Source organism: Vigna angularis, chromosome 11, assembly GCF_016808095.1.
Source record: "Vigna angularis cultivar LongXiaoDou No.4 chromosome 11, ASM1680809v1, whole genome shotgun sequence".
In the NCBI taxonomy this organism is placed as follows: domain Eukaryota; kingdom Viridiplantae; phylum Streptophyta; class Magnoliopsida; order Fabales; family Fabaceae; genus Vigna; species Vigna angularis.
This window is the reverse complement of record NC_068980.1, coordinates 24,545,092-24,606,039: the sequence shown is the minus strand read 5'-3', so window position 1 is coordinate 24,606,039 and position 60,948 is coordinate 24,545,092. Positions and strand designations below refer to the sequence as shown.

The following is a 60,948-nucleotide window of genomic DNA, read 5'->3' as shown; positions in this document are numbered from 1 at the left end:
GTTTTAATATTTTTCTCTTTTTTGTATAAATGGTATTTTAGTACGAATATTGCAAATATTTGTTTTTCTTCGTGCTTGCGCTCAATCACTTACTCTTGCTATTTTTTAATCTGAGTATGAAACTTGCATTGCTTCTTGCGAACGTACTTTTACATTTTACGCATTTAACAACTTAATTCTTCAAGCAAAGGTCAGAGTTAAACGTAATTTGCCCTTATAAGCGGTTTTCTTTTTTCTTATTCATTTCATTTGTTTCGTGTATGAATAGACATTATTGAGAAATTATAAAATTGGGGAAAATGAAGAAATTATGGTCATAATTGTCAAAGACAGTCAGCAATATTAGGAATCCATTGTGGCACTCACCAACCATGAAAGAGGCTTGAGTTTGAGATTGAAAGGGACACACATATTAAAAATTAGAATTATGAGATGGAATATCTTTTATATATACTATAAGTGTCAAATTTGCCTCAAAATATTGATAAAAATATATACTGCATGCTTCCAGTCTTTTTGTTATCCATTCTAATTGATTTAATTTATTTTAACTTTTGTTTCAATCTTTGTTAAAGTACCAATACACATTTACATTTGATTTGTTCATCAAGCGAAAGAATTTGTGATTTTCTTTATAATAACTATAATAACAACTATACTTGTAACCTTATGAATTTACTTCAATATTTCACTTTCTAATATATTTCACCTCCAGAAGCCATAATGAGCAGATTGCAAAGTGACTACACTCACATCTCACCATTATTGATGAACAAGCTCTTGCACGGATACCATGTAGCATACCACATCTTCAAATCAAATTCATTATTAATTATTATTATTATATATATATATATATATATGATAGAAGAGATATATATATATACATATATATACATACATATATATATATATATACATATATATACATACATATATATATATATATTTTGTCTGATGCTTTTTTGACTGTAATTAAATCTCCACAGTTAACAGCACCAGATATGATTCACTAGTGTTGAAGCAAAAGGGGTATATATGTTGTCCTATCTATGAAGTATTGTGGTTAAGAAAAAGCCTTAAAGTAGCAAAACTAAAAAAGAAAGGTAAAAACCATTTATAGTATAAATCTGGAACCTCCCAGCCCCATTTTGTATTGACAAGTACTCTCATACACCTCTTGCATATTATGAAGCTGCAATTCTCTCAAAATGTCCAAGCCTATTGTCAGCCAACCTTGAACCATAAGTTGAATTCTTGTACTCGAACCACGTAAACTCTTTGTATAGGCTTTCTTTTCCTTTCATGAGAGAAGGCAACGGTGCTATTTTCTCACTCAAAGGTGGACCTCCAAAGTAAATCATTGAGAGCCTGGACTTGAATCCATTTGCTAAAACCCTGTGTCTCACACTCCGAAACCGTCCATTAGTCATAACCTATGTTCATGCACCACAAAAACAAAAAGGAAAAACACAGGCAATGAACACATTAGAGTACTCATAAGAAACTATGATAAACCGATATAAAAAAATAATGTGACAACCCTTTTGAATATTATATTACTGACATAACTGTTGGGCTATCAGATGTTTAGCAAGAGAGGTTTATTAAGGAGACACAGACAACACAAACAAACATGACATAAACAGTGATAATTTCTGAACCTAATTATATAAAGAATTAATATCAAACACCTGAGTCTAACCATATTCACATCATCATTATCTACTCAAAATCTTAAAATAAAGAATTAAAGCTATCCTTTTCTATCCAAAACCTTAAAATAAAGAATTAACGTCATCATTCTCTACCAAAAACCTTAAAATAAAGAATTAACAAGAATTTCATTTCTATCTAATCGTGAAAACAAAACTTTTTGCTTCTCCTTTCTTATTTCCTTTCTGAACTTTTCCCCATGGTGTTCTGGAAAGGGGAGGGAGTTTAAAGACTCTCACACATTTTCAAAAAGGCACTCAAAAGGGGAATTTGTATTATTTTCTCCACTTGTCTGTATAAATATGAAGGTACTAAAGAAGATGGGATTTTTCGTTTTGCTCGTTGAACTTTTTGGTGTGTAGCAATAAGATGGTTTGTGTTGTACCTGAAGAGAATCTCCAACATTGATGAAGAAGGAGTTGTGATCGGGTGGGACTGAAATCCAGCTTCCATCTCTGAGATAAATTTGAAGGCCTGAAGTGTTGTTAGACCTAAGCAGAGATATGATTTGTGGGTCTGTGTGTTCTCCAAATCCAATCATGTTCTCACCATTCACAGCAAGTTCAGGGCAAGCAGGATAATGATTCACCCTGAAAACAGAGTCACTTTCTTTATCCCTCAGAAGCTTGCTGAACACATTCTTCTGCTGAATCTTCAGCCCTTCTGCCATCAGCTCAAGAATATCACAAGCCATTTTCTTCACAGAACACATGTAGCTGTTCAACAGACACCTGCAGTATAGCACCAACAAGAGATAACAAAATCAATCATTTTCTAATTTTTTTAGTTCATGTATACATACATAAAAGTAGTTGAAACTGGTTCTATTTTGACAAGGCACCTGAATTTCTCGTGATTTTTACCATAGAGAGAAAAATCGTGTTCTTGATTGTTGTTTAGAAGAAGATACTCAACCCAACCAACATCACCATTGTGTCCAATCCTCTTGCTACCATACCCAAATGGATTAGGAGGCCCTGCTTTTTCCTTCTCATTGAGTGGCAAAGAGAAGAACTTGAGGGCCTCAGTTTCCAATCGGGATATAGCTTCCATGGGAACTCCATGGTTGATGACTTTGAAGAATCCAAACTCCTCACAAGCATTCACTATGAGGGTCTTTGCATCAGGTTTGGAAAGGTCGACTATGGGAATTGTGGAGGCGAATGTGGATGCCATGCGGTTCTTGATGTAGGAGTATTGCTCTGTTGTTGTTTTGGACAACGATGCCATTTTTCTTGCAGATTGCTCTCAAGTTGTTTTGCTTTAGGTGCCAAATGAGAGGGAGAAGAAAGTGAAGATGAAGAGGTTTTGCAGAGTCGGTGATAATGTGAAAGAGAGATAGAACTAGAAGAAGAGAGTTTGAGTTGTGAGAAGAACGGTTTGGTCATAGGCTATTTATACCCAAAAGCTCAGGGGGCATTGAAAAAGAAACACAAACATGATTCATTGGAGACATCATGTGATCTTAGTAGATAATCATGTCCATTGAGCAGGTCTATAGAATAATATATTTAATTATGTAAAAATCTGTTAAAAATTATTAGTTTTTTAAATATTATTTTCATCTTAAAATCTTTAAGCTCGGTGTAATTGTATCCATCTAAATGTAGTTTAAATTGATTTTTAATATACGTGGAAGAACTTTAAACTTTATTTACTATGGGATTAGAATTTCTAGTTTCTTAATAGCTTTTTCCCATTCTGAATTACCAACCTTTCTTTTAACGGGCTATGACCATCACAATATAGTAATTGAGTCATCATCCACTTAACCATTATTTACATAAATAGATTTTCTTCCACTATAATATGCATGACAACTTTATCATATTCAAGGCATGTCGATGAGATTTCTTTCATGAGAACAAATATACTAAAGAAATATATATTAGACTCATTTAAGTATTATTGGATTAAATAATTTTATTAGAGATATTTATTGATTTAATTATTATATATTAATAGAATATATTGTCAAATCAAAGTAGTTTAATTATATAATATAATGATATCACAAACACCTTTTATGTCATATATGACTATGATACATGGTTAATTTTGTTATATAATATATTATTGTTATTATCATGTTGATTTATTATAAATGTAGTAAGTTTTTATTGTTTTTTATTTTATAAGATTTTATAGAGTTTATAAATTTTATAAATACATATAATATTTTTTTAGACAATGATATTTTTATACTCATTATTATATTTACATAGATCTTAAACTCTTTTTTATAGGTAGATTTTTCTCTTTATTCCATTCAAGTCATTTGTATTCTATAGAAAGGCCTATGCTCTAAATTTCTTGAGGAACATTTGGTGTCCACCGTGAGGACCCCATAAACTCTTCCCAAGCCTCTTTGATATTTTTATACTCTATTATTATTTTTATACAAAACCATATATTACATACAAAATTATACAATTTATATATATTTTTTTATCTATAAATCCCTGCAAACTAAGGTAGGAGTATAAATTCCTACCAACTACCGTAGAAGTATAGGTCCCTACCAACCAAGGTTGGAGTATAGATTCATACTAACCGAGGTAGAAGAACCTAGAGTCCTTTATTAGAGGATCACATATCTATTGTTAATATGATTATCCATATCATTCTTAAAAATAAGTTCAGGTATGCTTCCATATTTTATTTTATCATAAATTGGGGTATGGGTTCGTAAAGGATAAAATATAAATTTTCAATTTATTTGATAGTATTGTCTATAAATCAACTCATAAGAAGAATCTTTCCAATACCTTTTATCGCTAATATGCTAAGACTAATTCTCTAAAATAATTAAATTTACTTCTTTTTTATGCTTAACCATGAATCATTTATAGAATGGTATCCATCACTCTTCTTTATGACCCTAGGTTTGAGGAATTCTAACTAGACACTCCATACATCAATATTTTATTATGAAATAATTCGTTTGTTCAAAATTTATGAATAAGTGCTACAATAAGTGCACTTATTTGCTACAATTATGAAATAGTGTTAAAACAATTTTTTTTCTTTTGCTTTGATAACACTTGCCTCAATAAGTGCTACAAATTCCAATAATGGTCACACTAAGAAGAATTGAGTCCAAGAGCACTATGGTCCAAAGGTTGAAGGTGAAATAGTTTTGCAACTACAAGAGTTACATATAGTTGTTACTCTTTGGCTTTTCACTACATCGGGAATGGATATACCTAAACATTTCCCACACACTAAAGGTCAGGTAAAATTTTTAATGGTGCAATCGATTATTTTACTAAATGGATAGAGACAAAAGCTTTATCAACTATCACTGCCCAACAAGTGCAAATGTTCTTATGAGAGAATGTTGTATGTAGACATAACTTACCCCACTATATTGTCATCCTTAATGGTTAATAATTCATTAACAAAGCCTTCAAATAATTTATGGAGTTCGATAGACATTGATAAATCAACGATCAAACTAAAGTAACAAACAAAGTTAAATTGAACTAGTTGAAGAAAATACGTGGCCAAGTCAAAAGTCCTTTGGGCTGATGAGATTCCAATTATATTATGGGATACCATTGCACTCCCTAATCATTGAAAAAAGAAACACCTTTTCGACTCAGATATGGAGCAAATGCCATGACCTTCATTGAGTTCAAAGAATTCTTATGCAAAAGATGAAGATTTGATGAAGCTAACAATTACAAAACAATCTTAAGTATAATGACCACAAAATCCTCGATGCTTGTGAACATTGATAAGTCAATAAAAAATCAATCTTATACACAAGATGCAAGAAGAAAATCAAGTGAAAGAGGATGAGGTACGATTATTATTCTCAGACAAAGTGTCAGTGTCATTGCTAAGAAGGTGAAATCTTTTTTAGGATTTATATTAGGAAATTTGTAAAAAAAGGTCTAAGGAAAAATATGGCTAGGAAAGACATGGTTCTTAAATTTTTTCATATGTAAACATTCAAGAATATTTCGAAAACTTTTATACACCATGCAAACTTGTAGAGAAGTCAAGCATAAACTCATGAAGTTGTCTATGATACGATCCCAAAATGAAGTCCTGAACCAAAAACTTGACAAAATGATAAAAAATATAAATCATAACAATAATAAAAAGAATAAACTAATAATTATATTCTAACCTCAGAATCCATTGAGAAATTATAACAAAATCAACCCTAAAGGCTCAACACTCCATGGAATGTAGAAATTAACATAAAAATAGACTAAGAGATGGTGAAATGCAACACCCCATTTTAGGATGTCATGGTAAGTATAAAGTGTTGAATACTTTAAAACTTTAACCTCTTATACCATTGCGGAAAACAAAATTCAATAAAACTTTATTAAATTATCATGCAAATTTAAACAGTATGAGTAAAACGTTGTAATAAGTAAAATCCAAAAAAACAATTACATTAAGTCAAATAGTTTGTCAAAAACAAGTTTGAAAGTTTACTAGTTCTCCCAATCATTCTAACACCTCAATTTTAGATGTCACGAATAGGTTATAAAACTTTCTAACTTGCGAAAGGTAAAAATTTAAAACCTTTTTAAATTGAAGTAAAAAATAATTCTTATTTATTTAATCTAAATTAAATTAACTCATATTTAAAAGCTAGCCATTTTAAATGAAGTTACAAAACTATTTACATTATTGAATATACAAAGTCGTTCAATGAACCTGAAAAGTTTCCCAAGCACTTGTTATTCCTTGTTGCTTTACTCATCAACTGGTACATTTGTAGAATCAACTGCTCTCATATAACAACACGAGTTATAGGAACTTCACACAAACATAAACAAACAAGTGTGAGCTAACATAATAAACATCAAAACAACAGTACAACATTTATATCTCAATTGTTAAGTTACCACGATTCTATCACATCAATTCATAGTAAGATCATAACAAGCAATACAATAACAAACCATACATTCCTTTAAAAGAAATCATGATCAACTTATTAGCTCTACACATCCTGTTTGTTAAAAACAACCTATGTCGATATCAATCATCTCTATAAACATATGTCTTCTTCCATACTTTACCACCATTCATGTTTACCAAAATAGGACAATTAATGTTTCCTTCCCTAGACCTCTATTAGGGACGCACAAGGACAAACATCCATTATCATAAAGTCTGTCTAAGATGGTAGCACATAAAATGCCTACCAAAGATGACAACACACACAAAGTCTACCCAAGACAACACACACAAAGTCTACCTAAGACAACAACACCAAGCCTACCTAAGACAACCACACATAAAGAGCCTACTTGAGACGATAACACATGTTAAATCCAGCTCCAGTAGCACATAAGCCTACCTCTATTAGTAGCACGAGTTAAAGCCTAGGACAATAGCACATGCAGAGCCTACCTAAGATGATAGCATGAGTTAAAGCCTATTTTGAGAACGTATGAGCCTACCTAAGCCGGTAGCATGAGTTAAAGCTTACCTCTACAACACATGAGCTTGTCTAATTCGGTAGCACGAGTTAAAGCCTACCTCTACAACACGTGAGCCTACTAAGTCGATATCACAATTTATAGCTTCCTTGGCAACACATAAGCCTAGCTAAGATGGTTGCATGAGTTAAAGCCTACCTTGACAACACACGAGCCTACCTAAGACAATAGTTAAAGTCTGCCTCAACAACACTTAAGTCTAGCCAAGATGATAGCCCGAATTAAAACCTGCTTCGACAACACATGTTCCTATCTAATATGGTTACACAAGTAAAATCATGCCTCGGTAACACATGAGCCTACCTAAGTTGGTAGAACGAGTTAAGAACTACCTCGATAACACATAAGCCTACCTAAGTCGATGGCACGAGTTGAGGCCGACCTCAACAACACATGAACCTACCTAAGTTGATAGCACAAGTTAAAGCCTATCTCAACAATACATGAGCTTACCTAAGATGGTAGTACGAGTTAAAGCCTACTCTACCAACACATAAGCTTACCTAACTAGGTAGCATGAGTTAAAGCTTGCTTCAAAAACACACATGCCTACCTAAGTAGGTAACATAAAACCAATCTAAGGTGACAATCTAAGGCCGACCAACTCATATAATGAGTTTTTCGCCATATGTTATACATAGATACAGAAGTTAACACCGAGTTCATCATGGTCAAAGACCTATAGCTGACCAAACAATCAATCTCCTTACAAACATAAAGCTAACTACAACTTGGTACCCATCCAACCTAATAAATATTTTAAAAAGCTTGAGCCAACAAGGCCCAATCAACATTATTAGCCTAAAATGGTTAAATAATATTAACATATATATTGGTTGATTTAATTATCATTTATTAATAAAGTATATGGTTAAATCTCAATAGTTTGATTGTACGTTACTGATATCATAAATATCCTTTAATGTCATATATCAACAAAATATATGGTTAATTTGGTTAAATAATATATAATTGTTATTATCATGCTGATTTATTATAAATGTGGTAAAAAAATTTATCTATTATTTTATAAAAAGTTTCATAGGATCCAAAAATCCTATAAATTTATATGTTATCTCTATATGAAGAACAATAACACTTTCATACTTAATATTATATTGACATAGTTCCTAAATCTCTTACTCTATTAGATAATATTTTATTTATGAATTTTCTCTTTTATTCCAACCATCAAAAATATTCAAACCACTTGAATTGTACCACCTATTAAAAAACTAATACTCCAAATTTCGATAAAAACATTTATTTATTTATTTTAATTTATTTTATCAAATAACTCATTTTCACTTCTTTTTCTTTACTATTTCTTTGTTCGATGGATATGTTTCGATTTTCCCTTGGGTTTTGTGGACACTGCATCTTTGCAAGGTACGTTGCCAAAGGAGCAATGGTAAATAAAATTTAGCACGAGGGTGAAGTAGTGCATGCATCTAGTAATGTTTGAACCGAGAGGTTTAGTCACAACCATACAACATGCGTGGAAACATTCTAAGTGTAGAAAAAAGGTAAAACATTGGTATAAAATTTTGATGCCATGATATATTTTATTTGTATTCCTTTGTACATTCACCCAAAAAACACTATATTCCTCCTTATCGACATCCATACTTTGGGTTTCCCAAATACAATGTGCTAGTGTTGTTGATTTTGTTCCATGTTTTGCTCATTTGGTTCCTTTACACCCATTCTACCCACCTGTCACCCTCTTCGGCATGTGTCTCCAAATATATTATCTAAATCTTTCTCTTTCCTACCCTAGATTTTCATCGGTTCATACAACAAGGAGTTATCTAGTAGCAGCTATCAATAAAGTAAAGCAAAAAACTTCTTTAAAACACTTTATAGATATTCTTTTCATTTTTCATAAGTTCCTGCTGTTTATATTTATAAAAAAATATGTTTATAACTATTAATAAATTTCACCCTTGTAGTTAAAACATATTAGATCTAGTTTATTATTTTGTAAGAATTTATCATGTATTTTAAGTAAGATAAATTAAATTCATGTGTTTTCAAGTTAAAAAAAATGTTCTATTTTTTCATTTTTATCCAATATGGGAGTTAGATTTATATTTGGATTCTCTAACAATCTCATAGAGTCCAGCTGATACCACTTTCTACTTAAAACTTTAAGACAATAGATTAATTGATCTCTTAACTTTATATAGTGTTCTACTTTTTTATTTTTATCCAATGTGAGACTTAAATTCATACTTGGATTCCAACAATCTCCCCTTCTAGCAAAATCTATGAAATTTGAGTCTAATTACATAAAAGATTAATATCACTCTTTATCCAAAACTTTAATACAATAAATTAATAAATTTTTTACATTTATATAATATTTTACTTTTTTATTTCTATCTAATATAAGGTCTAAACTCCTACTTAAATTCGCACATAAACAATTATATCCAAGCATAATGACAAAAAAATATATGAAAAAATAAGCAATTTTTTTCCACTAATTTAGTTATGCACGGTTGAACTATTTTTCTTCCTGCTTTTCTTTCCACTCTATAAAGCTACTCCTTTCGTAATTAAATGAAACCTAGAGACTCTCCTTGCAATAGAAATCTCCTTCTTTATTACTTGATTATTTCATGAACAAAAGTAGAATGTATGCTATTAGAAAAATATTTTACTATATTGAAACAATTGATCTCAAAACTCTCTAGTTTAAAACAATTAAATTACGTCACGTTTGAATATATACTTTTCAATATATTACTATTAATTAAAACAATGTTTTGCATAGGCATTTAATTCTTGTGGGAGAAACAAGTGTCTTCACTATAGTCTCATACAGCATATTATCGATGCACTAGAGGCTGCTTGTAGATTTTTTCAAGATGCGATGAAAGCAAAGTTCTATTTGGCAAAAAAAATGTACAAAAAGATGAGCATCATCTCTGAAATTCTTATCTTATAATTTTTCATGATTATAGCCACCATCTGTTGTTTTTCTTTCCTTACATTACCCACCTTTTCATACTATTCAAGAAATCCACCCAATCCTCATAAAACCCTAAATCATTAATTCAATTAAATCCCTATTTTAATTGAGGCGTTACATTAATAATTTTCCCTTTAATTAAGTATTAAGACCCACAACAATCATTATATTAATGCTACCACAACAACAATTATATTAATGCTACCAATAAGGTATTATTATAACATCACTTTGTCATGTTTGTGCAATGATCTTTGATGTGTTCCAACTAGCTTATCATTGTCCCATCATCTAATCCATAATTGAACTTATCACTTTCTCCTTTAGCACTACTCATCATACATTCTTATTTTTATTATCACTAACTCATCATTGCGCTTATGACATCATTATTTAAATTTTATATTCCTCCAACAAAATACTTCTTTATATTTTATAATCATAATCCAACATGCTAGCATTATTCAAAAGTTGTTTAATATTTTTAATAATATAAGAATGTAAAAGAATGAGTGTGTAAGTGTTTTTTTTTTCATTTTAAAATAAACATATCACATGTTGTAATATTATTAATCGATGTTACTAGTTATTGAGCTCAATCAATTTTTGTGACTGAAGGTATCTTATCATATATAATAGAGCATGACTAATATTGTCCCAAGCTTACATTACAAAAAAAATCAGCAATCTCGTTATTATAATTGAGAAGTGAGCATAAAGCATAAACTACACATATATATCCTTCAAAATTCAGTACCACATCCCAAAGGTTTTGTTTAAATGATAAAAGAAATAAGCACACTAGTACAAAATGGGCTTTTAAACTCGCACAATAGACCTTGGTTTACACCAAACCGCTGTCTATTCAGACACGGTGGCAGTTTTGTAATTAACGATACCTTATAGGCCTCGGTTCAGATTTGACCGGTGCCAAAAAGGGTTACTACTTCGGTTGTGAAAGCAACCGGTGCCTAATTAGTGGTTTCTGACACGGTTAAAAAAAACCGGTGCCAAAAAGGGGTATACTGCATCGGTTGGTAGGAGGGACCGAGGCGTATCAGCCTCTACTGCCTCGGGCCAGAAGGACCGAGGCATATAACCCTCTTATTTCCCCAAATATTTTCCCCAGTGAACGAAAACCTACCCTCACTCTCGCCTCCCTCGCTCTCGCGCCTCCCTCCCTTCACCTCGCCTCCCTCTCGCTCTCGCGCCTCCCTCTCGCTCTCGCGCCTCCCTCCCCTCACCTCGCCTCCCTCTCGCTCTCGCGCCTCCCTCCCCTCACCTCGCCTCCCTCTCGCTCTCGCGCCTCCCTCCCCTCACCTCGCCTCCCTCTCGCTCTCGCGCCTCCCTCCCCTCACCTCGCCTCCCTCGCTCTCGCGCCTCCCTCCCCTCACCTCGCCTCCCTCGCTCTCGTGCCTCCCTCGCTCTCGCGCCTCCCTCGCTCTCGCGCCTCCCTCGCTCTCGCGCCTCCCTCGCTCTCGCGCCTCTCTCCCCTCGGTCTCGCTCCGTCACTCTCTCGCTGGCTCGCTCCGTCGCTCTCTCGGTCTCCAAAATCTCCTGCGAGTGCGTCGCCTCTGGAGGGAAGAGCAAGCGGTGGTGGTGCGTCAATGGTGGCGGTGGTGATAGTGGTGGTGGTGGTGGTCAGATTAGGGTTTTTCTGATGTTGATGGTGGTGGTGCGAATCTGAGATTAAGGTCAGATTGGGGTAAAATTAGGGTCAGATTAGGGTTTTTCGAATCTGAGATTTTGTTTTACTTGCTTCTTTGAATCTGAGATTGGGGTAAAATTAGGGTCAGATCTGATGTTGTCTGTGTTAACTTTTCTGTGTTAATTTGCTTCAGGCACCAAAATTAAATTCCTGTGTTAATTTGTCATCATTTTCAAAGCAAGCTAATGTGTTCAGATCTACAAAAAGGGGTGAGGGTTTTGCTTAATCTGAGTTCTCTCCTTGTTCAAAAACCCTACTGATAATGCATAACGAAAAAAATGAATAAAAAAAAAGACCCTACTGCCTCGGTTTAGCCTCCAACCGAGGCAGTAGAAGGAGAAGAACAATCTCGGTTCTGATAACCGAGGCCGAATCGTACCGTTTTTTGTCTCGTTCCAGAACCGAGGCATAAAGTTGATCACTTTTTACCTCGTCTGAATATGCCTCGATTCAAAAACCGGTGCCTATTAGCGAATTTAACCGGTGCCATTTCCTTTAAATGTACTAGTGGCATAACAAAAATTTAAAATATATGGGTGAAAGAATGGATATAAATATATAGTAGAAAATAAGAACCAAAATCATTACTTCAACAGGAAAATAGAGAAAATTAGTACCTTTTTATCCTCAAGAATTTCCTCTTCATTCTTATGTAGTGTCAACGGTTAAATGGAGATTTTCTACGATCTTATCCATTCCCTTTATCTCTTTTTAGCCTATATTATCCAAAATAAACACAGCATACGTCACTTTCACGTACAACTTCAAATGATAGTTCAATTCAAGCCAGAGATCACTGTTTGGGCTTTGTATATCCTCTGTTTTCTTTTCTTTTTTTACTTTACACACAAATGAAATTAAAAAAAAAGTTACATTAATTATAAATAGTAATACTAATATATAACAACAAACAAATATTCTAGTTATAAATTCAAAATGCCTAATATTTTGTGGTACACCAAGTAATATATGATTGTTAGAATTATTCTAGTTAATTGGTTGTGTAATGTATAACCAGACTGTCATAGGTGGAAGTGAACGAAAGAGACCACCTAGAAGAAGAGGTTGATACTCGAGAGATCATGTGTTATACAATCTAGATAACCGAACGTATGTTGCTAGTAACAAATATTCCTAAGCTACGTAAATGTTGTTTAGTAGATAATGGATGGTGATTGAATTATAATTAAGTTTCTACTAATTTTAAGTCATTTTAAAACTTATAAATAAAGATAAAAAATAACAAAGTAAGTGATTGAATTAATTCGAATACAAGACTTTAATGTGACCTCGATAAAATTAATTTGTAACAAGTTCTTCCAGTGATTTAAAGTGCAAAGAAGAAAATATTTTAATTAGGATTATTCAAATTTACCTTAAATGTGAAGGTGTGTTACGTAAGAAATCCTTAACTCTACGCCTTGTAACATATTGATTATAATTAGGGTTAATAATTATTTAATATAAAAAAAGTGAATCACCATTACATATTTTCACAGTATTTAGTATGTACTTGCCATGGGTTTTTAGATTATCGGTGAAAGATATTTAAATTAATTTGGAGTATATATATATATATATATATATATATATATATATATATATATATATATATATATATATATATATATATATATATAGAATTATGATATTTTAATAACTTTTTAATAACAGACTATATATTACTATTTTATTGGTATATAAAATCACATGTTATAACGTTGTTATAAAAAAATTATTAAAAAAATATTTTTCATATATATATATATATATATATATATATATATAAATGGGGTAAAAATGGAAAAGGTGGCATTATATCTGACATGGCTCTCTATTCATAACACACGCGTTTTGGAAGTGAAACGCGGAGATTGAGCCGTCACTATCTGGTGAAAGAGTAGCATCGTTCTATTCATGTGGTGAAGTTGGAAACTGGTCAAAGAATCTTGAAGATGTGAATGGGCCAACGTGATACAAAAGAAGAAAATAAAATATATAGAAAAAAGAAGGATAGGGTGGGATTTGAGGGAGGAAGACGCCACCACATCTCGTGTTGCAAACGTGTCTACCATAGCACACATTGATTTCTTCGGTGAGACGGTTTATTTTAGAAAATATAAAATGACTTTTATGGTCACAAAAATATAATAATAAAAGGACATTTTATCGTTAAATATGAAATGATTTTGATGTTAAATAGAAAGAAGACTAACCAAAATCTTAAAATGACAGTGATTAGGATAGAGAATAAATAGAAAGCATGATTCTAAATCACTAACTTATCTATCACGTCATATTGGATTGATAAATAAACAATATAAATTTTGAAAATGGATGGTTTTGTAAGAATTTGGTGATGAAAATAAAGAATTATTGTGCCAATAAACAAGCATGATTGTGTCGAATTTAGAAATTGATTAAAGAAAGGGAAAAGGATTGAAGGGTGATTGAAGAGGAAAAGAAGAGAGTAACATTCACCCTTTGTAGACCGACATGGCTATATGTATCAAAGATCTTTCATTGTTGGGGTCCTGCTTTCAAGGGAGGGACCATGTCAAATCAATTTTCTTTCTTAATTTTATATATTTTCTTATCACTTTCATATAGGTTTTCTCTTAATATTTGGATCTTAATGGTGACATCTAGATTGTTATTTTTATTAATATAAAAACAAAGCAATAATAATATAATATTTATGAAAATATTAAAGAAAATAACTTATTTTTCACTATAATATTTATGAAAATCATTCTCATTGGAAATGCTCACTTGAATGGTAGATTATATTATTATTAACATTATTATTATTATTACTACTATTATTATTACTATTACTATTTTTATTTATGTATTTTTTTATTACTATTATAATTAAAACTTAATCTTTAGAATTTTTGTCAATTTCTTGTGTTAATATTGTATAAGTAAAGAAAGTAAATTTTTACATGTAGATTGAAACATGTGAAATGTAAAAGAGCACTTATTAATGTAAAAGAGCAATCACTCTCGTTCTAAATATTAAAGGATTATTGTTGTATTAGAATATTGATATTTTATTTGATTGGACAAAAGACAACCGTCAATACATATATGCTTATTTTTATTTTTATATTGTGTGAAACTTTTGACCATAATTGAATCCCCATCGTTAAGAAGATGAGATGTGATTCATCAGTGTTGAAGCAAAAGGAGCATATATATATATATATGGTGTCCTATCTATGAAGTATTATGGTTGGAAAAAGCCTTAAAGTAGCAAAACTAAAAAAGAAAGGGAAAAACCATTGATAGTATAAATTGTAAACCTCCCAGGCCCATTTTGTATTGACAAGTGTCCTCATACACCTCTGGCATATTATGAAGCTGCAATTCTCTCAAAATGTCCAAGCCTATTGTCAGCCAATCTTGAGCCATAGGTTAAATTCTTGTACTCGAACCACGTAAACTCTTTGTATAGGCTTTCTTTTCCTTTCATGAGAGAGGGAAATGATGTTATTTTCTCACTCAAAGGTGGACCTCCAAAGTAAATCATGGAGAGCCTGGACTTGAATCCATTTGCCAAAACCCTGTGTCTCACACTCCGAAACCGTCCATTAGTCATAACCTATGTTCATGCACCCACCAAAACAAAAGGGGAAAACACACGCAATGAACACGTTAGAGTACTAATCAGAAACAATGATTAACCAATATCATAAAATCATGTGGCATACCCCTTTTCAAATATAAGTTAACAAGTCAACCAAAATTTTAGCACACGCATTTTCAAAAAGGCATCAAAAAGGAGAGTTTGTATTGTTTTTTTGACTTATCCATATAAATAGGAAGGTAACAAGGAAGATGGGATTTTTCTTTTTGCTCGATGAGCTTTTTGGTGTGCAGCAATAAGATGGTTTGTGTTGTACCTGAAGAGAATCTCCAACATTGATGAAGAAGGAGTTGTGATCGGGTGGGACTGAAATCCAGCTTCCATCTCTGAGATAAATTTGAAGGCCTGAAGTGTTGTTAGACCTAAGCAGAGATATGATTTGTGGGTCTGTGTGTTCTCCAAATCCAATCATGTTCTCACCATTCACAGCAAGTTCAGGGCAAGCAGGATAATGATTCACCCTGAAAACAGAGTCACTTTCTTTATCCCTCAGAAGCTTGCTGAACACATTCTTCTGCTGAATCTTCAGCCCTTCTGCCATCAGCTCAAGAATATCACAAGCCATTTTCCTCACAGAAGACATGTAGCTGTTCAACAGACACCTGCAATATAGCACCAACAACAGATAACAAAATCAATCATTTTCTTAATTTTTTTAGTTCATTTATACATACATAAAAGTAGTTGAAACTGGTTCTATTTTGACAAGGCACCTGAATTTCTCGTGATTTTTACCATAGAGAGAAAAATCATGTTCTTGATTGGTGTTTAGAAGAAGATACTCAACCCAACCAACATCACCATTGGGTCCAATCCTCTTGCTACCATACCCAAATGGATTAGGAGACCCTGCTTTTTCTTTTTCATTGAGTGGCAAAGAGAAGAACTCGAGGGCCTCAGTTTCCAATTGGGATATAACTTCCATGGGAACTCCATGGTTGATGACTTTGAAGAATCCAAACTCCTCACAAGCATTCACAATGAGGGTCTTTGCATCAGGTTTGGAAAGGTCGACTATGGGAATTGTGGAAGAGAATGTGGATGCCATGCAGTTCTGCTTTGAGTGCGAAATTGGAGGGAGAAGAAGGTGAGAATGAAGAGGCTTCGGATAGTCAATGAAAGAGCGAAAAGAGAGAGAGAACTTGAAGAAGGTTTGAGTTGTGAGAAAAATCATTGGGTTTGGTCTATTTATACCCAAAAACTTGGTGGGGGCATTGAAAAAGATAGAGAAACATGATTCAATGTCAGATTTTGAAATTGGAGACATCATGTGATATTAGTAGATAATCATGTTCATTACCTAGGTCTATAAAATATTATATTTAAGTGTGTACCAAAAGTCTGTTCAAAGTTATTAGTTTTTTAAATGTCATTAACAAAATTCAACATTGTACTGTACGTACATTTTTTAATTAGTATATTCATTTTTTATTATTAATTAATAATAGGGTTACGTAATTGCAATTTTTTAAATAAAAATACTAGTTGTAATACTTTATATAAAACAATATAATATAACTCCATTTGGCAACCAAATTAACCATATATCGATTTTTTTTATTAACAAAATATATAATACAGAGCAAGACCTTTTCACAGAAAAGACAATAATTTTTATTAAATTCACTGCAGTAAAATGCTTCTTTTACAATCTAAAAAGCAACCAAATATTCAAGACATGACTCGAATACGTAAATCATGCACAACACTCTTCAATATAAATTTAAATTTTCTTTCAGGTATCGGTTATAATATGACTAATTTACTATGACCAATTCATAATCTAATATACTTTCTGTTATTTAACTTCATTATTGGAACGTTATATATATATATATATATATATATATATATATATATATATATATATTAATATTAAAGAAAATAACTTATTTTTCACTATAATATTTATGAAAATCATTCTCATTGGAATTGTCAAAATAATTATAACCTACAAGTCAATCTGACTTACCATAGGTTTAAGTCGGATTGTATTTGAAAAAAATATAATTTTTTTATATGGATTAGTTTTTAATCTGGCTCACTTAGAACTTGATTCACTCGGGTTGAACCCGTGGTGAGCCGAGTTGTAATCCATCTAATTTAATTTAATTATTTATAATTTTGTGTTTGAATATTATTAGTTAGCATTTTTTTATTATAGTGTAGATGAGATAAAAAAATGATGTTTCAATAGAGAAAAATATTATAAATTTATCTATTCAAGACTCCAATATTATAGATGGACAAGTGATACAAAAATTATCAATATTAAAAACTTTTGTTCGCCTTTTGTGATTGTTTTTGGATTACGTTTGGATTGTTTGATATTTTTTTATATTTTGAATTATCATTTTAGAGTTTATTTAGATTTGAATTAAAAAAAATTATTTTAAAAAAGAACTTATAATTAAGTGAGTCAACCCGTTTAATCCACCAACCCGTGGTGGGTCGAGCCGAATTCAAATTTTTTCAGCTCGCTAATAAATGAGCCAGGTTGGGTTAGCTCACTAAGGCTTTGTTCACTTGAATGAATTTGGGGGAGAGTGATTGAATGAATTTGAGAGGATTTGATTGTTGTTTATTTGAGTGTATTTAGAGGTAAGTGAGAGGTAATTTGGAAGTAAATTTTTTTAATCTGTCACGTCAATCAAATCTTACACTAATTCTCACAAATTTTACTTTCAAATCCAGTCTTACTTATCTCCAAATTTACTCAAATAAACAACAACAAAAATTATCTTCAAATCCACTCAATCACTCTCCCCCAAATCCATTCAAGTGAACAAAGAGCAAGTGATCAACCCGTGGTGGATCGGACAAGTCGAGCCGGATTATCCATTTTGACAACTCTAAAAAATACTCATTCAAGATAGTTTTATATTGTTATTGACATTATTATTACTATTTTTATTATTATTATTATTATATATTTTTGACGCAATCCAATTGACTTGTTTTTTCAACATCTACAAGAGAGTCTCCATTCTTCTTCTGAATTTGTGCGGAGGGGACCATTTTTTATTATATACGCCTTTAATTCAAATATTACCCTTCTTTCCATTTCACTTTATAAATTATTTCATTATCATAACATATAGTACTCCATAATACAGCCTGGTCGTTTAGCATCACTTTCAGTATGAAGAAAAATTGTTATGTTTGGAAAACTTATCATCTGAAAATTAATTATAAAATTGTCTTGCAAGTTTATATTTAATTTTTTGTTCATTTTCTCTTTCTGTGCATGACTGGTATTTAGACGAATATTGAAAAAAAAAAAATTCTGACTTTTTCCCTCGATCACTTTCTGTTGCTATTTTTTAATCTGATATGAAAGTTGCATTGCTTCTAGGGAATGTATTTTTACGGTGTACGTTTCTAACAACCTAATTTAAGGAATGGTCATAGTTAAACGTAATTTGCCCTTATAAGTGGTTTTCTTTTTCGTATTCATTTTCATTTGTTTCGTGTATGAATAGAATTATTAAAGAAATTTATAAAATTGGGAAGAATGAAGAAATTTTTGTCATAATTGACAAAGACGGTTTAGCAGTGTATATTGGTTTAAATCCATTGTGGCACTCACCAGCCATGAAAGAAGTTTGACGTTGAGATTGAAAGGGACACACATTAAAAATGAGAATTAAGAAATTAATTTTGATATTTTGACATATATACTAAAATGTTAAGTGTCAATTTTGTCAGAAAATAGTCATAAAAATAGTGATTACGAAACCACCAATGTATGCTTCAAAATTGTTATCCATTATATTCCTATATTATTCATCTTCTTTTTCACGTTTATTTTAATCTTTGTCAAATACCAATTCACATTTACATTTCATTTCTTCATCAAATAAATCATTTTTTTAATTTCTTTATAATGACTATAATAACGAGAAAACTTATAACCATATAAATTTACTTCAATATTTCACTTAAAGTTATGTTTAAAAATTGTTATAATGTACTTAAAAATTTATTAAATAAATGTGAAAATACACCATAAACACCATTGGTACTACATCTTTATAACATGTTTCTCAAATTTGTATTATTTTGATCATATCCTCTTTAGTAGCGTTATTATTTTGTACTTGTTTTAAACATATATTTATTTTTGAATAATCAGAAGTTATTCAAAATACTTGATTTGTTTAATTAAAGAGAAATTAAATTAACCCGTTAGACTATGGTAAATCAGGAGTCTTGAAATTCGTTTGTAACCTGTTAAAGTTAATGGAATCCTTTAAGAACCATAAAGGAGAACAAGACATAGTTGAGGTTAAACAAACCAGTATAAAACAAACTTTTATCTCTATCTCCTTTTTATTGTGTTTCCAAACGCTTGTAAAACTTCTCGAGTGTTCAACATTGTCTATACACCGTCTAACCCTGTAAACAATGTTTAGCACTTTTTTCGAAAAGTTTTCAAACTCTATTAAATACAATTATTGCCAATAAAATTCTACATTGTAATTATATAGGTATATCTTATACTCCAAAAAATAATCCATATATCTCTAAACTATCAATTATCATATTCTCTACCAAAAACAACTTAAAATCTCCAATGATTATTAGAAGTTAACCCTAAAAATTTTGTAGACTTCAAATATTTCTTCACATGCAGACATATAAAAAAATCAATATTAATATGTATAGTTCCCCACAAACACGTAAACGTAATACAATAATGTTGATAGGGGGAGTTATGTGAAAGATAAACCTAAACCCTTGTGTGTTTTTGATGATGACAACAACAGAAATATTTTAATAGTTTCTTGCACACATTATGTAAAGTTATGTTTATATGTTTGTTTGTGCTTGAACTATTTGTTTTGCATACTTATTGTGGTTATACATGAGCTTATATATGTGGTATGCATATTCATGGTTTTGAATGATAAAACTCTTTGCACAATGCACATTTGTATGAATTAATCGATTATAGTGTTTAAGTAATGTATTAGATTCATCAGATATCAGTAAATGCTTAACTGTGGCAAACTACAAGTTTTAACCGATTACATTATATGTATAATCGATTAAAACTCGTGCCTTTGTTTATACTTGTTTGCTGAGTGCAGTGATGTGTTTTAAAATGAAAAAGTTTTCAAATTTGCTTAAGTGTTATACTTAACCGATTACATTGTTTTCTTAATTGGTTAAGTCTCGTGCACACTAAAAACTATTTTCTTTATAAGTCTTAACAACCATAACAGTCATATTTTGAATTGTTTTGACTTACATTAATTGTGCAATCGATTACATTAAATGCGTAATTTGTTAAATGTCTTTTAATGTAATTTTGGTATAGCAGTGATAATTGCTTACCCAATTACATTAATATTGTAATCGATTAAGATGCGTCAGACTTGAGAAAACTATATATTGACGCATAACTCTCTGCAAAAAGAACTTTTGGAATAGTATCGTTAATATCTGACAAAGTTAGTTGAGGTAAAAAATTGGAGGGGTGTTCATTCTCCAAGAATCAAGAAGCGTTTAGTTTTGAAGATTCAAAGGACTCTTGAAAGAATTGTTGTGTGCTTACGTTTGTTGATCATCATCTGCACTCTTAGGTGTTCTGAATCAAATAAATGTTGATTTTGCAATATGTGGATTGTGGTTTCCCTGTTGATGGTGGCCAAAAAGAGAACATGGAGTTTTGGTTTATTTTAGGGGTGTCTCAAAGGGTTTTTGCAGAAAGATGATTGTTCTTTCTGTGTTGTGTTTTTCTATATTAGATTTGGAGTTGGAGAGGAGATTGCATTGAGAGAGAGTCTATGTAACTCTTGTTGTATAATTCAATCTATATAGTGAAGTGACTTTCAATCTCAGGTTGATTGAAAGAGGACTAGATGCAGGCATAGAGGTCGAACTAGTATAAAAACTTGGTGTTTGTCTTTCTATCCCTTATTTCTTTCAATTCATTATATTTTTATTTGCTTGTATTTCAAGAAAGTGTTAAAGATTTTCAAAGGTTTTGAAAAGAACAATTTTTTTAATACTGAACCAATTCACTCCCTTCTTGGTTGGGAAATAAGACCTATCTTTTTCAACAATTAGAAACTTCTAAACTCCATCAAACATGTATTCATCATCATTTCACCACTAACCCAAAATTTTTCATCATACAACAATAACATAATCACAACATAAAGCAAACAAGACTAAGTTAACTCTCCTTACGTTCAAGATATTCAGAATCCATACAGAGACAAACAATAAGGTTAGTTAGCTCCTCTTACCTTATTTTTATGCAGACGACTTCTTTCCTAGTTTGGCTCATGCTTCAATTTTTCCTCTATGTAGTTTCTTTGTTAACTCTGTCACACATAAAACTATTTTACTGCACAAAAAAGTTGCACCACTAAAAAGAAAACTCATATTCATTCTTATTACTCTTTTTAGCATAAAAAATAAATATATTTTTTCTCTTGCTAAGGTTCGAACTCACCACTTCTAAGTTCCAAACAAACATTCCAAACCAAGTAGACTATGACATGTCACTAGTAAAAAATATGGATTTTAACTCGCCTATTTGACATCGGTTTCGTTGCAACTGAAGCATAAAATGGTGCGCTGACATTTTTGTAATTATCGCAAACGTATATGTTTCAGTTCAAAAAGAACCGAAGCCTAAAGGGGTCTATGACCTTGGTTGTTTAGAGAACCGAGGCCATATAATAGTTATGCCTCAATTATTTAGAAAATTGAGGTATAAAATAACTGAAAATATTTTTTTAAGAGGCTTTAGGCAGCGATTTTTTAATGAACCGAGGCCGTAGAGGCTTATTGTCTCGGTTAAAAAAATAACTAAGGTAATAACATGCATTTAGGGTTAAATTTCGCGAACAAAAACATTTCTAGACAGAAATCATCTTCTGTGTCGTTGCTCTCTCTCGTCTTTGATTTTGCGACCACCATCTTCAACATTTCTTCCAATTTTTCTTTCATTTTTCGTTGATTAAGTGCTTAGGAATGATTTTATTTTATTTTGACCGATTGATTTTATGCACATGTGCTCTTCGAATAAATGCTTTGGGATGTTCATTTCGTTTTAACTCCAAACTCACCTTCAATGTTAGTTTCATTTTAGGTTTTTCATGTTTTCGTTTGGTTGTTTGTTGGACACCGTTTTTTGTGCAGCGTTTTCTGGACAACGTTTCATGTTTTTTGTTTTCCTGATAAATAGAAAAAGTTTTCTGGACAACGTTTTGTGTGTAGGTCTGTTTTTTTGTTTCTAGGATTATGTAATATGGTTTATGTGATATGGAATGGTTACAAAAATGATCATTTTTTAAAAAAAAAACATACTTTAGACAACGATTTTGGTAAAAACTGAGGAATAAAGGGTTTATTGCCTCAGTTCTGGATCCAATTGAGTCTATTGCCTTGGTCGAATCTAGAACTGAGACAATAGACCCATTTTTTTATTTTTTTTCTTTACTGCTTCGGATTTTTTGAACTGAGACAAAATCGTAATTTTTTTGTCTCGGTATTTGAACTGAGGTCAAAAGTCTCGACTTTTTACCTAGTTTAAATATATCTGAATTTTGCAATCACTGTCATAAACTCAAAACAACCGAGGCAATATCCCTTCATTGCACTAGTATTTATTTTGTCATTCATATACTCGAAACAACAAACAATCATCATACACACAAATACGTCCAAGAATAATAAAAATATAAATCACATGTAAAAAAAAATCCAACACGTGACTTTCAACTCATAACAAATAACTCTAACAAATTGTATTACGTTTTACTTTGATATAACCTATCATTTATTATTTTAACTAATGTTTTCTAAAATTTTATTTACTATTTTCCGTGTCTAAAAACAGTTTTTAATTTAATAATTAACGATTTTGTTTCTAAATTTAGTCGTTATGTAATTATCTATATATTTATAGAATTTTTTTTATTAATAATTTACAATAGTGTATTGAGAAACGTTGATTGATTTTTGAATAAAAGAATCAGTTTATACAAAGTAATATATGATAGTATAACTTTTATGGTTTATAAATATGCAATTATGTAACTCTATTATTAAATTAATAATAAAAAATGACTTTACTCACAAAAAATATACTTTTTTTATAATTGTATATAGTTTTCAAATTTGTTTACAAAGAATAAAAAATTAAATTAAATTTTAAATCAATCTCACTTTTAAATTTTCTCCAAATAAAGAAAAATCTATAGTAATTATCTTCTCTCTTTTTTCAGTTATTTTCATCTTTCCAAACATAGAATTAGATATATATATATATATATATATATATATATATATATATATATTTTATAACTAGATTTTATTTCGTTTTATATGGTGTACATGGATGAATATAAAATGTACTACATATGCTTAATAACTCAATTTCTTGGTGAATATGTATGGATGTGTGTCTAAGATGATATTTTGAAACTTTATTAGAAAATGAATAAATGAGTAAAATAGAGTATTTTGAACAAGAGAATCCAATTGCATATTTGAAAGAGATCTTTGATGGTGTTATATAGCTCTTGTAGGATCAAACACATTAATAAGAGATGTTGAATTAGTTATGGGGCAATGATTGGTAGGTTATGTGTTAGCATCACAATAAATTTACCTTCAAATGAGACAACTTCAACTTCCTAAACTTTTCAACCATCATGTACATCATTTATCTTCTCATTAACAAAGTTCTAACAAAGACGACCATTATTATTATTATTAAGAGATTTCTCTTTTAACATGGATTAAACCTAATTTATAATGCAATATTTCGCTTTCAGTTCATTAATTCGGTCCGAGTCGATATAGATGGATTAATTACCAATAATGCATTCATAGCTGCAATGATGTCATACCAATAATTCCACCTTGCTCTCTTCATTTTTATTTTGTTCATTATTCCATGCCAATCCAAGGAATCATCACATACTACTTACAATGTGAATGGATCGTTGTGGGTTGATGATAAGGGATGTTATCTATAATGATTAGCATGTTTAAGGTAATGAAAACAGAGTTAGGAGATGTGATTAGAGGGTGGAATAATGTTCTTTGTTACTAAAAAAGTAGTATTATAAGAATCGGATGAGAGGTGGAAGGGAGAGATAAACATACCTATTTTCTGTTTGTCAATTATGATGTTTGGATTTTTCAAATAATCTTTGATTAAACAGATAAATGTGGGATCTGTCAAGATTCAAAGAGTCTTTGAATTTTCTTCTAAAAATGTTCTTAATTAATAACAATGATTATGTTTTTAATAACCATTCAAACAAACAAGGACATTTCCTTAGGTGACCATTAATTGTAGTAATCATTAGTTCATATTCCTAACCCCACTCTTTATTTTAGCATGTCGGACGTGAAGAAAGTGAAGATTGTGATTCAATTCCATCATATATATATATATATATATATATATATATATATATATGAAGCATATATGGCTTCAAGTAGCGACGCTTTGAGGTTTTAGATTCTCGAGGCATTTGAACTTTATCCTATTTCTATGGTTTCTCTTATTTTATATACATTATCATTTAATTTTTTAATATCAGTCATGGATGACTTTCCAATGATCGTGATCTGTTGAAGAAACAATCATATTAATGTAAAAAACATGTGAAATGTAAAAGACATATTAATGTTATTTTATAGAAATATGATCGTATTTAGTGTGTACAAAATAAATTACTCTGACTTGTTAAAAATTGAAATAAAAAAATAAAAGAAAAGTAGTTTGCTTGAATTGAAGTGGGCTAAAATTTATTCAGACAAATTGAATTAAATTATTTTTTGTTTTAATAAATTTAATTGAATTGTTTTTTAAATTTTTTTAAAAGAAGAGAGAAATTAACTAAAGAAATAGAAAAAATAAATATTTAATTATTTTTGAAAACTTAAAATATAAACTAAAAGATATATAATTTTTTTATATAAACTCCCTTTTATTTAAATTTACCAAACTCTTTAAGATTTTCATTAAAAATATAGAGAAAAATGTTCCTTTTAACTAATTTTGTATGCAAACGTGAATTTTTTTAATTCAAATTTAAGAAAGCATAATTTTTGGTTTATAACAATAATAGATTATTAAGTAGTCTAATTATTGCTCTTTTTTGGGAAGCTTAAGTCTTGGTCAATGATGTTAAAATAGGAGTTTTAGTGCTCTCATTCTCTCAAAGATTGTCAAAGACAAGAAGCACTGTCTTTATATTCCAATAATTTTTGGTTTTGTGTATCTATCCTTTAGTACTTTCTTTAGGACATCTTTTTAGTGCTTAGCCTTCTTTTCTTAGCATTTATTTTCTTGCTTGTCTCTTTGGTTTTCTTGGTTTTTTCAAATTGAATTTTTTTTTAAGACATTTTCTTGCTTTTCATCTCCTTGATTTTTTTTTATGTTTTTTGTAGTGTAGATTCTCTTTTTGTGGTGTGCCAACATCTTTGAGGTAACATCTTAAGTGGTGAAGACATAGTGGGAGTTTGAAATCTAGAGTGGTGGTCAAGAATAAAAGACAAACACTTGGGAGGAAAAATAATTTGTTTGTATTTCTTTGACTTGTATTTGTTCCTTTTTAATTTGTAAGTCTCGGCCTTGTTAAGTGTCTTGGGAGAGTCTTTGGTGCTCAGTCTGATCTCCTAACAGAAACCTTTAAAAACATAGTAAATTGAGCTTTAGTTGATTAAGTTGGAGAAATCAAAGTTCTTTCTAACTTACTCATTAGTTCTAGTGCGAAGAAGGGCTTCGTCATCGGTGTTTTTCAACCTTTAACATCCAAAAATGCACTGACATCATATCAAAACATGTTAAATAGCATCGGACAATAACATCGACGTTCTTTTGTGTCGGAAACGTAAGCCTACTGATGTTATATAAAATTGATTTATCAAGCTACTTATATCAAATCATTTCTTAATTTCAGGTGTATGTTTGGTGTAACTAACAAGATGGAGTTCAATGATGTATATGGGTTCATCGACCCCTAAATAACTCATGAAGAAAATAAATTTGATGACATTCAAGCATACATCACTAATTGTTTTGCAATGGGAAAGAAGCTATATTTTATCCTTTATATAGTTGGGTAAGTAAAGTTTGTTAACTTTAAAGTTTCATTTGTGATTTTAGTATATAACAATTAAGTTATTACCAATTTCAGGCACCATTAATAGCTACTTGTGTCTTCCATACCGGAGAAAACTGTTATATGATTTTGTTCATTGCATAAGTCTATTCCTAACCCTCTCAGACAAGTATTAAATTGACAAAAACCTTAATGTTTTGACTTTCTTTCTTATATAAATGTATGCTAAAACCATTTTTTTTAATAGTTCCCTTGCAGCACATATGATGTTGTCCAGGAGATCAACTGTTAAAGCTAAATAAACTCTCATGGTTGGCCCTTAAGATTTGATATTTTAGTCCATACTTTGCATTTTGTACCATTCTAGTGATGTTCCTTAACATTTTATAATTATGATTATATATTGTAGTGTAATAGACAAAGCAGGTCATATGAGTGTGGTTACTACATAATGTATTGGATGTTGACCACTATTCGTGTCCATATTACAAGTGGATGAGAAACGGTAATATTTGGTTTTATTGAATTTTTTCTCTCTATAGTTTATAATTCATATACACTAATTGAAATCATTGTGTCTTGTGTAGTGATTCAATTCTAGTACATTAGTTCCCGAGAAGTCCCTTGAATACATAAGGAAAACACTTGCCAAATATGTAATTCAACTCCATAATAGTATGTAGATATTAGGATATAGAACGTTACCTTTGTATATTGGATTAATTTATGATTCTAGGTTGATTTATTGTTAGAATTCTATGTACAATTAATTGATTTATGATTTATTATAATTTTCATTGAAAATACGCTTCTGGATTGCTTTGGACAATTTTTGTAATAAGAACTGTTATAGAAACAGACTTGTCTTTTAAAAAAAACCTAGAATAGACATCGGTTGTGACCATAACCGAGGCAGTATGTAGTCTATGACATCAGTTTTGGCTACAAGCGAGGCATAAAGTCTGACGAAAAAGAACAAAAACAAAATACCCTTTACTACCTCCGTTTAACTCCCAACCAAGGCAGAAGACCCCTCATATTGTCTTGGTTCAAAGTAGGGATGGCAAAAAAATCCGCGGATACGGGTATCTGTGGGTAAAATTCGCGGCAGGTAGTTACTATCCGCGGATATTTACTACCCGCGGGTAACGGGTAGTGGGTATTTTAATACTCGCTTCTAAACGGGTTGGGTAAGGGTAGTATACTACCTGACCCGCGGGTATCCGTTACCTCTAAAAAAAATAATTTATATATTTTTTAATTAAATTTAATTAAAAATAAAATAAAATTATATTTTATTAGGTTAAATTTAATTAAAATTAAATTTTAATTTATATTTAATTTAATTTATATTATATTATATATATTTTTTGTAATTTTATTTCATTTTTATTTTAAAAATGTATATTTTTTTTATTTTTTGCGGGTATCTGCGGGTAACGGGTATCCGCAGGTATTTTCTAAATGGGTACCCGGGCGGGTAGCGAGTCGAGTAACAGGTACAATTTTATCCGACGGATCGGGTTGCAAGTGGGCATTATCCATGTCCGACCTGACCCTTTGTCATCCCTAGTTCAAAGGAACCGAGGCAATAGACCTCGCAGTAAAAAATTAAAAAAAAATATTAAATATCCTCTAGTGCCTCAGTTGCATTTGAACTGAGGCAAAAGTCTGTCACTTTTTTCTTCGATTCTAAACCGAAACATAAAGTTTACCTCTTTTTACCTCGTGTATATATATATCTTAATTCGTAACCACTGCTTATGAATGAAAATAATCGTAATCGTTGTGTTTCCTTTACTCTGGTAATATTTTATTATATCTAATTGTGCCATTATACACGTTATTTAGTAGCTATAATCAAATGTGAGCGACATATCTGAATGATAGTTAAATATTAATAATCTTCTCAGTTACTTAATAATAAACAGATACACTACTCATTCTTTCTATTTTCTCCACTTTTAAGAATATGAGTACGGTATGAAATAAGATGAAAGTGGATGCATGGTATTGTACCTCAATAATTATTTGGGCACGTAAGAACTCATCCACTAGCTGGTTGGTTGCATTATTGGTTTCAACTTTGATGTTGACCCCTATTCAAAGACCCTTTATGTTTCTCTCTAATAAATCCTATTGGAGGAAGGGAGGGGAATTTCCCCCATAAACAAGTTTGAATGTACGACATGTCCCACATTTTATATATTTAATATATATTTTGTATTATAATTTATTAGATTACTTTTGTGTTTGATACTAGAGATGATATACGGAATGGTCTCTTTTGTTTTGGTAATCCATAAAAAAGAGTTGGGTTGACTAGTGTCACATAAAAATTGTCGACTAATGTTGTTGTCCACCAAAATTTTTTTTTAAAAAAAAATGTAAATGTTGTCGTAATTTTTTCTTGTTTTAATGTTTCACATTAATATGTGAGTCTACGATTAATAGTAAAATTGAAATAAATTAATTAAAAATAAGATTAAAGTCACATCAAATATGGGATGAGATGCCTTCTTTTAAATGGTACGTTAAGAATTTATGAAATTATACGGATAATTATCAAATGAAGAAATCAAATAGGATGTTTATGTGGGAACTATATATCAAGCACGGTCATTCCTGGACATTTATTTGCATGAGATGAATATTCTGCAGAAAACAATTGAAGAGCACAGAGGAAATGGTAACATAAATAATAGGTTTGTTCTAAAGGGAACTGAAACAAATATGGCACTTGCGAGGTATTTGAGGGGTCCGAATATGTCTAATTAATATTAATAAAGGCTTGGCCGATGATTAATTCAGAACTTGTGAGTTGCATTCATGCCACGGTATTATGTTCACAGAGCTGACCTTATAATAAAATCTCGTTCACAAAAACAAATTCTGAGATGTCATGTTACTTTTTCGTACAATATTGGTCCATATGCATTTTATGGTATGACCAAGAATTAGTTAAGCATTTCACCAAAATATATATATATATATATATATATATATATATATATATATATATATATATTTTTGGTTGGAACATTAATTATATTTTGACAATTGGACATCACATGACAAGTCAGAGAGCATTTTTAATAGTAAAAATACTTGGTAACGGGTTCTGAGTAGAGAGAAAGTGCCACAACCACCTTTTTCAATTAAAAAAATTAACTGTAAAGTGATTTTTGGGTGTAAATGTATTCCATTTTTCGTCTCTACATGTTTTTCCTCTCATTACTTTTGTTATTTTTAAATATTAAACATTTAATGACATTAAATATCTGTTCATAACAATAAAGTGTTTTTTACGTTTGTTATTGTTCAGTTAGGTCTTTATCATTTAAGTTTCACACTTAAGATACCAAACAATTGATTGAAGACTTCATTGTTGGATGAAGTGGATCGTTTAGCAGATGGTATCATCTATCATATGTAAACGCTTTAAAATTTTGTTTCATTCAGTAATTGTGTTTAGCAAGTTGTCTTCAATCACAAGTTTTTGAATGTTAATTAAGACTTTTAAAGTGTTTTCCAAAAACATTGTCTTGATACTTTTACCTTCACTATATTGAGAGTTAACTGATTACCGTCTAGTACAATATAACATTTGCATTTAGCAGGATTCATTGACACTTTAATCTTATAGACAAATATAGGAGAGCATTTAGACATTTTAATCTTATAGATAATCTTGTCTTAGTTTGTTATATTGTTTCTTTAAATAACTATTGTAATATGTAGTCTTTTAAATTTATTACAAATTAACGACTATTCTTACTACATATATTTTTAGATCTATTTCTCGTAGACCATTATCATATCAATAAAATAAATTCATATTTTCATTAAAATATATGTCTATCTTATTCAAAATATTATTACTTTATGTGTTCAGTGACTTTTCTGATTCAAAATATTGTTCATCATATTGTATTCACGTAGCTTGAATGCTGAAATACATGTACCTACCAATCAGAATACCTCTTTCCTAATGAGGGTGAAACTATCCACAAGTCCTTGTAGGCCGAATACTAATTATCATAAATTTATCTCATTTAGTTATAGGTTAAGTAGCTAATGCAATATCATTTGCTTACTTTATGCCTATACGCATTTGTTTGTATAGCTTCTTCTTGTGGATAGATGTTGTCTTTTTTTCTATAGCAAATATATTCTTCTAGCGTTTGTACTCTTGTCCCATTTTTTCCCATTATTAATTTATACCACTTGTAGAAATCAATACTTTGAATAAGTTTTAAAAATTCATGTGTGCATGTTGGCAGGAATATGTCTACGGAGGGTGGCAAATTGCTAATAAAGAGGTCAATTTTTCAAAATTCACTTTTGAAAAACTGGGTTGATAGAAAGAAAGTTAATTTGAGTTCTCTTCCTTTTATCTTTCTGGAACTATTTTTTTTTTTAATGCAGAAAATTTTAAGGGAAGGAGATTCCTTGCAGAAGTTGAAAAGGTTTTCCAATATTACTTACCAAAAAAAATGCAGATTTATCTTATGTTAAAAAATTAAAACACATATATATCCTTTGAATTCTTAATCAAACCGTTTTAAGAGAAAGTAAGTAACATCTAACTGTGCAGTCTATTAAGGAGGAGGTTCATCGGGGAGATACAAATACCAATGACATTTGAGTTCAATCATATAAGGGATTGACACCACTTTCTACCAAAAATATTTTTCCCTCAAGGGTAAGTCTCTTCCACATAGATATACTCCCTCTCGTACCGTCGTTTATCTTAACAGGACTTGCTTACCTAAATACAGACTTTCGATATATGGACCATTATACTTGTCTGAGTCAGCCACCAAGACAAACCATCAGCTCAAATACCACTTCGAGGAGGAGGTTCACCGGAGAGATACAAACACCAATAACATCTGGGTCCAACCATATAAGAGATTAACATCACTCTCTATCCAAAACCTTAAGAAAATGGATTAATGCGTTTTTCACCTTTTATATAATATTCTAATTTCTCATTTTTATCCAATTTGAGACTTGGATTCATATTTGGATTTTTAACACTAAGAACAAAAATAATTAATTTATAGGATAATTGAGATAGCTCTGATGTATGTTCTTAAAGAGAATCTCTGACAATAAAAATTTAGTTTTATATAATTTTTACATTTAAAATGAGTGAGGTTGACATTAGAACCAGTTTTTGCTAAAAAAGAACTGCGAAGAACTTGCTTTTATCTAAAAAGTAACTAACAAGAAGATAAAATAGACAAATTTAAAACTAAGACATAATGAAATCCATTAGATATATAGCCTTGGTTCCATACCTCTTAATCATAAAATAAAAAATTTAGAATCTGAGTTTTGAATTTTTAAATTTTTATGTGGCCTTTCAATTTTGTTATTTTAATAATCCTCATTTGGTGACATTCCTGAATATTATTGACAAGGAAGGTGTCAACTTGTGTAGGCTGAACAAGGCATGTGAGGGTTTGTATTTTCAGAGGCTATTGCATAGAGCAGGGCTCTAGAATTATGCCCCTGCTGCCGGTCCTGCAGGTATCACAGACAAGATCTATCAGAAAAACATGGAGTATATATATATATATATATATATATATATATATATATATATATATATATATATATATATATATATATATATATATATATTTGTTTATTTATTTATTAATCATAGTTGTTTTATTAACAGAAAAATTGAACTGCCAATCTCGTTTATATTTTTATTTCATATTCATCCTATCAACCTTACATATTGTACTGTATGGTTAGATAGTGTTTCGGTCGAATATAGTGTCACCCTATTAAAACATTCACAAATGGTAAAGACTGGTGGACGAACGATGAAGCTGCTACGGATCGGACTGACGTTTGGTAACGGACGGACGCTTTCTCACGAGCTGAAGCAGATCGAGCGGCTCTGGCGCTTGGGGACACTAGAAGTTGACAAAAACCGGACGGTTACCTCTTTTGCTGAGGGCTGGACGCGCTGGGAAGGGCCGAACAGGCTTTCTCTTCAAGTCCTCATGGTAGTATTTGTTCCCTCCTCCTTCCCCAAGCCGGGTGGTCGGGTACCTGTCAAAGGCACTCCGACGCTCAAGTCAGTAATATGACAGAGCGGTCCGTGATGCATGTATATCTTGCATCGTAAGGAATTTGTCCAGAAATCATACCTGGAACCTTTATTTATACTGATTGTAATGGGCTTTTACCTTTCGTGGGCCTGATAACGGCTCAATCATACCTTAATCTTCATTAAGGACTTTAATGAGTCATTAGTGTTTAACCGTGTAGTCGACCTGGGTCGGTCGGGACGGCCGGTCAAAAGGGGTTGTCGGCTAGGGGCGTCAACCGGGATGGGCGGCCACTTGGTTCTGCTGATCGGTCAGCTTGGACGCTCGGTCTTGATGGCCGACCCGGATGGGCGACCTTTGGAGGATCGCACGTTATATGTAAGGTCGGTCCGAGGACAGCTTTTGCTTCGACGCTCGTCCTGATGGTGGTTTGGGTGGATGGCCTTAGGGCAATCGCTCAGTCAGGAGGACCGTACGGTAAGCCCCCCAAGCCCGAGCATGATTTTATTATCCGAAGGGGTTTTGTCCACGGCCTTCCTGGAAATACGGGTTATCTGGTTGGCTTTCGTCCCTAAGTCGCCTCTGTTTGGAGGATGATTTCTAAGGCCTTTGGAGGCCGAGTGTCGTGGCCAAATTGCCGAGGTTCAACGGAGATGCCATTGGAGTCCAGGTTGAGCCCGAACGGTTGAGGCCTCTGGAGGTCGAACGGTCCGATGACTTGGAGGCCACGCTGAGGCCGCGAAGGCTGAACGCTTTGAGGCCCTGAGAGGTCGAGATGACGAGACCTTTGGAGGACACGCTGAGGCCGAACGGTTTGGGGCCCTGAGGCCGAGATGACGAGGCCTTTGGAGGACATGCTGAGGCCGAACGGTTCGAGGCCCTGAGAGGCCGAGATAACGAGACCTTTGGAGGACATGCTGAGGACGAACGGCTGAGGCCTCTGGAGGCCGAACGGTCCAATGACTTGGAGGCCACGCTGAGGCCGCGAAGGCCGAACGGTTGAGGCCTCTGGAGGCCACGGTGAGGCTGTCTAGCGTCGGGCAGTCGTGGTTTAGCAAAGAACTCGTTGTTCACTGCCGGCCAAGCTGACAGGAGTGAAACCCCGTTCATCAACTTGGGCTTTGGTCACACCGGACGACAGTGGTTCTTCGGAAAGAACTCTCCGTTCACCGCCCGGGCCAAGCTGACAGTGGTTCTTCGGAAAGAACTCTACGTTCATCAGCTTGGGCTTTGGTACACGCCGAACGGCAGTGGTTCTTCGGAAAGAACTCCCCGTTCACCGCCCGGGCCAAGCTGACAGTGGTTCTTCGGAAAGAACTCTCCGTTCATCAGCTTGGGCTTTGGTACATCCCAGCGGAGACTCCTCTTAGTACGAGGCCGACCTGTTGAGACAGTTTTGTCGGGTTGCCGATTGTACTAGAGACCGTACGGCAAAACAATCTGACGTTGATGTCAATTTTCCCCATGTACCTAGTAGCCGAGTTTAAGGACGTACCTGATTAGTACGGCCGAACGACAAATGCCTCTGGAGGCCGAGTTGTTGGCTGTATATCTGCGAAGCCTGAAAATTCGATGCCAAATTTGGCTAGGTGCCTGCAAGGCTAGATTATGGAATTACCTAAGACCAAGGTATGGCCGGGCGGCTGAATCCGGAGGGCCAATCACAAAAACCTGGGCCTAATGACCGAACGTACTAGACCGAGCGATCCTATGGTGAAGATTGAATGGCCATGCGAACGAGGCCAATCGGTAGAACGGTCGGGATCGCTTTGTTATGTTGACGAGGTCGGGCGTTAGATGCCGAACGTTCGAGGTCCTCAGAAGCCGAGGAGGCCGGACGCGTGAGGCCCTTGGAGGCATAATGCGTGAGGCCTTGAAGGACAAACAACGAGATAGTAAATCCAAAATTTTTGGCTAAGAGCTCGAGGCCGACCTGTGGACGACCGAGCGGAGGATGCCACGGGTGGTAGAGAAGTGCAGGCCTTTGGAGGCGGAACGGGTGAGGCTTTTACCTTGCCCATCGATTTATAAACATCTCATAAATAAATAAAAACAATCTTACCTGGAAATCTGGCTGGTTATGACTTTATCTTCAACCAAATATAACGAATTTGGTTTATCAAATATCTTTGACCAAATATCTTCAAATATTTGATGATCAAATATCTTCAAATATCATATTAACCGATCGATCAATATTTTAGACGATACATCATGCACCCGAGTCCGAGCGTAATCATTCGACTTTAGCGTTGATTAACTATAGGACTTATAAGTTTGAGGGAGGTTGTGTTTGCTGCATGATGATTGAGGAGAACTCGTTTTTGCTTTATGCAGTCGTGCAATCATTGCAGGTTACCTGTATTAGGGAGGAAATATAATCGAATTTGAAGTTTAAAGAAAGTAGATGGTTATACCATGTAAGGAAGACCGATCAGTTGAAGATGCTCGGATGAGACCAACTGTTCCTAGAGAGCACTTCTGAGAATAACGTCCGTGGCCCAGGAGAACTTCCCAGTAGACGTTAATGACCGTCCGTGGCCCAGGAGTTCCTGAAGAATCTCCCAGTAGACGAAATCTGTTCGCCCGAATGGCTGAATGCCTGAACACTTGATGACATGAAGGACGAACGAAAGAGGCCTTATGACCGAGTACCCGTGTGGTCGAACGGCCGAGTATCTGTGAGGTCGAATGACCGAGTAGCTGTGAGGTCGAACGATCGAGCTCTTGTGAGGTCGAACGACTGAGCACTTGTGAGGTCGGACGACCGAGTTCTTATAAGACCGAATGGCCGAATACCAGAATGCTTGAGGCCACAGAAGGCCGAATAGGAGAGGCCGAGCGACCGAATACCTGCGAGGCCGAACGGCCGAAACGAACGCATGAAAGGCTGAGGCCGAATGACCAAATATCTGATTAGTATGGCCGAACGGCAGAATCTGGATGGCCAATCACAAGCTTGAGCCTAATGACCGAACGTACTAGGCCGCGGAGGCCGAGTCCTTTATAGGCCGAATGCGTGGGGCCTCTGGTCACCGAATGGTTAAAGAAGCGAGGCCGCGGAGCCGAATCGCCTTGGCCGAACGGCCGAGGCCTTAAGGTGTTCACGCTGAGGCCGAACGGCTTAGGCCTTAGGAGGCCCCGTTGAGATCGAATGTCCAGTGCCCGAAGGAAGTCGAACGGTATGATGTTGAATAGCCGGAGCTGCGGCCAAACGACCGACATTTCGGGGCCGATTGACCGAGAACTGAGGCGGTACACCCAGTGGTTGAGGCCAACTGGCTGAACGATCGATGTCGAATGTTGGAAGGTGAGGTCGAATTGCCAGCACTCCAGGCCCAACGGCCGAGCGGACGAATCCGAATGGAAACCCATAAAAGCTGAGTCCTAACGACCGGACGAGCTAGGCGGAGGAGCCGAATTGTTGGGGAAACGATGTCGCGAAGCCGAATGGTCTTGACAGAACGGTTGAGGATACGCGGCCGAACGATGGAGACCGAGTTGTTGGGTTGATGAAGCCGAGTGCAAAGGGCTGAACGGTGGAAGTTGACGTTCTTTTGAGGTGCCCCTAATTGGTTCCTTGTGTTTACAATGGGGAATACCCACTCGGCCGCACGGTGGGCGCCAAAATGTTTCGGTCGGATCTAGTGTGACCTTATTAAAACACTCACGAACGGTAAAGACTGGCGGACGAACGATGAAGCTGCTACGGATCGGACTGATGCTTGGTGACAGACGGACGCTTTCTCACGAGCTGAAGCAGATCGAGCGGCTCTGGCGCTTGGGGGCACTAGAAGCTGACGAAAACCGGACGGTTTCCTCTTTTGCTGAGGGCTGGACGCGCTGGGAAGGGCCGAACGGGCTTTCTCTTCAAGTCCTCGTGGTAGTATTCGTTCCCTCCTCCTTCCCCAAGTCGGGCGGTCGGGTACCTGTCAAAGACACTCTGACGCTCAAGTCAGTAATATGACAGAGCGGTCCGTGATGCATGTATATCTTGCATCGTAAGGAATCTGTCCAGAAATCATACCTGGAACCTTTATTTATACTGATTGTAATGGGCTTTTACCTTTCGTGGGCCTGATAACGGCCCAATCATACCTTAATCTTCATTAAGGGCTTTAATGAGTCATTAGTGTTTAACCGTGTAGTCGACCTGGGTCGGTCGGGACGGCCGGTCAGAAGGGGTTGTCGGCCAGGGACGTCAACCGGGATGGGCGGCCACTTGGTTCTGCTGATCGGTCAACTTGGACGCTCGGTCTTGATGGCCGACCCGGATGGCCAACCTTTGGAGGATCACACGTTCTATGTAAGGTCGGTCCGAGGACAACTTTTGCTTCGACGCTCGTCCTGATGATGGTCTGGGTGGACGGCCTTAAGGCAACCGCTCGGTCAGGAGGTCCGTACGGTACAGATAGTTATGTAATTAGATCGGTCAGAAAAGACCACTAAGAATAGGTGATCAGTTATGTATATCTAAACCTATGAAAGTCAAATAAATAACACAAGGATAGACGGTTGGATGTGAGTAGAAATCGAATGAACTCCCTTAAAAGTAAACATCTCTAAAGAACGGTTGTAAACCAAAATTAAGGTAAGGGTTACTCAGTAGATAATGACAAGGATTCGGCCGTGATTAAGGTTTTACTAATCTTAGGTGCATCTCAAAAACTATAAATAGAAATTAAAAGTAAGAGGTAGATGATCATATTTATTGTAAATTTAAGACTTTGCTTTGATTGTCATTCGAACTAATTACTAACTTAAGCATCGTGCGTTTCACCGACACCCCAAACGATTTGGAATGCTAGCAAGGAAAAACTTCGATTAAAAGATATATAGATTTACCTGAACCGACATGAATTAAAATATGAAAGTGTGTTATATGAAGACAGTCGACCTTATACCCAATATAAATATATATATATATATATATATATATATATATATATATATATATATATATATATATATTTTGATGATTTGATTTCATTCGCATGTTTAATTTTGATCATCAATTGTCAAAACCTAGCTATTAGCATGTAGGGTCTCAATCACACAGTGACAAGATCAAGCATTATTGAAAGATGATTATTAAGTAATTAGGAAACTGTAATCCATCAATGCTATAAACTTGGATGAAGATACAAAGATGGATAGGTACATGGAATCATAATTAAATTGGACTTATGGTTTGAGCAGGACCCTTGACATAAAGTGGCACCTCAACACCAATGATCATGCCAATATGTTCTTCTCATGACATGACTTGACAGTTTCCCTGATCCTCAAACCAATTTCATGCCAAACTGAAGAAGTATGTGATTAATTAGTGTTGCTATCACCTGCTTGGAATCCTAGAGATTTTTGTTAATTTTTCATGCCCATATAATGCTTGTTGAAATGATAGCACAAGAAAGGTGCACTTAATGGGTTGCCTCTGCCATCCTTGAAAATGACCAAGTCATGTTAAAATTGAAATCTGGATAATGCATGCATTTCTGCCTCACAAAATGTATGGTAGGGCTCTTAGTACTGTGCATAATTTTAAGCTTAGCAGGTTTTGTCTTGTGTTGATTAAGCCAATTTGATTAGGTATGCTTCTGCCTAATTCGTCCATGAGGATATTGGCAGTCACCTTTATCTACAGATAATAGCATATATCAGTTTCACATGTGGAATAAAATAACTCTATCAAATGCTCCTCTGTTTCTAATCACAACTTGACAACATTATGAGTACTATCACACCATGGATGTTCAATTATCATCTTATGCATTCTGACAACCCTTGCCAGCCACTATTCTCATCATCTGCAATCTAATCTCAAATTTTCAATTTTTAATTAGCAGAACACTAGTTCAGCCAGAGTATTCAATGATTTGCTGGAACATTTTTTTATCATATTTTCTCATCCTATTTTTTAGTTTTTGCAAATGTTTTTCATCCAATCAATACGAAACAATGTGTTTTGGTAAAAAGAAAAAAAAGTTAAGAAAATAAATAAATAAATATGACTTTAAATAAATAAAAATGCGTTTGATTCTCTTTCAATTATTTATTCTCTTTCTTATTAGATTTGTTCATATCTCTTCTTTAATTGTTTTAAGAATGTTTGTTTCGTATTTTTTTCAACATGAATTCATTTTGTTCCCAGTGTTTTTGTTTCTTTATTATTCTTTTTAATAAATTATTTTATATGACGATATATTCTTATATAACCTGACATATGAGTCATATTTCAAACAATAACAGCATTCACAATCAAGGAGAAGGAAAAATTATACAAAATAACACATTCAGATCATAAAACAACCACTACATCAGTATTTCCACACTCTATACACCTTGAAATTTTATGCAGGCCTTTTCCGATCATGTAAAAAGAATGGGCAGATTAATTTTCAGCCACCATAGTCAATAGTTTATGCATTATAAATACCAAAGAATAACTCAATTATAACGAGTGACCATTCAATCTCATACACATTCCAGAAATCTACTATTTCTATTACATGCAGTTAGAGGAAGCAGAATACAATTAATGAGCAAATACACAAGGTAAAATTCTTACCAGCCAACATCACTCCAACATAATCTCAATAAGCACACAAATATATAATACAACTTATTCAAGGTAACATACAACAAGAAATTTATGCATGTAAAACAGGGGACAAACATGTAATACACTAGCACAACAGACAACAAGATTGACATATCAGAGTCACAAAATCAAAGCTAAACGATCTCAGTCTCCAAAGCACTCAACAGTTTTTTTTGCAAACCTAACTCTGATACCAAATGTAACATTCCACTTTTGGTAGTCACTAAAACGTATCCAAAAGAAATTATTTTTCAAAAAAGAACTCGAGTAAAATTTCTTTATTCAATTAATAAAACTTCAATTACAGCTTTTAAATTCATTTCATTGTAATTCTAAGACAATTTTTAAGTTTTTCTTACAACTAAAGAAGCTCATTTTGTAAAGAAATTGAAAATAACATGTAAATAAACTAATGTATTTGATGAGAGCCCAAAAATTATAATTCTGAAGAGAATAATGCATCACTTCAAATTATAAAGAAGCTTAATCGGAGTAGACAAAAAATATTAATATTAAATTTTTTGAAAACAAGATATCTAAAAAGCTATTGAAAAAAATGTGAACTTCTTTAGAGAATCGCCCGGAGAATTAATTGAAATAAAAGGACATGATGAACTTCGAATGTATATTAGACAATCTTAATAAATGAATTATTTGAAAATAAGAAAACTAAATAAAGCGACTTAATGCCTTTTACAATGACATATTCCACACTTTTACCAAAAAAAAATCGTACCTTCCAAATTTTGATCAGTTATCTCATTTGATTTTTCTTGCATAAAAGATCAACATATCAGGATCTCCGACATACTAAAACCTATCCGGAATAAATGTACCACAATCACAATAGATTCGATCCAATCTCTCATCAAACCGTCAATCAAATTTAGATGTTTTATAAAATAATTTTGGTCACGAGTGATTTAATTTTTTTATTCTAGAATTTACAACACAAATGAAAATTATATTGTTCCTGAAAAACTTTGCAAATGTTTTGAAGTCATTGCTTAAGGATGAAAATTGAGAATGGTAGTTAATTGATCCATGTGAAGAACAAGATCTTCTCTCTCAATAGTTGAGACTTCTAATTATGGTAAAGGAGAAACATTCAAGGCTAATGGTTACATTGTTGGAATGATACATGGAAACTCGTGTTGAATTTTTATTTATTTACGTCCAGAAACTCATCGAATTTGATATTCATAAAATCTCCTAGTAGTTATAGGTTCAATAAATTGAAAATATAATTTTTATTTACTTATCGTATTCAATAATTTAATATAATTCATATAATTAGAGATAACTAATAAATTAATACTAAATATGATATTGGTTTGGGCTGTCAAAATGGACCATCCGACCCGACTCAACCCGACCTACTACGGATTGGTCACTTAATGAGTTAACCCAACTCGACTCATTTATTAGTGAGCCAAAAAAATTTGAACCCGACCCGACCCATCATAAGTTGGTGGGTTAAACGAGTTGGCTCATTGACTCACTTAACTTTTTGTCACCCTCTTATGACAAGTTACCTTGATCGATCAAATTAAAACAATAATAATTGGACCAATTGATATAAAAAAAGTGTTTTGGATAAGCAGGGTTTGAGTTGTGATGATTTTTTGATTCATTAAATAATTAATTAATTTCATTTCATTAAAAAAATAGGTGAGTTGGTCAGCCAACCCGGCTCACCACGAGTTCAACTCGAGTGAGTCAGATTCTTAGTGAACTGGGTCAAAATGGACTCGCATCAAACTTTCACATTTTTTTTCAATCCAACCTGACCCAAACCTGTGGTGGATTGGGTTGATTCACGATTTCAATCCATTTTGACATCAACATAGTATAAATACCGATAATATTTGAGTTACAGAAATAAGAATAATTATAATTTATTTATTATTAATTAACATTTAAAAGAATAAAGTATATCTTCTTCTAATATTAAAATTATTGTAATATTCTAATTGGGATGGTAATGAATGGTTTTGAGGGTATTATTGAATCCATGATGAGTGTTATTACATATTGTAAACCCTACATAATCATTCGAATTGATATTTATAGATTACTTGATAAGATAAGCTTTGACTACTTTTATTTTCTTTTCTTCTTTATCACATTGACTTCAAAAGTCTTGACGTGTCTCATCTTTACTTACTACAAAAAATTATTCTAACAAACCAAAACACTCTTTCATTCCTCTCCACCAAAAACCTCCATTTTTTCACCCCAAATAATAAACATGGGCCCAAAAGTAATTTAGATAAGATACTATTCTTTATAGTTGCATAAATAACATGATTTTCTTAAGTTAGAATTTGATTTTAGAGGGAATTTTAAAGTGTATTGTTTTTTGTAAATTTTTTTTCTAAAATATCTTCATCTTTGTTAAAATAATAAATAATAAAATCAGATTTTCAATCAATTTTCTCTCAAAAATCAAATTATTTCCTAAAGAAATAATTATATTATTTATGTAAATATTTGAAATAGTATATTATCAAGATAGTTTTTAAATTAAGTTAGATGAAAAAATCGAAAAACTTTACACATACACCCACTAGAGATGCTAATACCTATCAAAATCTCCAAATATAACCTTATTGTATACTTCAAATTTGACGTAAGATTCCCTCATTTCTCCTATTTCGGGCCTAAACTTAACTTCCACTATATTGTATAAAACTATAGTTCATTATAAAAAGAAAAAAAGAAAAAAAACTATTAAAATTACATACAAGTTTTTTTTATTAAAAGCTTCAAATATTTATTTTATTTATTTAAATTTTAAATAAAAGTGAATTAGATTCTTTTCAAAAGAAAATGGTTTAGTACATTATAAATCAAATTAAAATATCTCATCATATTAACTTGCAATCCAAATAATTTATATCTAATTAACTACATCTATCAAATTAGTAGAGAGAGTGTGAAAGATAAAAATGTAAGATCAAGAGAAGACATGATGGAAGGAATGTGATGTAGGAGATGGTATAAAACTATGGGGTATGAAAAGAAATTCCTGAACCTATTTTATTGAAGCAACCAATACTAAGCCCATTTTATTCCTTAAGGGCTTTTTTTAGAATTGTTTTCCATTCTTATTTTCACACACCCTTTTATCTATTTTTTCACTCTAGCTTTCACAGTTCTATTTATGCATAACTAGTGTAAGAATAAATGTTCTTTTATCAATTTAAAAAAAAATACGAAAACATATTCATTCATATAAATATTTTATGTGCTCCTAAATTTCACCAGTTCTATAAACAAGAACAAAATTTCGTAATCTTATTTTTTTTAATAATAATGAAAGAAGAAAAACATTATTTTCTTTTATCTTTTTATTTGTTCATGTTTTCGGATTATCAAATCTGAAGTATAATCACTAAATTTTGCAGAAAATGTATTCCTAAACAATGTAAAGGTTTTTTCCGAGTTAGAATCCGTCAATAGAACTATTTTTTAGAAAAGTATAGAACAGTTTTGAAATATGTTTTGATAATCTAAAATTATTATTTATTTTATACTAGTATAAACATCACACGATACTTATATATCCACATTAATTGACACAACATTTTTTATTTAAAAATAATACTAAATATTATAAGAATAGAATAAAATTGTAAAAAATAATTAAATAGAGAAATATTTACGGAAATTTACATTTCTTTATATATTACTATAAATATATCAAAACACAATCTAATTTATAAAAACTCAGTTTTTGATATTAATCAACCATGTATAAAAACAAATCATGGCTGCATTAATTTATTTATTGTTTTTCAATAAATTACTTTCTTTAATTTCTCTACATGTAAATGAATGTTCTAGAAAGAAACATTCCATTGTAAATGTGTGAACATCAAACGTTGTTGCTTTGTAGCCACATAATGAGAACAGTAAAAAGTAGAACATGTTGCATCTCCAACATTCTGCAACTCTAGCCATGGCTGTAAGTACCATCATCACGCTGAAGTTCTTATCTCTCTTCAGTTTTCTTCTCTTACTTTCAATCTCTGGTGTGAGTTCTCATAGCCACCAAAATGCTGTGAGAGGGACAATTCCTCCAACATGCAAACGCATTGAGTGCCCCAACCATGATGTGATTGAAATGGGCGATGGCTATGAAATCCGCCACTACAATAATTCAACTGTTTGGAAGTCAACTTCTTCCATTCAAGACATTTCTCTTGTTCAAGCTACAAGAACTGGCTTCAGAAGGTAATTAGTTTCTTTCTTTGACATGAATTTCTGATGAGTGTTTTCTTGCTATGTTTAATAATAGTATAACAGTAACACCTGGTACTGGGTCTCTTTTGTGTTCATATATAGTTGGTAAATGGGACTTTTCAAATAGATTGAGAATTTGAGTTTGATAATTTCTTTTAGATGTTTTTGGATTATCTTATAAGCGAATAAATGCATTTTGAATTAATATAAGTATGGAAGAGTTTAACCTTAGCCATAACTCACTTTCGAAAACTCAAACAAAATTCTTAAGTTCATATCATTGCAAAGAGATTTCAACAAGTGCTTATGGCGCTGTTGGTTCAAGTCATTCAAAGATCTAATTGAGCTTGAGTACCCCTTTTGTTTTTTGCACATGCAGTCTATTTGACTATATTCAAGGCAATAACGACTGGAAACAAAAAATTGAGATGACAGCGCCTGTGATCACAGAAGTTTCACCAAGTAAATCCTCATTTGTTGTGAGCTTTCTTGTGCCAAAAGAGAACCAAGCAAATCCTCCCCCTGCAAAGGGTCTCCATGTCCAAAGATGGAAAAATGTGTACGTAGCAGCAAGACAGTTTGGTGGATATGTAAACGATTCAAATGTTGAGGTGGAAGCCTCTGCCTTGCTAGCTAGTATTGCAGGCACTGATTGGTCAGGTGCCATTGATAAAAGCCATAGAGATGGTCATGCTTCTGTTTACACTGTGGCACAGTACAATGACCCTCTTGAATATGATAATAGGGTGAATGAGATATGGCTCTTGTTTGAAATGGAAAGTGAACGGCATGCAATGTGAAATCTGTGAGAGAACCCTTTTCACCACATTACATAGCTTGTAACTTTATAAAAGAAAACTGAGCATATCACAGATTGTAGTATCGCTGAGTCTGAGATTGTTATAATAAAGTTTTAAACATTTTGCTCAGGCAATGCCTTTAAATTGAAGTGTTTTGGATTGCTACCTTTATTGTGTATTTAGATTTTCATTTAAAACAAAAAATGATGGTTTCAGCAGAAGGATATGCACTATTAAGGTCATTTTGAACATTCATAATGGGCTAATACAATATTTTTTCTGTATCAATTGATGAGACTAAAACTTTTAAACAGTAGGCGTAAAAACCTCAGTGTGCTTCCTGAAATTGTTCCAGAAGGATATCAAGGCAACAAGCTCATTAGCATGCCATGAATTAAAGGTGTAATTTTTTTAGCCTTGGTCAACTCAAAAACCAGTATTTTACAAATAGATTGTAGAAATCTTGTTTGCACAAGTTCCGAAACCTACACCAGTCAACATCGGTCCCATTATCTATATAAATAGAAAATAATTGTATGATACAAACTCCTATGATCATTTAAATAGTGATACATAATCCACGGTTTGGTGTAATCTATACTTGAGTGCGTACAAGAATTTCTCGTAAAGTGTGAAGCAATTAAAAATGAGTTTTATTGAGTTATATAATAATTGAAGTATTCCCTAATGTTACAAATATTATAATGCATCCTAAACGCACATTAACATGCCTAGTGAGCATGGCTCCGGAAATTATTAAAATTATTATAGAAAAAATTTCAAATCTCAAAAATGGAACAGTGAAAGCCCTAGGAAAAGACTTTGGTGGATTAATAGATAAACCAAGGAACGATGCTGTCATCTTTACAATTATCAATAAAAACAAAAATAAAATACATCTGTGCTTAAAAGAACTATATGCCTCAATCAACTAAATATTGAAAACTTTGAGGCACAACACCTACAGCATCTAATAATCAGTTCAATAAGTTAGGATTTCCAAGGACTAAAATTCACACTGACTAGAAGTCCGGGTAATACCACACACAGGATTACTCCCATAATATACATACATGCCACAATTCCCATTTGGAGGATGTTCATTTGAAGAAGAATGGCTGGCCCTTTTAGACTGATCAATTCTCTGTATTTGTTCAACATGACCCTTTTCAGGGAAGACCCTGGTAACTGGTCTACTATGTGAAAACTTCATATAGGACTTTTCTGGGGTGTAGTTGAAGATAGATGAAATTGGATCCATGTTGCATGAATCACCATAGTCTACAGTGCTGAAGGAGTCCCTGGTGCTCTCAGTTGTGAAAGAAGCTTCATCTGAGCTTGTGAAAAGGGACCAGTCGCTAGATGTGGCGTCTGAAAACTCATGCTTGACGTTTTCAGCATAAGTCTGTGTCACTGGCAGGGCATTCCTATTGGTGCTCTTTCTAAGGAAGCCATTAGTGGTGTCAACAATGCGAGTCACCATTTCTGGCCTGCCATTGGGTGATGACTCTGGTACAAAAAACTGGCTGCCCTGCCTGCCATGTCCAGGTTTAGGCTTTTCCATTGGATTGTGCTTTGAAGCATCAAAAACTGATTGTTGTGTGGCTTTCCCAGTATGTTCTAATGGAGGACGGGGACAAGACCTACCAACAATTCAACGGTTTTAGAGCCTGAAGAAAGCATGTGTACAGACATGCAATGACAGAAAGATGCACAGACATCCATAATGAATGGACCAAGATCACAATTCATAGTAATATGATGGTATACCAGATTAAGGAAGAATAGGTAAAAAAACAGAATTCTTACGTGAACTTAAAACTAGTAATATTTATGCATGCATTATTATGTGAACGTAAAACAAGTAACATTTATGCATGCATTCTTATGTGAACTTAAAACAAGTAACATTTATGCAGCAACAGAATGCTAGAATATGATCAATCTAATTAACTTTCAAGCCTTCTTTTATACTGCAAGTCTGGCTTCATTAGATAACAACCCAAAGTAAATGGAGGAAATAAGATTAAATAATAAGATCCAAAATCAAACCCACCTAGATACTTTCATCTTTAGCTTGAATTGACATTTTTAATTTTTCTTTCTTTTATTGACAAAGGAGGGTAATTTTCTCAAAAGGTAACACTTGTAAATACAACAATAGAACCAAATTAATCAGAATGAGTATATTAAATGCCAATGTACTCAGATAAAATGACAATAACTGTGCCACCATCTAAATCTCTACCTCATGTAGAATAAGATATATGCTCCTTCTGACATGACCTGATTAATTAGCACAGGCTGAACCTGTTAAATGCAAAAAGAGAAACTGTTAGGAAACCAGAATTGGAAAGAGAAAGAAGAGTAATATTCTGTATGGTATAGACTGAAAAGACCACAAAAAATAGGAGAGCACTCTCTCCTCCAAGGGTTTCCCTTTCACAAAGAGCCAAAGCTCAAACTACAAAATTAATCCAAAAGTCCCCCTACATACCAGGACCCTCCCACTATATAAAAGAAACCTCACTCACCCTAACAACCTAACTAACACTATTTCTGTTAGGTTCCTGAGTATGAAACCTAACGATGACAACTCACTCACACAATCACAGCAAGAAAAACAATTGGAAAAGAATGAATTATCTGTATTTTCATCAACAAAAGTAGCATACAATCCGTATCTAGGAGTATAACCTCCCTCCATCTAACGGGAGCCTAACCCCCCTCACAAGGTCCAAGACCTGTCTATACGAAAGAATATGACTAACTCCCCTCTAACACTGAATAGAACTCTATTTATACAAAACCTCCATCCCGCCTTTCCTAACGCTCTCATTTCCTCTTCCTTCTATCATCTTACCTTAGATCCTATCAATTTCTTAATCTGTTTCCTTCTATCGTACACACATTATATCCTATCAGAAACACAGAAAACTGAATGAATTACAAACATTTGAGCAGATTATTAGTATGAAACATCATATAATACGACTAAAAATAAATATCTGTAGTTTGTTTACTTCCCTAGGTCCGATGGAAATGCAACATACTCATCATCATAGCAATACGTCTTTCAGTACAAATGATATCAATAGTCAAGAAAGAAAGAATTCAACAGAAGAGTCTGAAGTTGAAGTTCTGTTTAACTATTATGAGCTAATGTCAAAAGCTCCAGTTAGAAAGTCGGACAAAAGGCAGAATTGGTCAGAGATAGTTAGAACAATTACTAATTAAAGGAGGTCAATTAGATAATAGGGGGAGCGGTAAAAGGGTAAGAAAAGACCGTTCAGAATAACAGATTTGTTACAAAAGGAAAGCCCTTTGAAATGAAGAAACCCTAGGTAGAGAAAGAATGCAATACCTCAGTGTCATCTATCCTGAACCAATTGCCTTGCAGATCTTTTACATATGAAACATAGTGTCCAGAGAAAGATGCATTTAGTGTGTCCAGGTGCACAACAACAGCATAAAGCATGTAAAGTGGTGGGATATCACCCGTCCCAGTCATGAAAGGAATCATATCCAGCATTTCGGGAAAAGTTATACACTTATTAATTTTCCCATATCTTCCTTCCTGATGATACAGAAACAAGATATTCCGAAGAGTCAATATATAGAAAGAAACTGAGGGAATTTGAAACATAATCAGGTATTTAAAGTATAACATCCAAAAAACAGTAATTATGAAATGAACTACAAATATGTAATAATTTAAGGCTGTTAGTTTCAAGAAACTCAACAATGGCTTGCAGATATATGCTTATGTAACCTCACAAATTGTCGGTGACCATATTAGTGTGATGTTTTTCATCTTTAGAGTTATTAATAAGTGACATTAACCTAAGATCTTGAGATAAATCATATTAAGACATTGTACTAAAAATAAGAACAATTAAATAAGCAAATTTTGAAGACTATGTATAGCATGGGTAGTAATAATGTTAGCCTCTAAAATCCAAAAAGACAAAGTTTACAAAGTCCATGAGCTAAGCACCCAGAAATGCCAGCCATAATAAACTCCCCAACACTCCTAAAGAAGCCAAAATTCCTAAACACCTTGAAAAATTCAAGCATCCGCCTCCAATTATCAGCACCAAAGAATAGCAAGAACTTCATTCCAACAGATCCTTAACCTCTATCATTCCATACCCTTTAAAACGTATTGTCAAAAGGGTTGGCTCTTTTCTTCTTCCATACCATTTAAAACTTGTTTTTGAAAGGGTCTGTGGAAATTGGCCAAACCCACCCATTCACAAACGAAAATACGACAATTCCACAAAATATAATACAAATATATATATATATATATATATATATATATATATATATATATATATATATATATATATATATATATTATATACACATAAATATATGTGTTAGTAATGCTTTTACTTTACAATATGTCCATTCATTGAGTAACCAACCTTGATCTAGAAAGCGAATGACTATAACACCAACCAACCCATAAGTAGCAAAATGAGAGCGAGACAAACAATAAAGCAAGCTTGCCAAGCAAGCAAAAGAGGAATAGAAATAGAGAACAACCTTAAAAGAGCAATAAGATACCTGAAATCTCTTCAAAACTATAGTCAAGATGTTAGGAGCCTCATGTATGCTCAGTTGCTTTCTAGCTCGTACATATGCTGTGCACCTAATTCAAAATGTACAAAAAAGAGGTGAGAGTTTCTTAAATTGGAAGTGAAATTCTAACTATGCTTTTTCTTGTTCTCACTCTCCTCACCTTCTTTAATAATTTATTAACCAACTGAACCACACAATAGTAACAGAACAGAAATAAGTTAGATAATTATACCTTCCACATCTGTACATATTCTCTCCATCCAAATCTTCAGGGGAAGTAAACTGAGTTAGCGCATCTTCAAGTGACTCAACCCAACCCAAAATCTCCAGCGTCAAGTCCATAATGTTTTCATACCTTTCCGATTCATGATTACAATTCAAACACTTAACCTGTAGTAATAAATTCAACAAGGCCATCAAAAAAATGTAATACTAAGATCACAGCAGACTAAACAGAGGGAACAAAAAAGTAAGAGAAAGTGGTATGAGGGGACACAAACCTTGGATTGAAGACGACCACCAAAAGCATGTTGTATGAAAGTTGTTTCTTGTAGTCTAGGATCAACCTTTTTCTCACCACCAAGTCCCTCCAGGCATATAGATTGCATTGATGCAATTAGAAGCCTATATAAGCAATGCATTTAATTTATCATTTACTAAGCATTCAGCATAGAAATAACAAGCCAAATATCAAGGAAATTAGTGTTTGATTGTGTGCGTTGAGAGGAAAACAAAGTAACTATATTAGTTAATAATTCTAAAAACTTAAGTAAGATATCTCAAAAGACCTTAAAAATTCATGGGCATCTTCTTGACTTCCTTCCCCCATTTGACAGTTAATGCTCCGCATATGCCAGAGTATCCTACTAGGGGATAGAGGAGCCCCGTTTTCTCTTAAAATAATTATGTGTTGCTCTAACTCACACATGAGACACCAATCTTTAGCACAACCTGGCATTCAATGAAAAATAAGACAACATTAAAAAAATTTCCTTAAAAGAAAATATAGTCTTGACTTTTGTCTCAGTTAAAAGATAGGAGAGAATGTAAATACAGGCTTTTGAGTGAGATCTATAAAGCAGATAGACGACTAAAGGCTTTGTAGAAGTTAGGCACTGCAAAACAGCATTCGCATAGCAACTGCAAAATAAAGAGATGAATAAAGTTCAGAATATACCAGAAAAGGACCATAAATAGATTTTCCCAAAACTTTATCTCCAAGTAAATCGGGCCTCATTTTTCGAAATTCAAGCAATATGAAAACAAAAGGTAAATTGAGACAGTTCACATACAAAAGTAACCTTGAAACGGGAAGACTTCCCCTCCTTCAAAACTTTTGTTGTAACCACCATAATTATAATAATAGTGAATAATCTAATTGTTGCATAAGATATAGCACCACTTGAGAAATGACAAAAAGTGAAGATTTATCTACTAATTAATCTGTAAGACATTCAACATTTCTTTCTATTTTATCATAAATGACAATTATAGTTTTATTGTATTGTGCTAGTATTACCTGTTCCCACAATTTAAGAGGCCCCTGGGGCATATGCCAAATATATCACTCTGGAAAATCTTTACAAATTCATCATAAGGAAACAACATCTGAGACATGATCAAGACACCAATTAGTAGTAAGGGCATCATTCTCTAATTTGTGGCCATAGAAAATTGTTTCAAGTAGGACAGAGGGAATTGAAATTTGTAGGCATCTACCAAATCTGACCTTTATCTTCTTCACCTTCTTGAACTTTACATCAATGCCTTCTGTAGAAGCTGGAGGGCAGGGTTTGGTTGATTTCTTCAAGCCCATCATTTTCATAATTCCAGTACCAGCAGCTCCATTGCTAACATTACCATGTAGAGGGATGCTATCACTAATACTAGCAACTTCTGCATGATTAAAATAAATTTTTAATTTTAAAAGAATTCTAGCGACAAAGGACCAATACCTTAAATTATAATCAATACCGAACTCAAGTTATAGGAAACATTGACGTTAAAACAACAAATATGGAAAAGAGATATCTTAAACACTAACTTGGTTCATCTGTAGTTTTTCCTTTCTTCTCTATTTCTGAGCAACAAAAATCTGTTGATATCTTTGATGTTGACTTTGGTGATTTAGAAGATTTAGTCTTGAGAGTATGCATTGCTTTTTTAGCTTTCACACTTCCTTTGATTGTCATTTCAGAAGAGCGTTTGTGTTGTGCTGTTTCCTCAGAATGATAATTTCCCCCTTTGACAACATTTACACCTTTAGCGGCAATATCTGTATGCAATTCATCTACAATGTTGTCACTATTTGGGCGTCCATATTTGTTTCTTGTCACAAATGCATTTCCATATTGATTTTGATGGTTTTCATCCTCATGAATTGTGGTTCTTGATGCATCAAGTCTGTTAATGTAAACTCCAAAGCCACCAGAATTGACATTCGAAACTTCTTCCTCCAACTCAGAATCATTGCTATTTCTTGACTGCAGTAACATTTAAGCATCATGATAAGAGATTTAGCATTGATTAATTTATAAAATATATGCCAATTGGATATCAAAGTAAAACAAGTAAACCTTCTGTCTCATAAATGCCTCCTTTGATACCACACTTGGGAGAGAACTGGTGGCTTTATAATCAGAAGATTCAATAGAAGATTCATATATAGACCCATTATCTCTTCTCCGTGTTTCTCTGTTGGGTTTATGGGAAGTTCGTTCAAAGGTGGAAGGTTGAAAATTATTAAATAGGGGAAAATCAGCTGTAGCAGGAGCAGCAGTGGCAACCAAAGGGTGAATCAAATTGTCCATAGGTGCACTCTCCCTTAAAGCCTGCTTCAAAGTGGGAGATAACAACTGGTTGTTCAAATTTTCATAAAGATAACTCCCATGACCAAATTCCTCAACTGAAACAGCCATAGGAAATGAGCTTGACTTATGAGGTTCCAGTTGCTGGCATTCCTGCTTGTGAACTAGCCTCCAATGGATTATTTGACAATTTCCAGAACTGCAAACCACTTACAGCTCAAATTTTGAGAAATAATCTTAAGGTCAAACACAATATTTTCCCCAACATTCATGTCATAGAAGGAAATTAATAAAAGAGCATATAGAAGAGTTGTTTAATATTGATTACAATAAAACCTGTCTCACTTATTCTTCTTCCAAATCGGAACAACAAAATTTGATCATTCCACTTTATTTCCATTAGCTAAACCCTAGAAAACTCTTAAGCAAGATGTCATGGAGAGATCAACATAAAGAGTTGTTCTGACAAAGGTTCCCAATTAGCAAATTGCCAATGCCACAACCAATTTAAAAACTAGCACAATTCACTGGCCAATAACTATAGAGAAAACCGATCAGAACCCATCACATAATTAATTGAGCGCAACCCCTAAGGTACTGTTTTCTTCATTTGGAGTAGTATAAATTTCAATCTAACTAGCAGACATGTATGCTTAATCCCAAGGCAGATATTGTGATAAGAATTCAAACAATGATTCAACAGAAATTAGTGAAGACAAAAAATAGGTCAGCAGCTAAAATAAGTTAAAAGAATTACCAATATCTAACAGATTTGCATTTGGAGCATCGAGTTCTCGCTGGAGCAGAGCACCTAGCACACTCATGATGTTCATTTTTTGAAGCAGACACTGGAGGAATTACATCAGCCACAGCCATTTCTTCAGCTCTCAGAGCTTCTTCAGCAGCCAAATGTGCAAGCAAATTTATTCTATCTCTCTTCTTAGTAGTTTCACTCCATTTTCCAAGCAAGATGTAAGCCACCAAGGGAAGCACAACCAGGACCAGAAACAGAACGGGTATATCAGATTCTCGCGGTTCGAGCATATCCCCACAAGCATACTCATGTCCAGTTTCCCCCCAAAATCACTAATCAGGATATCATCCTCTAAAAGTCCAAGTAAACGGAATCTGAGTAAACAGCAACTTCAAGTGCAGCATAACACATGCCCCACCATTCAAACCTGACAAGTGTCCTCTACTTAAATTTCGTGGTCTGAGGTTTATCAATAACAAATCAAATACTAAATTAATGTTCTCTAATTTTCAGCACTCTCATAAGGCATTCACTGATTGACTTATAAATGAACCTTATTCATAGTTTACACCCAAGCATATCCTTAGATATTATACTACAGCATTCTCTGTACATTATAGTGGAGGAACAGATGCCTCAAGTTTGCAATCATGTTGCTTTTCAGATACAATTGAGAAACCAAGACTTTAGATTAATTATATTAGTTCATTTAATTCCAAAAAAAATAAAAGTGCATAGTGTCAATCTATCCTTCTTTGAATAACCTAAACACCTATCTTGTATAACACTACAGCATGGTGTAATGTAAGCCAGGCTTGCTCAATCTTTTACAGAAAAGAAACAACCCAGTCAAAAGGAGTAGCCAAACTCATCTTAAATATAATGCCATCATACTTTGCTTGAACATTAAATTTCCACATAAAAGAAGAAAAAAAAATTCAAGAAATAGAGGGCAATTGCTTTAAAGTTTGGCACGAAATTCAACAGCCATCAACACAGTTATCATGTTCATCATCCCGTTTAACATAACAATGCAAAAACCAGACCAAATGCACAGACTAGATACCACTTCTCTAACACAAACATAGATGTCAACAGTCAAAGAGCAATGATGACACAGAACAAAGGAATGAACATATTAAAAACTCCTCACCTTTGTGTGCCCACTGCCCCAATTTTATATTCAACAAACACCCATTTAGGGAAAAACACCACCAAACAAGTGAACAACCACATTCCACAGTTGTATAGAGAGAATGGGACAAACCCCTCCACCTAAAAAGATGCTTCCACTAAAAGAAACCCCTGAACCACCCTAATTACTTTTTCTTTCTACATAGACAAATTTCAACCTCATAAAACGAAAGAGGAAAAAAATCCCCTGTTCCACACATCAACAGCAAAAATAAACCCAAAAATTTCAAGACTTTCAGAAAAAGTGAAGCAAAAGCCAGCAAAGAACAGTGTAGTTTTTTTCCAATCTGAGACCAAGTACATGAAATCAACACCAGCGAGCAATGCCACACAATGTAAGTTGAAAACTTTGGACATACCCACAACACCAAGAAGAAATCTGAGGAAAACCCACCAGCACTTCACCTCTTTGCTCTCTTCACCCTTCAAAAGATTCCTTGATTCCCTTCTCAGCACACCTTCTTCTTCACTTCACAATTTGGCATCCTTACTACCCTTTTCTTTAACATTTTTGGAAACACTACTATGTTCCTGTTCAGCACCAAGCTCCATAAGGACCCGCCACCTGGCAGCATCATACCCCTTGATTGTCACAATGCTCGCCCACCATCTATCAATGTGTGGGACCCACTCCGATGATGTTCCAATGATTTGTCAGGATGCCACGTGTACGGGTGATGCATTAATATGAGTATAATTGTTGGTCAGAGTGGTCGAATTTTGAATTGTCACAAAAAAATTATTATTTTATTCAACTTTTTTTATCTGAGACATGTGATGTGACAGAGCCGTGACAGTCCTTGCTCCGAATATTACAATGTCAGTAGTAAGGGACTTGGAAATTGCGAAAAAAAATTCTAAGAAATAAACAATAATTTTTACATCATTGTTAAAATTTGTACCTAGGAACATGTGGTTGTAATTATTGTAGCTTCAATATTTCATCATTTTGATTAAGAGAAAAAAAATGAATCAGATCTAGATCATGTGATTCATTTTGAAAGACCACTTATGAGTCTTTATTATATGCTATTTTGGGCAACCTAAGTTCTTGATTAAGAATACTTGTTTTGATTATATAATTCACTTTTTAACTTTCTATTTTATAGTGATTTTCAAAAATTCAACCTGATTTTAAATGTAGTTATTATTTGTTTTAGAGAAAAAAAAGAAAACTATGTGCATATTATGGATATGATGCGTGTAAAAGTTTGACAAATGTATAGATCTTATCTAAAGATTTTGAATTTAAATTATTAAAATGCAATTGGTGCTAAATTTGATACAGAACGATTTGTCGTTATTGATATTGAATTGTTGTCAAGCTACGTGTGTTTTGATAGATCTAACAATTTAATTTAAGTGATATATCTAAAATATTTTAATTAACTAACTATGTACCAAAATTACCTTTTTTTTAGTGTAATATATTTCAGTTAATTATTGGCTAGTTGCTCCTTTAAGAAATCATTAGTTGAACTGGGACGTAGTCTAGAATACAAATTAATTTGTTATTTTTATATAATTAGGATTTATCTATTAGACCTATAAAGAGAATCTATACAAAAACTATTCTTTTTATTTTATTCTCGACAAAATTTTAATAGTATAATTCTGAAATAACATGTTATATATATATATATATATATATATATATATATATATATATATATATATATATATATATATATATATATATATATATATATATATATATATGGGTTTGCTAACGCGTATACGCTTTTTTTTCAGTTGATACATTTTAACAATGTATCAGATTTTAGTAGACAAAAATATCCTTATATATCATGGATTCTAAGTTTTAAGGTTAAGAGTATTTTAATAATTTTCATTCTCAACACTTAAAAAAAAAGAAACCCTCAAACCCTTACTCACCTCTCTCATTCCTCTCAATCATTTCTCTTTCATTTTTCTCACTCCAACCTTTTCTCTGTCATTCCTACTGTAGCCCCAATTGAAAAAATCAGAAACACTTGCCTTTAAACAATTTGTCTTTGTAAAGAGTTGAGTTATTGACATATTCACCTTCAGGTAAAAGTTCATTCAAGATCTCTTCAATTTCACCATCTTCACTAACCTCTCTAATTTCATCATCTGCATATGTTGAATCATCATCTCTAACAAAACCCTTCAGGCCAATTACCAATTCTTTCCGATGTCATTATGCTTGTGAAAATTAGATAAAATTATATACGACAAAAATTATAAAATGAAAACTCATTATAAAGTCATTTTTTGTAAGAAATTGTTTAACAACTAGTGTTTCTGATTTTTTCCGGGCAAATTACCAATTCCTTTGATGTCATCATGCTTGTGAAAATTAGATAAAATTAGATAAGACAAAAATTATAAAATAAAAACTCATTATAAAATCATTTTTTGTAAGAAATTGTTTAACAGCGAGTATTTCTGATTTTTTCCAGGTTAATTACCGATTCCTTTATGCTTGTGAAAATTGGATAAAATTAGATAAGACAAAAATTATAAGATGAAAACTCATTATAAAATCATTTTTTCGTAAGATTGTTTAACGCAAGTGTTTCTGATTTTTTTTCAATTGGAACTACAGTAGGATGACAGAGAAAAGATTAAAATTGGAGTGGGAAAGATGAAAGAGAAAGAGTTGAGAGGAATGAGAGAGCTGAGTAACGGTATGAGGGTTTCTTTTTTCTTTTTAGTTTTGAGAATGAAAATTATTAAAATACCCTTAACCTTAAAACTTAGAATCCATGATATATAAGGATATTTTTGTCTACTAAAACCCAATACACATTGCTAAAATGTACCAACTGAAAGAAAGACGTACGCGCGTTAGCAAACCCCATATATATATATATATATATATATATATATATATATATATATATATATATATATATATATATTAAATTGTATATTTATATTAATTATATGTTATTATAAGTATAATAAATAAATAATATTAAAAATAATAATAAATATATTTTATTTAATATATTTAAAATTAAATTTTTAGTTTATTAAACTAAAATAACATGATAATGTGAACATGCACGCACAATACAATAATGTTTTTTTCCCTAATTTTAATAATTTATTTCTTATATTTATTTTATTTTATTGCATGTCTTATTTAGAGTTAAACATTATATTTTTAAGCCGTTATTTCTATTCAAAAATTTAAATTTATTTTCATTAAAATATTTACAATTAACTTTGCTCAAACTAATGAAAGCTGTCAGTCTTTACCATGTTTTTATATAAAGTCTTGCACAGATGGTTATAAAATATTTCAAAACAACCTCTACAGATTAAAGTAGAAGTAGAGCAATTTATTTCTAAAAATTGTAAATTTTTTTAGCAAACACTAATAAAAATAAATATATAGATTATTTTGTTTTAATCATTTATTATAAATCATAAATATATTTATTAAAACCTATCATTTATTATAAATCATAAATATATTATTTATTATAAATCGTAAATATATCATTTATTATAAATCATAAATACATCATTTATTATAAATCATAAATATATTAAATATATTAATATTAATTTGCTTGTTGACAAATTGAGTTTACTAAAAGTTTACATATAACTGACTCAGATAAACTTAGAACTTTAGTTGAGGATTGACTTCTTGAGTTTTTTTTGTGGTAAGTTTCAAATTTGCTAATTGTTGTGTTAAATAAATTTCTGTAATGAAATTTGTTAGCTTTTCTGTGTACTAAAGAAATAATATTTAATTACATTTGTAATATTGATATAAATCTAATTTTGGTCTTCTAAATTAAAATAAATCATTTTATCCTTTTAGACACTAAATTATAAAGTAATTAAGTACATAAATAAAATAATGATTAGATATGAGAAAATTTGAGTGTGTTGAGAAAAAGTTAGAAGTAGAATGAAGATTTTAAACTTTCTTGAAAATATTTTTGAAAGTTTTTGGATGAAAAGTATGATGGGATGGTTTGGTATTTGAAAAATAAAATTTAAAATATTGTTATAAGTTTTAACAAAAAATAACAAAAGACATTTATGTATCTATATATATATTTAAGAGTGAAAAGTAATAATAACAAAAGTAATAAAAATGTATTTTTTTAGATTAGTTTCATTATAATAAAAATATTACACAATTATTATTTTCAATCTCGATACATTCTGATTTGAAATGTCAAAGTTTATTATATTCAAAAGAGACGGTTATATCTTTTGTCTTTTATATTGTTCTTAGAGTCAGATTGAAAGTGTTTGCTCTTGAACATTGTGCCTCTCCTTTTCCTCCACATAGATTGAAGCTTTCTTGAAATGAATGAGAGCACCTCTTTTTTGTTCTCGTTCATGGAGTTGTGTTTATCGTCTGACTCCTCAGAGGATTCATCTGTTCTAAGAGCTTTGATAGGTGTCTTCTTAGCAGTTTTGAGCGTGATGTTTTTCTCCTTCTTGATAGAATCATCTTGAAGAAGTTCAAGTTCATAAACCTTCAGTATCCCTATCAACTCTTCTAGACTCATTCTGTCTATGTTCTTTAATGTATGTAAAGTTGTGACATGAGGTATCCATTGTTTGGGAAGACTTCGTAAGATCTTGTAAATATGGTTGAAGTTGTCATATGACTTTCCCATGGATTTCAGCTCATTAAGGATCGTTTGAAATTTGTTGAACATGTTCTGAATGTTTTCACTCTCAAGCTTCGAAAACAATTCATATTGTCTGGTCACACATGCTCCGCTTATTTCTTTTGACTTCGCTCTTCTAGGTGACAACCAATGTGTCCCACATCTCTTTAGCTCATCAGTAAGCCTGAACCTTCCTGTACTCTTCTTCAGAGAGAGCACATATCAGAGAGTTGCAAGCTTTGAACTTTAACAGGCAGTGCTGCTTATGCTCGTCATTCCCACTTGCTTTTTTAGAGTGGCTCTCAGTCTTCATCTACAGGAATGTAGTTATCGTACTCCACATGTCAATATGACATGATTCAAAGAATGCAATCATTCTTTGCTTCCAGTAGTCAAACTTTTCACCCTTGAATAGTAGAGGACGATTAATGGCGTATCCTTCGTTTTCCATTTTTCGGGATCGTTGTCTCGAGTCCTGTTAAGAACTAACCCCGTGAGGTTAGCTCTGATACCAACTAAAGTACTTGAAAAACACTAAAAGGGGAGGTTAAATAGTGTTAAAAGAAAAATTCTTTTCGCAACCCTTCTGATATAACACGTTGTAGAGATTTATGATTTTCTTTTAAAAGCATAGACGTTCTACCTAATAAAGGATTGTTTCAAGAAATACTTTTGTCATTTTATTCATAATGTACACTGTAGAGTTTATAGGAACTTTCTTTGTTTAATAACAATCGTTTAGCTTGGAAAGTTTGTGTGTTTAGAAATAAAAACTCAATTGTAGGCTTTGTAAGAGAAACGTTTAGGCAAGAGAGGAAGTAATTGCACATATACTTTATGTTGGTTCACTCTAACGGAGCTACATCCCGTCTCCCCCATAAAGGGTTCCGCTATAATCTTCACAACATTACACTGAGTATTTGCACCACTCCTAGTCTTCTCAGTCAGTGAATAATCTCATATTACCCTAGACTAAATGAGTATTCTCAGCACTCCTGGTCTCCTTAGTCAGCGAATAATCTCCTGTTACCCTAGACTGAATGAGTATTCGCACCACTCCCAGTACTAAGCAACAGTGCCTAAAATTTCTTAGCTCAACCGAGTTTCAACAAGTGTTTTATTTCTCTTCAAAATTGTAATCAATGATTGCTTACAAGTTATCCAGACTATTACTCTCGTAGAGAGGATGTAATTACAATACAATACAACAGTCTAAACATTTGCAGATGTTTTTCTCTTTTCTCTTTCTCTCTTTCTTACAAAAAGTAAGTGATATGACAATGAAGCTTGTGAGTATTTCTTTTCTTCTCTTTTATATTCTTCTCTTTTTCTGCTCAGATGTATTCTTTTTCTTGAGCTCTTTCTTTTCTTTTTGAACATTTTTCAGGATGAATATTTCGTTGTAGGATTTTCTCTTGCTATCCTCTTGATTCTTCATTTGAAAGCTCTTGTATTTATAGGCGTTTGGATAAATGTTCGTTAGACTAAGCTTTTGGCCTTGATTATTGTGTTATCTCTTTCTTCGTGTACATCAGCCGTTGGATAAAGTCAACTTGTTAGAACAAACATGTTTTTTCATTCCTTTGCTTAAAGTAGGTTGTATGTTCTTTTAGACATGATTTCAACTGAAGAACATTCTATGAATATCTCTTTTGTCTTTAACGTCCACTTTTGATAGTTTGATTTGAGTTTTTGTGGATGCATGTAGAATAACTCATATGCAAAGAATAAAGTAGATTGTGCATGCAACATATATGTCTTTTCTTGTCATTTTTGTTGTTTTTGAACGTTGAACATTTAATGTCTTTTAATGCTTCCTCAGAACGACAAAGTGCTTTTTGATTTCCTAGCGTTTGACAATTAAGCTTTTCTTCCAAAGATACAAAACTTTGATTAAGGACTTCATCGTCTGATGAAGTATCTTTTTAGCTCATGGTATCGTTTAGGTAGAGTAAACACTTTTGTTATTCTACCTTTATAGACATACAACGTTTATCTTTGTTTGAGTTTTAAGTTTCAGTATTTTAATGTGTTTTGTTAATGACATTGTCTTTGACATTGTTTTATTTTCCTGAGAGCTAATATGAATACCCTTTATGTATGATAAGTTTTACGGTTTTAGCTTCAACTCTCTTAGACACTTTTGACTTCTTTTACCATTACGTTTGAGTGTTTGACTTAGATGTTTTTCTATTTCCTAAAATCATAATTGTTTTTCTAAGGTTTTTTGTGTTGGAAACTTTGGTTCTAAGTTTTTGTATTTTCACCCTATGTTGTTTTCAGATTACTATTCCATTTAATGTTATTTTGTTAAACTTCAAAACATGAGAGCGTTTAGGCGCATAACCTATTTTGTCTTAATAACCAAGAGTAACTAGGTGTAACCATAAGTGGGGTTAATACTCAGTTGTAATCTTGTTGAGATTATATTGGAACCCTTTAAGAGGTCTTAGAGAAGAACTGGGTGTAGCTTAGTTGAGTGAACCAGTATAAAACAATTGTGTGTTTATTGCTTCATTTTTTCAAAACATATTATTTACAAACATTGCAGCTGCTTGAAAAGTTAACCACAAATAAAAGCTCTTGTCATCAGATGTCATTTTCTTTAAATGCTCTCTTTCTT

At 32.7% G+C, this 60,948-nt stretch overlaps 4 protein-coding genes across 7 annotated transcripts; 1 reads left to right on the top strand and 3 right to left on the bottom strand.

The window, feature by feature from the left end:
* Positions 1-992: 992 nt before the first annotated feature.
* LOC108332455 (gibberellin 2-beta-dioxygenase 1-like) lies at positions 993-3,037 on the bottom strand. The gene is given in 3 exon segments (NM_001329823.1): positions 993-1,436; positions 2,102-2,447; positions 2,558-3,037. Coding segments are annotated over 3 exon segments (984 nt in total). The 5' UTR covers positions 2,947-3,037; the 3' UTR covers positions 993-1,187.
* Positions 3,038-14,958: 11,921 nt separating this feature from the next.
* On the bottom strand, positions 14,959-16,806 carry LOC108333021 (gibberellin 2-beta-dioxygenase 1). Its single transcript, XM_017568332.2, has 3 exons — positions 16,238-16,806; positions 15,781-16,126; positions 14,959-15,479 (listed from the first exon to the last, which is right to left on the bottom strand). Exons 1-3 carry the CDS (start codon positions 16,792-16,794, stop codon positions 15,231-15,233), a joined length of 1,152 nt encoding a protein of 383 aa, XP_017423821.1. The 5' UTR covers positions 16,795-16,806; the 3' UTR covers positions 14,959-15,230.
* Positions 16,807-43,193: 26,387 nt separating this feature from the next.
* LOC108333413 (uncharacterized) lies at positions 43,194-44,481 on the top strand. The gene is made up of 2 exons (XM_017568844.2): positions 43,194-43,543; positions 43,932-44,481. The coding sequence occupies exons 1-2, from the start codon at positions 43,236-43,238 to the stop codon at positions 44,350-44,352; spliced, it is 729 nt and encodes a 242-aa protein (XP_017424333.1). The 5' UTR covers positions 43,194-43,235; the 3' UTR covers positions 44,353-44,481.
* A 676-nt stretch (positions 44,482-45,157) lies between these two features.
* On the bottom strand, positions 45,158-54,208 carry LOC108333967 (ubiquitin carboxyl-terminal hydrolase 15). Of its 4 annotated transcripts, none has more exons than XM_017569501.2 (14): positions 54,089-54,208; positions 52,504-52,927; positions 51,516-51,945; positions 50,984-51,422; positions 50,669-50,835; positions 50,459-50,547; positions 49,994-50,079; positions 49,728-49,890; positions 49,440-49,563; positions 49,172-49,329; positions 48,925-49,009; positions 47,717-47,929; positions 46,601-46,662; positions 45,158-45,995 (listed from the first exon to the last, which is right to left on the bottom strand). In XM_017569501.2, the coding sequence occupies exons 2-14, from the start codon at positions 52,788-52,790 to the stop codon at positions 45,359-45,361; spliced, it is 2,940 nt and encodes a 979-aa protein (XP_017424990.1). In that variant the 5' UTR covers positions 52,791-52,927; positions 54,089-54,208; the 3' UTR covers positions 45,158-45,358. The 4 variants fall into 4 exon arrangements, with proteins under 4 accessions (XP_017424990.1, XP_017424988.1, XP_017424989.1 ...); XM_017569499.2 differs by having other exon boundaries at positions 54,054-54,205; XM_017569500.2 differs by having other exon boundaries at positions 52,504-52,959; positions 54,054-54,187.
* Positions 54,209-60,948: the final 6,740 nt, after the last annotated feature.

Bases quoted from the DNA above. Each gene is read 5' to 3' on its own strand.
- LOC108333021 (XM_017568332.2), bottom strand. From the start codon at position 16,794: ATGATGTCTCCAATTTCAAAATCTGACATTGAATCATGTTTCTCTATC. The intron at 16,127-16,237 runs GTGCCTTGTCAA...GCTATATTGCAG, and splicing joins AAAAATCACGAGAAATTCAG to GTGTCTGTTGAACAGCTACA. The intron at 15,480-15,780 runs GTACAACACAAA...GCATGAACATAG, and splicing joins ATGTTGGAGATTCTCTTCAG to GTTATGACTAATGGACGGTT.
- LOC108333413 (XM_017568844.2), top strand. From the start codon at position 43,236: ATGTTGCATCTCCAACATTCTGCAACTCTAGCCATGGCTGTAAGTACC. The intron at 43,544-43,931 runs GTAATTAGTTTC...TTGCACATGCAG, and splicing joins ACAAGAACTGGCTTCAGAAG to TCTATTTGACTATATTCAAG.
- LOC108333967 (XM_017569501.2), bottom strand. From the start codon at position 52,790: ATGCTCGAACCGCGAGAATCTGATATACCCGTTCTGTTTCTGGTCCTG. The intron at 51,423-51,515 runs GTTTACTTGTTT...ATGTTACTGCAG, and splicing joins AGGCATTTATGAGACAGAAG to TCAAGAAATAGCAATGATTC. The intron at 50,080-50,458 runs GTAATACTAGCA...TTTATTTTGCAG, and splicing joins CTCTTAAATTGTGGGAACAG to TTGCTATGCGAATGCTGTTT.